General features: G+C 40.9%; 1 protein-coding gene across 1 annotated transcript; it reads left to right on the top strand.

Moving 5' to 3' along the window:
- The first annotated feature begins 38,973 nt into the window (after positions 1–38,973).
- LOC126335646 (allergen Cr-PI-like) lies at positions 38,974–59,670 on the top strand. Its single transcript, XM_049999102.1, has 10 exons — positions 38,974–39,110; positions 44,533–44,555; positions 44,716–44,849; positions 44,962–45,120; positions 46,600–46,777; positions 51,467–51,864; positions 51,944–52,087; positions 52,177–52,290; positions 53,869–54,184; positions 59,184–59,670. The coding sequence occupies exons 1-10, from the start codon at positions 38,974–38,976 to the stop codon at positions 59,585–59,587; spliced, it is 2,007 nt and encodes a 668-aa protein (XP_049855059.1). The 3' UTR covers positions 59,588–59,670.
- The last annotated feature ends 12,419 nt before the right edge of the window (positions 59,671–72,089 follow it).

Raw genomic sequence — 72,089 nt, 5'->3', positions numbered from 1 at the left:
TTTGTCATGTGTATGTGTCACACGAAATGCTAAAATATGAGGTGCCTTCCTGTGAAAAATAAAATTAAGTGCAATTCAAAGCCTCACTCTAGCCTTCCCTGCTGAAAAATGTAGGTCATGACAGTTGTCCTTTGTGTTTTACCTGTTATAATATTGTGTTCTTCTTTAAGTAGTGAAATATATGTACAAAATCAAACTGCCAAAATATTAAAGTTTTTTGGGGTAGAAGAAAAGAAACTACTTACTGTAACAAGGACTTAAATCACAGTTTTGCTTTCATGGTTTTCCGGTAAGCATAACCTGTGCTTCATGTCGTAGTTTTGTTTTTTCAGCTTCAAATGCGTATTAATTAATAAAGGCTTGTCATCTTGTGTCCTTTTAACTCTTTGCATAAATGGTACTATTCATTCTCTGTAGTGCCTAGAAATTGTATAGAATGCGTAGGAAAAGTATGTAACATTTTCAGGAAAGACTTAGATACCATATTTTGCCTAAACCCAACAGGCATTCTATACATGACCTAGGCATTCTAAGGAATGTCGGTAAGATATATGCGAGTGAAAGGAAATATCCTGAGTGACTAATCATCGCCAAGCCCAAACTGGCGAAGATAAAGACTTGAAACTTGGAAAGTGTATTGATCTTATACTGCAGCCATCGTTTAATAAGGTAGTTTTCGAAATTTCACCCCTAAGGGGCGGGGGGGGGGGGGGGGGGGGGGAAATAGGTAATGAAAGAATTCTTTGAAAAATGTCGCTAATAAGGCAATTTTTAACCCATAACTATCTGAAAGACTTTTTTTTTGGAAAAAAAATTAATAAAGAACTACTAAAGCAATTTATAGCTATATCTATGGATATTGATATTTGACTTCGCGGTTAGAAATTAAAAAATATACTCATTTAGTGTTTTTAGAAATTCAATACCTAACGGGGTGAAATAGACGTAGAAAAGTTTTATAAAATTATTTCGTTATATTAAAACATGGAGGGTGCTGATCTTACACTCTAGGCATAATTTAAGAGGGAATATTTCGAAATGCCACCCCTAAGGGGGAGTAATTGGGAACAATGGTTTTTTGAAAATGTCTGACTACTAGGGCAATTCTGAACTAGAACTACGAAAATTAGTATTTGAATTCACGGTCAGAAACGAAGAAAGTACGTCTCAGCCAGTAACAAAAGTGCGTGAAAGACTGGATCAAAGTTTTGTTTCAAAATAAATCATTACTAAAGTACTATTAAGGCATTTTGAAACCTCTGTCTATGACAATTGGTAGCTGACTTCTCAGAAATAAGAAATACGTCTTTCTCTATTTTTCGAAATTCAACTTCAAAAGGGGTGTAAGAATGCACGAAAATTATTATAAAAATTATTATTTATATTAAAACATTTTAAATCTAAGTCAATGAAAATTGGTATTTGACTTCTCGGTAGAAACAAAAAAATATGTTTTGGGATGAAAGTTTCTGTGTAAATATCACCACAAGAATTGAAAAGACAGATTTAACAAAAACCTCCGGCTCCGCTCAGAATTACATTCGGAAAAGTCTGTGCTTGTATTGCCTTAATTAGCTTGAAAAGTTTAGAAAGTTTTGCAATTTGTGAACTAAATCAAAGATAGCAATTTAACAGTCACCACCGAAAATCGACTTTGTCATAATTGCATATAACAAGAAATGATACTTTAATACATTACTTTTTCTGTAGGATAATATACGTTTATTATTTTTGTTGTTGTAATATCCACACGAACTAATCATTACTGATGACAACATAGATACCACGTTTAAATGCAGTTCCACGTATAGGAATATCCGTTTCAGAAGATCGGGTGCACTGTTTCTAGACGGTGGATTTCTATATGAACAACGTGGTTAAGAATATATGAATTAAATATAAATTTTCTTAAGTGTGGACGTCTTATACGAAGAACTACTTTATTAAATTTTTAAACTGTGTCTACGGGTTGGCCTGCATAGACTACATGCACTCTTCACAATGTGTAGATCTGCACATGAGGAATCGGTGTGACAACATACAAATTTGATTAACGAATAAAAAAAATAAAAAATATGAAGACAGTACTCGAGCGAAGCTAGTCACAGTATATTAGGAACAAGCGGCCAAATGTGTCTGACCAGAAGGACTACAAATGTCATCGTGGGTTCCAGAAGCTGTTACAATGTCTAAGATAAAAAAAAATTATCATACAGCAGGATGTGAATCCTCTTCCTTCAGCTCCGTAACTTGGACATCTCTAGCAGCATGACAACGATGAATAACGATAGTTGGGTAAAGTAGTATTATTAATCTTACAATTCCCTGAAGGCCTTTACGGACAGCGCATCATGAACTGACATTTTACTTTAAGAAATCTGACAAAGAGTGACCTGTTTTTGATAAATCTTCAGTGCACCAAAACAAAACTGGGAGTTGCGGGTGTTGGATACCGAGAGACTTACGATATGAGCAACGTGATGTGCGAGTGCTCACTGTACAGTCCCGTCCGAACCAACGCCTTGGGCATGTTCAGCGCACGCGCGGTTCCAGGAAGTGAAGCAATCGAGGTGTTGGAAACATATGAAGCGCCCTGGAGGCTGACATGGCATGTGCTTAAAAGCTTCGCAGTGCTGCGTGGCGAGAGGGTATGCAGTGACGTCACACCTCGCAGCCTGCCTGCGGGCGACCCTTACCGTTTGTTCTAGTATCCGTGGCAGTAGCTGACGATTCTGTACAGTGCGGAAAGTAACTACAGTATATGAAGAGGAACAAGGAATTATAATGAAAGGAAAAACACTAAATACAATGAAACACAATATTTTTTTTTCCATTTTATTTGGGCGTTGACAAATAAAAGAATGTGATCTGTTTCGTTTCTCACAAGGTTCCCCTGAACAGATGCGTAAAAAAAGTATGTAAGTGTACTATTACATTGCCTTTTTCATTGTTTTTCATTCTTAATTTACTTCAGAGAGGACAGGCCTATAATTACTCATATCTCAAGAAAATTACAAAAATAAGACTCTCCTGACTGGCGAACTTTGTGACATACGTTTTTATGTACGTCTGTGTATGAAACAAAATTTATAGAGACTGAACACATTTGTAACAAAGTTATACGTATGTGCCATAAAGAAACATTAGGTCATCTTTGTGAAAAATGAATTTAACTTTACCATACCTGTCGTAGCCATCATCTGACACTGGTGTCCTGAGTTGGGGGAGGGGGAGTGACTTTGTGAAATATAGATTAGATTATTTTTATATGTTTTCCCGTTGAATTCCGTGTCAATCCCTACTCGTTTTTTTTTTAAATTTAAGAACGGTGAAATCAATATATTCTCAAGAAATGAACGGTGACAATGGGTATGCCTTATATTTTTTATTATATTGAAAATGTTCGCTTGTCTGAGCACTGATAATTACGAAAATTCAGGATTTCGCACCGTTTGCCTAGTTTTTAACGTTGTCCACTTCCTTTTAATGTACACAACAGTTCATGGAAGTAAATATTGACGAAATAGTTTTCGAAACCAAAGAAACCTATATGTCTTTCGGTTACATTCATGTAGTCCCATTTATATATGTTGAAGAATAAATACTGTATCACGAGTAGTGCTGAGTAAAATCCGATTTTTACATGATGTTAGATTTCAGTTTCATTCTTTGCATGTACACAGTGTACGCAAGTAAGTTCTGAGATTTATTCCTCTGTAAATATTTTAATATTGCAATGTAGTTTTCAATATTTTAATTACACTCTTTCAGCACAACAGCTAGTCATTATCTATCTATTTTATTACGTGATTCCTTATTTTCGTGTTTTCAATCAATCTTTCAAATCTTCTGAGGTTTATAGATGCACTTCCACGCCAGCTCGTTGTTCGTTAAGTAACATGAAGCAGTAATATAAAAACTTTAATTGAAATAGAATGGTACTACTGTGCTACTAATACCTCTAACAGCTACACAAGTCATCTCTTGGCAGGAGCGAAGATATAGACGTAGACTACGAACAGATATATCATGGGACGCATAATCACTTCTGTTTGTGTAAGGAGTTACTGGTGTACAGAATTAACACTAAAAACATAATGGCACACACGTCCAGTGTAACGAGTTTCCCTATTACATAGGCTATTCTCAGCAGAAACAATGTCTAAACGTAGTAATTACGCCAAACGTACGTAGTAGGTTATTAAACAGATTTTCTTTATTTGTTTTACTATCTTTGATGTTGGGTAAAGAATCGACTCTAGAAGAATCAAGATGCCAGTTTAGTTGTTAGCGTTGAGGTTATCTGTTTTCTCAACATCCTGGCTCAAAATGCAAGCAACAACTGTCGCTAGTGACAAATAGTACACGATAAATATTTCACTATTTACAGTGAGCGTGTTTGTAAGTACTCTTCAACAAGTGTTCCATGTTAGGTTCAGTGGTTATATTATTCGTAATTTGACAGAACTAGCTCCTTTTTACCGGGAACATTATAACAGAACTAAAAGTATCTGAACCGAATGTTCAGCTGGAAAAAGAATATTTCATACATAGCCCTAAGGTAGCTGTAGGGAAGGTAATTTGTACCGAAGCAGTCTTTTATGTCTGTTACAATTTCTAAAACAGGCTGACTACGATTTCCACGAGAAGTTCTCAAAAGAAACTTCGGCGTGAAATCTACGTGGTCGATAGTAACTTCTCCAGAAATAGATATAATTTTTATTTCGATGGACATACAAATATGTGTAATGGTTGTACATCTGGGTCAGAAAATTCCCAAGAGAGACGATGCCGCAAAACTGAATGAGCTGTGGGCCGCATAACGAAGAAATGTAGACAGTTCTGCTTATGCTGAAAGAAGAATGACCGCATTTGCTTAGCTTGATATCTTTCGACTGAAGGTCGTCAGTACATGATGGATCAGAGAACTTTATTGGGTACCAGGATAATATGTCTCGCGGCTGTCATTAGTTTCTGCGACGTCAGTTAAATAACTTCTAAAAGAGTAGGAGCTGCTTACTCGTTTAACGTCGCATTTATCTGTTTAAGCATAGTAAATAATTTAAATTGCTGTAAAATCTTGAAACACTGTTTGTAATGCGAAGAACGTTCCTTGAGATGGAGTTAAATATAAGAAATGTCCGGTCGCGTCACAGGTCAACACCTGAGATGACATGAAGCGATAATCCCTCGTGGGAGCAAAATACATAATAAGGAGAACGTGTTTCTGCAGGTGCTTCCTTCTTATGGCTCTGTCTGAGTGTTGTTCACTGCTGCCTTTTCAAATTCAGAGTACAACTACATTTCTCTTCCCCTTCAGCTTTCCAAGAACCTCATGCATTTACCTATCTCATGTACGAACTTACCTCATATGTGCGATAGAACAGCTTCAGCCTAGGATCATGAGATGTTTCAGGTAACATGATAATCTTAGTTGCATAGATTAGAGCTTGAAATGTAGCATACTGATAAGGAGTGTAAAAAAGTTAAATGTAATGAGGTAGGTGTAAATAATGTAGTGCAATGACTTACTTCTTGTTAAGTTAAGCAGAGCAAAATTATTCATTATACAGTAGTTGGGAATACGTTGTGTCAATACCGAAATTCTGAAAATGCTAGATTCTAGTCAGGCATTCTGCTGGTATTCCGTTGACAACATTCTATTCCGAAGTGTGACAAATGCATTAACAGGGGCAGAAGTCTGTGTTCCCAGTGAGATGAGAGAAGCATGAGTAGACGAAACTTGAGGCTGTTGAAGACGCGATAACATCCATTCATGCAAAGACCCTTTCAGAAGCATATGGAGAATAACATCTTCATGTAGATGAGTATGATACGCGAAAGAAGGGAAAATGCAAAATCCGATGCCTTCTCCTCTAGAAGGACAACAAGTCGTTCGTCCAAACATTGTCATCGTACGAACGAGTAATCATGTGTTATTTGCAACATTGCACTCAAACTATTGATCAAAAATTGTTAGCAATAAGCTCCACTTGGCGTCATATGTCATACAAATTTCATTCACTCCCGAGACTCTAACCTGACATCTCGTCATAGGTAACATCGAACTAACTACATAGACTAGCCTTGGAAATTATATAGTCGTGTAGATTTGTAGATAGTTGAGAATTTCGTCCTTTTGTACAGGAATTCTTCTCCTCGTGATTTACAAATTTTTCCACGCTTCAGTTAACTGACAACCTTAAGCTCCATGCAAAACAATAGACGTGCCTTGTAAACGGTTGTAGGTTGAGTGACATGGATTAAGCAGAGTTTGTGTAACAGTGTAGTAAGGAAGAAAAACTACTCTTTCTGGAATCTCTGGTTTCTGTGTTCGGTTGTATGGTGACGAGGTATGTGGCTTTGAAACGGTAAAGTTCTCCTTACCAAGCTCATATCGATTTCAAATACGCCTGTCTGGTGGTGAAAGGCATTTGCGGAAGCAAGTTCTAGGGATTGTAAATCATGTCATCCGACATAACTTTCGTTTCCGCTCTTTTACCTGTACCCAAAACATTGCATTTCTCGATGTTGTTGAAGCTTACCAACGCCCCCCACCCCATCCCCCCCCCCAAAAAAACAAAAGAAAGAAAGAAAGAAAACGGACGATTCTTCTGTGACAACTGGAGATAGAGGAGGTAGTACCCCACGGATGACGAAATATTCGTTTACTGTGATTAAAGCGTCACTGAAAGTAATTTGTAGCTCCATATGCTTTCTGCGACACTATGAATCGTATAATACTTTACTTGTTATTCTTTCTGTTAATTAAAAGATAAAATCCCGACATGGATTTCGAATGTAGTCGACTAAGTTCAGGTTCGAATTTTGCTGTTGCTGTGTTGGTATACTCTCACCCTTGTCCACAAAAATGTCAGGTTGAATAACAGTATGGTATTAATCTCTGAAACATTCTTTGAAAAATGTTTTTCCCAGAGGATTTTATAGTTATTAACTACAAGAGCTGTTCTTCTTACATTACAAATTTAAATATACGAAATGAGTTCTGTCTCTAAATTTATTAAGACGATTAGTAGACCCCACAGTTGAAGAGGTCTGAAGCTGTACAGTGAAAGGTTACCTCATTAAGTACGAGAGCTCTTTTGCACACCAGCCTTTCATACAAAAAGCAAAGCGAAAACACAAAATTATATCCATCTTCCTGCTAACCTACTTCCATATCTGTAATTATTTAACTCAAACGTTAATCGTCAAACATAGGGCTCTATTCCTTCAAACAGAATACAGCGCCACATACAACAATTCCAATAACTTACTTCCTCTACCCATGTGATGCATCCTGAATCAACAACCATAAAATTATGGACGTTTCGAGAAGTTACGTATGTCCAACTGAAGCACTCAACACATTTAATTGTTAAAATAAGACACAGTTTCGTCTGTTGTATGCGATATTTATGCTCATACTTCGTTGGGCAGCTCAGGATCCTTTATTTCCTTCTCGTTGACATTTCTTTTCATTTTTTTTACTGCAAATCGCTGCAATGTAGATTTTTGAAGGAGCGGAAAAGCAAGTAAAACCTGACGCATCAAACAGCTGCCTTTTCTCATGTACGACGTAACACAGATATCCACAAACCGACAAACAATTTGGAGCAGTTGATATCCTATGTTGGGTGCTTTTCATAGATAAGCAAACTATGATACTCGACTGTGCCATTGTTACATGCGTAATAGAACACATGGAACTAAGAAGAACAATAATTGAATAATCAATAATTGTCCGTGAATACAAATTGTTCGACGTATCACCCATCACATAGAGAACCATCGAAGCGATTTTCGGAAGTAGCCAATTTAGAAAGAAGCATGGAAGTATGGTTTCAGTTTAACGTATGGTCTACATCGACGTCACATGTGGTCGGCTCTGGCACGGGTTGACAACACGGAACTGGAAACAGTAGAAGTATCCTGTCGTTCTTCTGAAGTGATTTACCGTTTCCACAAGAAAATCAGGTTTGCCTGTAGAGGATTCGAACCCAGTTCCTTTAGAATACATGCCCTGTGACGTTTTCACTGTGCCACATCTCTAGTGTCGTTGGACAAATACTGCAATAAAAAACTGGCTACCGTAGCCAATACTACGTGGCAATATAATTTGTAGGTATTATGGTATATTACATTATGATCAGTTGCACCATCAGCCTCTAAGTTTTTAATCAGCCTCTACTTTTTTAATCTCTTATAAAACGGTAGAGGAAAATAATACATTCCAATCCATCAATATTTAATTACTGTATTATAATACCTGTATGTCAAAAACATATATTCCTGACTTCAAAATAGCTAATTAGCACCTTTGATGAAGTGACTTCACAATGTACACTCCTGGAAATGGAAAAAAGAACACATTGACACCGGTGTGTCAGACCCACCATACTTGCTCCGGACACTGCGAGAGGGCTGTACAAGCAATGATCACACGCACGGCACAGCGGACACACCAGGAACCGCGGTGTTGGCCGTCGAATGGCGCTAGCTGCGCAGCATTTGTGCACCGCCGCCGTCAGTGTCAGCCAGTTTGCCGTGGCATACGGAGCTTTATCGCAGTCTTTAACACTGGTAGCATGCCGCGACAGCGTGGACGTGAACCGTATGTGCAGTTGACGGACTTTGAGCGAGGGCGTGTAGTGGGCATGCGGGAGGCCGGGTGGAGGTACCGCCGAATTGCTCAACACTTGGGGCGTGAGGTCTCCACAGTACATCAATGTTGTCGCCAGTGGTCGGCGGAAGGTGCACATGCCCGTCGACCTGGGACCGGACCGCAGCGATGCACGGATGCACGCCAAGACCGTAGGATCCTACGCAGTGCCGTAGGGGACCGCACCGCCACTTCCCAGCAAATTAGGGACACTGTTGCTCCTGGGGTATCGGCGAGGACCATTCGCAACCGTCTCCATGAAGCTGGGCTACGGTCCCGCACACCGTTAGGCCGTCTTCCGCTCACGGGCCAACATCGTGCAGCCCGCCTCCAGTGGTGTCACGACAGGCGTGAATGGAGGAACGAATGGAGACGTGTCGTCTTCAGCGATGAGAGTCGCTTCTGCCTTGGTGCCAATGATGGTCGTATGCGTGTTTGGCGCCGTGCAGGTGAGCGCCACAATGAGGACTGCATACGACCGAGGCACACAGGACCAACACCCGACATCATGGTGAGGGGAGCGATCTCCTACACTGGCCGTACACCTCTGGTGATCGTCGAGGGGACACTGAATAGTGCACGGTACATCCAAACCGTCATCGAACCCATCGTTCTACCATTCCTAGACCGGCAAAGGAACTTGCTGTTTCAACAGGACAATGCTCGTCCGCATGTATTCCGTGCCACCCAACGTGCTCTAGAAGGTGTAAGTCAACTACCCTGACCAGCAAGATCTCCGGATCTGTCCCCCATTGAGCATGTTTGGGACTGGATGAAGCGTCGTCTCACGCGGTCTGCACGTCCAGCACGAACGCTGGTCCAACTGAGGCGCCAGGTGGAAATGGCATGGCAAGCCGTTCCACAGGACTACATCCAGCATCTCTACGATCGTCTCCATGGGAGAATAGCAGCCTGCATTGCTGCGAAAGGTGGATATACACTGTACTAGTGCCGACATTGTGCATTCTCTGTTGCCTGTGTCTATGTGCCTGTGGTTCTGTCAGTGTGATCATGTGATGTATCTGACCCCAGGAATGTGTCAATAAAGTTTCCCCTTCCTGGGACAATGAATTCACGGTGTTCTTATTTCAATTTCCAGGAGTGTATATCAGTAACATGCTGAGTGTTGTGAATTCTATAACGTAAGAAAAATTGCATTGCCTTTATGAGGCGATTCAAAATGCCAATTGCCTCTTTAAAAGACTGGTAAGAAGGGAGGGAGAGGGAAGTGATTTCACATTTTTAAATATTCAGTACGTTGCAGCATCTGTTTCAATGTGATGCGAATTTCTAAATGATTTTCCCACTATCTCAACCCCCCTCCTTTCTGCTACTGCAAGGGATTAGCCGAGCGGTCTAAGGCGCAGCAGTCATGGACTGTGCGGCTGGTCCCGGCGGAGGTTCGAGTCCTCCCTCGGGCATGGGTGGGTGTGTTTGTCCTTAGGATAATTTAGGTTAAGTAGTGTGTAAGCTTAAGGACTGATGACCTTAGCAGTTAAGTCCCATAATATTTTACAAACATTTGAACTTTTTTCTGCTAGTGATGATTTTTAAAGCTTAGAGCAGGCTGGAAAAAACATAGTATAATAACTTCGCATGCAGAAACGACAACATATTCGTAATGAATCCCCACGTGTACAAAGCTAAAGCGTTCAGTTCTGAGAACTTCAAACAAGGAAACATGCTTATAGGATATAGCGTCTTTTCTGGGGAAGCGGCGTTGAACTATTTGTTTGACCGTTCTGATTCTACTTCCCGTGACCTTTCACAACTGACGAATATTAGGATAGTTGCTTGTGTAGAACTACTGCTGATTTCTATTTTCCGCAACTCGAACCAACTGAGCTGACGAACTACTTTATATTGTCGAGTTTCCTTTCTTTTACGGAAATTAATAAACTGAGACGGAACACAGATGACGAACGTCGAAGCTGGTTCACAACTGGATTGCGAATTGATGTTGTGGTATTTACCAGATGCTTGTGGTGTTATGTTGTTTTTGCATTTACCTGATGTGAGGTTGTCACAGAATAATCTTAGCATAATCAATTCTCTATCTTAAGTGTGTTTGCAATGGTTATATGAAATCTAGAGGGAAAGGCAGCTAGGCTTTTGCCAGAGCAGCTTTGAACAAACACCTGAAAATCACACCCAGGATGGCTGGCGTGTAACGTTTGTGGACATGAATCCGGCATTGGTCTTCCATATGGGTAGGGTTGTATGCCACCTCGTCGGAACGCTCTCAGATGGGGGTCTAGAAATGAAGTAGAAAATTTATTTAACATAATTACTTTTTACTTAGAACACTATTACATGAAACTTGTTGCGGCAGAAGTAATTGGTACACCATATTTCTCAGAAGATTTCACCTTTTTCTGCTCATCTTTTTTTTCCTTTTACGTATATATAAAACTAGGTGCCAGTCAACTTGTAGTTAAACTAGCAATGTGAGACTGATTCCACAGTCCGTGGCAGCAGTCGACTCCTTTCTACACTCTACTGGGCCGACATAAGCGAGAATACTCTCCACAGTGGCTTTGTGTGCGGGGATGGAAAACAAGTACTGGTATAATTTTAGCAGTTGACATTTCCGTACGTTCTTCCGAGACAAAAGACCACCCTTTTGTGTTATCATCCGAAAAGAGACCTTCCCTCTTCCCATACTTAGACGGTTTCGTAAGCTATGATAAGTTTATTAGACTGTAAACAGTCGACAGTAAGACTTTAGTCATCAAAGTACATTTCATTATCCACTTCACGTCCTATATACCCACAGTAAACACTTTAAACATTACTGACTTGCACTCAGTATCCGTATTAGGTTTAGAAAGAATCGCCTAATCAGATCGCTATTATAATGGAACTGCCCGATTCTTCCGCGTGGCGCTACTTAAATAGTTCCAGTCTCGTACTAATGGAGAAGTCTGGTATTTTCTCGAATGTGGCGCTAGATCTAGAAGGTTCTTGCATCTTCGATGCAGGATAACCAACACACAACGCCATCTATGAGATACCTTGTCAACATAAACTTGCTGACATAATAAAAAAAGGCTGCATTTACATGTTGCGCTAACAGATGGCGTTACTTCACTACTTTTGCAAAATTTGAACGAAACTGGATAAAAGCCATTCAACAGGCCAAGTACGCATAAATTATTCCTTTATTTAAGACAACCGGTTTCAACAGACTGCCATGTCATCTTCATGTCTTAAACTTCCTTTGTTGTAAAACATGTTTATTTTTAGCTAAACCTCACGCACAAGATGTCAAGTCGATAAATGTGCTGATTTACATGCACTTGACATCTTCTTCGTAAGGATCAGTGTAAAATACGTTTGTTTTACAACAAAAGGTGTTTTAAGACAAGAAAATGACAGCGAAGTCAGTTGAAACCAGTTGTCTTAAACAAAGAAATGTTTTATGCAATCATGGAATGATTTTTTACAGTAAAACAGGTCGTGCTTCAGTTCTCTCAAAATTAGAAAATTCAAACAAAATTGTGTCTTGTCGGGAAGTCGGGACAAAAATGTCCGTAAACGTGACGGCCTCGATATATCGGGACGGATGGAAACCCTACATGTAGGTCGCATACGCGCTGTGTTCAACTATACCAATAAATCTTTCTTCATCTCGACAGTGTATGGTACAAATATAAAAAATTATTGTGCATAAAGATATAAACAGTAGAGTTTACAGATGCCGTTTCAACAATGCTTTCGCTACTAATGGAAACGTCAGGAGCGGACGCATCAGTTTCAACATACAGTACCATAAGGAATCACGCATGCGGTGAAAGTGAAAAATTATGTCTCACAAATATGTACAGAAAAGTAAGGATGGAGACATATAGCTGTTCACAACGATCTCAATGTTGTCCTGTGTGCTAATCAGAGTCAAGGAGGGATGGTTATTTGGAAATTTGTGGTAAGTTCCTAAGGGCATAAATTGCTGAGGTCATCGGTCCCTACGCTTACACACTACTTGATCTAACTTAAACTAACTTACGCTAAGGACAACACACACACACACACACACACACACACACACACACACACACACACAAACACACACACATGTGCCTGACAAAGGACTTGAAGCTCAGACATGGGTGGAGACGCGCTAACCGTTGCAATGCACCCTAGACCGCACGGTCACACCGCGCGGCGAAATAGTTAAGCTTAGCATTCTTTCGACGCTGTGGTCATTACGCACCGTGCATTATTTCTAGTGCAGAAGTTGGATGACGGAAACGAGTGTTCTGTCTTATTTTAAAGTACTGCCGTAACAATCTCCTGGAGTGGTTGTTTGGGACGCCCACGAAGATAATAAATAAGGAGAACGGTAGGGGTTTTGACTTTTCTCCCCACTTTCGTAAACGATACGAATGTCTAAGTACTGCACCGCCTTGCTCGATACGACAGAGAATGACAGAAATAGAGACGCGCGTATGGTACTCCATTACAAGCGTGTCCAGTACGGACTACATTCCTAGCGTGTCAAGTGCAGACTGGTCTGGCCTACGAGCACGCCAGGCTTTAGTCCACCACCAACGATAAAAAGAGTGAAGTAACTATAATGTTGTGATACAATTAAACATATCTCTGGAACGAAAAATTGTTACAGCTACAATAACTTTGTCGTAGGTACGTTTGCAATATAACAAAGGTATTTACTAGGAGCGATCAAAAAGTTTTCGTTCTAAGGCCATAGGGTCCAGAATCTGTATGCCAATAAGCAAAAATCGCCATCAGCGTTGAGGCAATTGTCCCACAGACACACTAGCTTTAAATACCCTTTTGATAAAAAACGGTGTCCTGTTGCATGAGGAAGTCTGAAACCGCGAGCTGCACATCCTCGTAAGACAGAAATTGTCGACCAATCAAGGTTTGTAAGGGACCGAACGCGTGATGGTCACATGGGGAGAGATCAGGACTGTAGGATGGGTGCTCAAGTGTCTCCTCCTTTAGTTGGCATAACTTCTACGTCACGACATATGGGGACGTGTTTTATCAAGAAGCAGGGGAGTATCCCTTGGAGCTGCATTCCACCACGATGGTTTTCGACAGACGTGCTGCTCCATGTACATTCTCCATTCACGGATGAATGTATGCTGCTGTTTGGCCTTCGACAGCCAAGAAAAGAATAACACCACGATTGCATGTTTGCGTATTAACCGCACGCACGTTGGGAAGACGTGAAGACGTGAATGACACTCTAATCCCTTGCCTTTTTTTTCTTTACTTTCATTTCCATTTCCATTCCTCATCAGGGGCCAACTGGTAGCAGCATAAGCACTGCTCCTCAGCCGAGAGACATAAATAGACACGAAGATATTTAAAAACAATATAAGTAAGATAAGATGGCGGAATATAGAGGCAAAAAAAGGCGGAACAGAAGAAAAGAAGGCATAAAATGCGCTGATTTCAAACAGGTGATAAAAATCTGAAAAAGTATGTTACACAAAAAACTACGCACTACATTAAAAGACACAGGCAAAGTATGACTGGAGCATAACAATTCGTAGAATGAGTAAAACAGCCATGTGATGGATGGCGTAGCAAGGAACAGTCACGAACGAAAAACAGAACGAGCACACAATTAAAACCTCATCTCTATATGACAGTGTATAAAGGCACCAAAATATAGCCCTAACACAGCACACTGATAACGATTAAAAATCTGCGAGGATCTGCAAGGGTGTGGGACAAGGGAAATGGGAAGAAGGGGAATGGAGGCGAAGAAGAGGGGAGAGAAAGGAGGATGAGGTGGGGGGCGCACCAAAGGAGGGCTAGGGAGGGAAGGGACAGGAGAGGAAAACAGCTCAGGGGGGAGAGGGGAGGGGGGAGGGGTGAAGGGGGGGAGGTGCAGGGCTCTGGGAGTAAAGGAGAAAATTCCGCTCTAGGAGAAGCAGCGGAGAGGAAAAAGGGGGCCCTGGGGAGAGTGGGGATGGGGGAACAAGCCAGGTTACAGTTGGAAGGAAGGGTAGATGTCACAGCGAATTTTAACATCTGGGGGAGGTGGAGAGAGTGAGGGATACAGTGATAGAGGTGTGGTAATGGGTAGGGTGTTGAGAGGAAGGAGGAAACCAGGGGGTGAGGGATCAAGGCTGCAGACAGTGTAGAGGATGTGGAGATGTTTGAGGAAAAGGAGGAGGTGGGGGAAGGGCATGAGGTCATACAGGAGCCATGTGGGGGAAGGAAGGTGGATGCAGAAGGCAAGACGGAGCGCATGGCATTTGAGGATTTGGAGGGCCTTGTAAAAGTGGGTGGAGTCAGAGATCCAAGCAACGCTGGCATAACAGAGGATAGTGCAGATGAGGGATTTGTAGGTATGGAGGATGGTGGAAGGATGCAATCCCCAAGTCCGGCCAGACAGGAGTTTCAGGAGGCAGAGGCAGCAATGAGCTTTCTGTTGGATGGTCAGGAGGTCAGTGGTCAAAGTGAGGTGACGGTTGAGGGTGAGGCTAAGGTATCTTGGAGTGGGGGTGAGCTGGATAGAATGACCATAAATGGTGTAGAAATCCGGGAGATGGAAGGAGCAGGTGGTGCGACCTATGATGATTGCCTGGGTTTAGGAGGGGTTGGGATGAAGGAACCACAGATTACACCAAGTGGTGAACTGGTAATGGTCGGTGCACTGGGACTATTGAAGGGTAGGACAGAGAGCCAGGAAGGCGGAATCAGCACATTAGAGAAGATGGGCAGGTGGTGGTGGCTTGGACATATCAGTGGTGTACAGGAATAAGGGAGACAGGAGAGGACGGAGCCCTGGTAGACGCCAGCAGTGTGATAAAAGATACAGGATTTGGTATTGTCGAGGGTGACATAGGAAGGATGGCGTGAGAGGGAGGAAGTGAGCAGATGGAGAAAATTGATAGGCAGAGCATAAATTAGGCGTTTAAAGACGAGGCCAGAATGCCTTACACAGTCATAGGCATTTTGAAGGTCGAGGAAAACGAAAATGGTCGAGCGACAGGAGGGAGAGAAGGTGGAAGTGGTTAGGGGGAGGAGGTGGTGTTGACTAAGATGCTGATGGATATGACGGGAGAGGGTGGATTCAAAGACCTTACTGAAAACAGAGGTGAGGCAGATGGGACGATAGGAACAGGCGTTGGAAGGGAGTTTGTCCCTTAGGAATTCAAACAAATTTGCACAAAAATATCCATGTGCACGAGTTAGTCCCTGTTGACCTGCCAACAAGGGTGACCTTTGCTTTAGAGACAGGCGAAATACCCTCAGACTTCAAGAAGAATATAATAATTCCAATCCCAAAGTAACTAGGTGTTGACACATGTGAAAATTACCGAACTATCAGTTATTAAGTCGCGACTGCAAAATACTAACGCGAATTCCTTACAGACGAATGGAAAAACTGGTAGAAGCCAACCTCAGGGAGGATCACTTTGGATTCCGTAGAAATGTTGGAACATGTGAGGTAATACTGATCCTACAGTTTATCTTAGAAGCTAGATTAAGAAAAGGCAAACCTATGTTTCTACAATTTGTAGACTTAGAGAAAGCTTTTGACAGTCTTGACTGGAATACTCTCTTTCAAATTCTGAAGGTGGCAATGGTAAAATACAGGGAGCGAGAGGCTGTTTACAATTTGTACAGAAACAAGATGGCAATTATAAGAGTCGAGCGACTTGAAAGGGAAGCTGTGTTTGGGAAGGGAGTGAGACAGGGTTGTAGCCCATCCCAATGTTATTCAATATGTATACTGAGCAAGCAGTAAAGGAAACAAAAAATAAATTCGGAGTAGGTATGAAAATCCATGGAGAAGAAAAAAAAAACATTGAGGTTCGCCGATGACATTGTAATTCTGTCAGACAGCAAAGGACTTGGAAGAGCAGTTGAACGGAGTGGACAGTCTCTTGAAAGGAGGATATAAGATGCACATCAACAAAAGCAAAACGAGGATAATGGAATGTAGTCGAATTAAGTCGGGTGATGCTAAGGGAATTAGATTAGGAAATGAGACACTTAAAGTAGTAAAGACGTTTTTCTCAGTGGGGAGCAAAATAACTGATGGTCGAAGTAGAGAGGATATAAAATATAGATTGGCAATGGCAAGGAAAGCGTTTCTGAAGAAGAGAAATTTGTTAACATCGAATATAGATTTAAGTGTCAGGTGTTCGTTTCTGAAAGTATTTGTGTGGAGTGTAGCCATGTATGGAAGTGAAACATGGACGATAAATAGTTTGGACAAGAAGAGAATAGAAGCTTTGGAAATGTGGTGCTACAGAAGAATGCTGAAGATTAGGTGGGTAGATCACATAACTAATGAGGAGGTATTGAATAGAATTGCGGAAAAGAGGAGTTTATGGCTCAACTTGACTAGAAGAAGCGATCGGTTGGTAGGACATGTTCTGAGCCAAGGGATAACCAATTTAGAATTGGAGGCCAGTGTGGAGGGTAAAAATCGTAGAGGGAGACCAAGATATGAATACACTAAGCAGATTCAGAAGTATGTGGGCTTCAGTATGTACTGGGATATGAAACAGCTTGCATAGGAGAGAGCAGTATGGAGAGATGCATCAAACCAGTCTCAGGATTGAAGACCACAACAACAACAACAACAACAACCAAGTATTTAGGTATGGAAGTGTTTAACGTATAAACATTATGTAATAACGTTATAGCTGATTTAAAAACTATAAAGATTCGGAATACTTGAAAGTCATGAGAAGACTCTGCCACATATATGCCTAAACACTCGATAAGGACTAAATGAGCCTAAACTAGTTGTATTACGAAACATTACTCAATACAAATGCAGCCTAAATGGAAAAATGACGGCTTAATTTTGGTTGGTGGGTATTTCTAGTTACAGCCTACTTTTAAGGTTTGACGGGGGCGAAACTAATAGCTCCGTTATCGGTAAGAATGCAACAGCAGGCTTACCAATACGTTCCAAAACGCCGCGCACAAAAACTAAATTTTTCACAGTGCTCATATTTCGGTTTCTCTTTGTGGTAGCAAGTTAGGGCGAAGTCTTTTAGATAGCCCTCGTGCTAGGGACCTTCTGTATAACCTTAGAAGGGTCGTCTTAGTGACTTCCTTCAGCAAGGCAAGTGGAGGAAATCAGTTCGTTCTTTTAGCCTTTGATGAGAGTTACGGAGGTTTATGGAGGCACAATTAGTGGCCCGATTAGTTGACGGGTGGTTCCTTAGAAAACCTAAAGACAAGCTGCTTTTACCATTTTTTCTGTACTGAAACTGGGCGGGGGACTCCAAAACAGATATGACAAGTACATAGCTGAAATTTTTCTTCATAATCCTAAAATCCTTATTTCGAAGAAGATTGAAAATGTTCTAGATTTCGTTATCCATTGCCGTGGTACAGAATTTAAAAGTTACCCTACGCTACGCGTAAAATATGCACTAAAATCCGGTAAAAGGCGAAATCTGAATAATAAATAACTGCAGAAAATGTCTCGAATTTTAACGATATATTTTCTATGCATTTATCCAGAAATACCATCTTTCCGTTTTCTAATATATTTATCCATTATCTAGAAACACCCAAAAACTTGCTTTTTGGGTATCAAAATTGAACTCTGATTCCTAGACGGCTATGTACAACAAACGGCTGTAAGTTTTGCATGTTATTTCTAAGATGTCAATCTCGAAGAATCTTACAAATTTTCTTGATTCCTTTGTCCGTTTCCGAAATACAGACGTTCAAAGTTGTATATGTAAAACACGCACGTAAAATTCGATGTGAGACGAAAATGTAGTTTATTAAGTGACGTAGCACGGAAAAATATGCTATAATGTGTCTCCATTATCATAAAAACGGTTCTGGGAACCACATGTTGTACCTGAAGCATACGTAAAATTGCTTTGCACGTAATATCCAGTCCACAGGTCAAATCCGTTTTGCGTTATTTCAATTTCATATAAGTCAACTATCACCTTTACTCACCCAAAAAGATCTTTTTATATGAGTGAAAGAGGGTAACCGGAGGAAAAAAGCTCCTATCGGAGCACAATAAATGCGAATATGTTCTTATTTATTTATAAGACTCTGACAAGTGAGGTACAAGCTGCCTCATTCTGCCTACCTCAGCACCTTTAAAATTTTTCCCTGAAGTTTTGGCTATGAGTATATTGTGCTGAGAGAGAAGGAGACAGTAGCAGTGGGGAAGAGATGGAAAAGTGTTAAATACTGGAAGTTATAGACAACAGTGTAGGAGACAATGACAGTGTGGTGGGGAAAGAGGGACTGAGTGAGTGGAACAGTTGACAGAGACAGAAGAGTGCTAAGAAAAGTGTGAAGGAGACAGAGCCAGAGGGAGTATAATAAAGAGAAGTAAATGACGATGACAATGAGGAAGAGAGAAACGTAATACCAGTAAGAAGAGGCAGCAGCAGTGGGAAGGAATGAATGAGAAAGTAACACTGAGAGTTAGCAAACGGGAGACAGAGACAGTGAGAGAGTGGGATGGAACGAAGGATACTGCGGCTGTGAGAGACAGCGACAGAGAAGTACAATGAGGTAATCACAGTGAGTTTGGCTAAATGAGTGAGTGAGAACGGGCAAGTAGGAGTGGATCGGTATGAGCGACTCACGGCGATGGATTAACGGATGTGGGCGAGTTACAGTGAGGCGTGCTTGTGGGAGTTACATGTTACTTGCATGTTAAAAAAGAGCATGAATAAATTAGCATGCAAGAGTGCTACAAAGATCGATAAAAGTTTTTAAGTTTTTGAGAAAGGTAGAGTGAGGCAGTCACTTTTCAGTCAGTCTTTTTTAAATGAACAGGAACACACTTTTTGTACTCCGATAGGAGCAATTTTCAGCTGGTGACGTATATTATCCTGTGTTTATAGTGATGTATTCCCCGAAAATAGGAGTTAGACATTAAAGCCTTCTTGATCAACTCATAGCTCATTCTAATTTTATAACGATGGTTGTTTTAACACGAGATAAATAAATATCCCCAAAACGACACATCCTATGATAAAATGTTCTAGCTGAAAACTTAATACTACTTAAGGAGACATATCCCTGTGCTACAACTGGCCACCTCGTAAACATCCTTCCTGCGTCGCCGAGGTCAACTTTGCATTTTCAAATGGGAACACCCTAACCTCGCCCCAATTTTTTATTGCATTTTCGGATTCTAGGCCAAAACCATTATTTCCCATTCATGGCAGATTACACTGTAATCGACAAATATCAAGTGTGTCTGTTTTTGCAATTACGAGCCAACGCATCTGATTCTGCATTTCATTTGCAATTTAAATGTAAACATATGTCTTATAACGGTTGATGCTGATGTTCAACCGTTACTTGAATGTTGCAAATGTGATTGCACAGTACAAATAATATGACTAGACATAAACTTCTTGTGATGTAATGTAGTTTTCTATTCCTCCAAACCAACGGGAATACTGTACTTGATTTTGTGGCCAACCTCGACTCCGCCATCAACGTGAGTGGTTCCGGTGTGTGTTTCCATCTAACCGCCGTAACTGTCGCTATACGGCTACGGCGGAATGCAGACCACAGCGATTGCAATAAGGCAAAATGTCCATCAAGGGGCAGTAACTGGCGCACCTGCGATGGATACTCAACGAAATACAGCACCGCAAAGGCAAGAGGATTCACCGAAATCAAGGATCCTATCGGAACAGAAAGCTATCACATCCACGTTGTGGTTTCTGGACCGCGCTAAACGTAGTTTCTAAGCAGTCACTGAAACGGCATACCAAAGTGCACTGGAAAATCAAATATGTAACAATAAAGTAAATTTAGAAGATAAATATCAACTGTTAGTACAGGAAGGTTTATAGTTACATCGTAAAAGAAATGTGGAATGGCTCAAATGGCTCTGAGCACCGTGGGACTTAACTTCTCAGGTCATCAGTCTCCTAGAACTTAGAACTAATTAAACCTAACTAACCTACGGACATCACACACATCCATGCCCGAGGCAGGATTCGAAACTGCAACCGTAGCGGTCGCGCGGTTCCAGACTGAAGCGCCTAGAATCGCTCGGCCACAACGGCCGGCAATGGGGAATGAAACACGTCTGTTCTTAATTGTAAAAACTAGAATATTTGATATTTGTTCATTATAGAGCTATCTATCACGAATGGAAAACCATGATTTGAGTAAACCGCTCGTATTTTTTGGCTTGAATCCGAATATGCAATAAAATGGAGGGGAGAGGGGTTCCTATTTGAAAATACGAAGTTCCCGCCCTCACAGTAGGGGTGTTTAGAATGTGGCCAACTGTAGCACAGAAAAGGGCTTCCCTTTAATAACATTCACTTTTCACTTACAACGTTTTACTTTTCCTACGATGCGCAGTTTTGGAGATATTTAATTATCTCAGATTAAAACAAACATCCTGCATAGTGATGTACAATAGTAGACGAGGAAATGAAACCTATTTGAACACGATGTAATGTAGACAATGCGAAATTTCAAAAGAATTTCGCCGTTTGTAACGAGGACAGCGCGATCGACGAAGTATCTTTCGCAATATGCCGGGAAGTTGGTGGCCAGTTTCGTAGTAAGAGAACTACCGGATCGGTAGCAGAACTCGTAGCCAACGCACACAGCGGAGACGATATACCTACCCCCAGTGAACTCGAGAAGAAATCTCATCACGCCACGGCGTACTGCGCCGGCGCAGCTTGCCAGATGGTGCGCAGCTCTGCGCGTCCCCAGGGTTTAAAAAGAGCCGCTCGCGCCTCCCCTCCTCCTGCTCCTACTCCACCCACTCCCACACAACCTCCGGCACTCTTTATCTTAGCGGCAGAGACTGCCATGCGCTGATTGGCATGCCGCGCCCTTTGGTGGGAGAGAGCGGTATTCTGATTGGTTGCCTGCTTCGTTACCACGCAGCTGTAGTCTCTTCTTTATCATGCGTCGCCTCACTTGCTGTCGACTTCTTGTTTGAGACACTGGTTGTTATCTCTCTTGATTTCTGAGAATCACAGGGACTCCTGCGGAAGCCTGTCGAAATTGAAGGGAGTGCCGGAAGATTGTGCTGACAGTCAGTTTGGTAGGGATTTGTCCGGTCTGGGTATCTGTTATGTTTCCGAAAGCGCCGCATATCAGTAACAAGCGCCTATTACATAATTTTTGCGTTCTTGTATTTATGTGTTTCTCTATGAATTTAATAAAATACGATTTAGTGGATTAGCACACTCTTCCTCCAAACGTTTCAAACCTTTTTTAAAAAAATGTTCTCAGAAACTAAATACTCGACCTTTTACACCCCATTATGAAGTGCTACTGCTCGTTTTTAACAATACCGTAATTTGTCATTGTATTATCCGGCATGTGTAGGAGTCACACCACATCTCAGAATAAATGGCAAAACTGTGGATCACGACATGTCTTTGGCTAATTATTTACGAAAGAAAGGTTAACGAACCCTCCATTTCAACAGAAAACTGGATGAGTCTGCCATTTTGATAACAGACTAAATTTTTCTTCCATTAATTCAGTGAGCAGCACGGTTACTTTGCACAGAATAAAAATTCGTACCACTCACTTCTCATTGTCAACCGAATTCCAGTGTACATCATGTGATAAAACGAAAACACCCAATTGATAGTACGCTAAATACTATCATTTAAACTACGGCGTAATCAAATCGATAAGCCACAACTTAGAAACGGGCCATAGGAACTTTCCCTATTTGACTTGATTCATATTGACAGAGTATGAAGGCTACGGCTAGGATTTTAACATATGAACATAGGAAGACGCAGCTCTCAACCGTTTCCGAAAGAATCCAGTTTGACAATCTAAGGAGTGGTTACATATTTCTTGTAGCGCTAGAATCAAGGGTTTCGCAGCGGAGCGAGTAAGCGCTTAGTTTCATGAGCACAAGGTCTGTGGATTGAATGTCGTTCCCAGTCCTACTTTTTTTTTTAATTCCCATGTAATTCTGACAAAATATAACTTATGCGTAGTATGGTACGAAACTGCCTGATGACCGAGAACCGTTTACGAATGTGAACTGACGTTGTTTTGCATTAGATGCACTGAGAAAATCGTGCACATCCAAACATTCTGCGTTGTTGCTGTATGTCGCAGTAATTACTGATTGCCGCGTTTCCATTATGAGTTTCATCCTGATTCGTGAACTGCTCCATAGGTTACACATTACACTTGTCGTAAGTTGTATATGCACTAATATAAATGAAATGACCATACTTCTTTGACTGAAAGCTGCCGAATACCTTTTTTTTGTTTCCAACCTCCTTAAGAAAACTTTTTCTTCTTTTTCAGGATGAAGATTAAAAATTAAGAAATTAATGATTAAATACTGATAATCTGCACAGTCATAATAAATCTGTCGCCGGAGTTATGTGGGAGTGAATGTAAAGAAGTGCCAGCAGTGAGAGTCGATCCACAGACCTCGTGCATACGAAATTAAGCGCTCGTGTGCTCGGCTGCGGAATTCTGCCATTCTAGCGACTACATGAAGAATACAAGCATGCTTACAAGTTTTAAACTCGGTCTTGCGCAACACACCCTGTCGGTGAGGGGTAAGTTCGTACGGTCAGCCTCTGAGTGTAGAACACGTTATTAAATACCCACTGTGTCCTGTCTATATACTGAGTATTTATGGTTTGAAGTATGGCATGCCCACATCTGTATTCAACAATGGTGCTACTTCTCGCTGAAACGGAAAGTGATCCGTCGGCAGTGTCTTATTCCGGGCTTAAGGAATGCCGTAATTCGGCGTCAGCGCTTCATTCGACATTTACGACGCTCGAGCCTTGTGCGCTACTAGCAGTTCAGTTGGTGCAGCCGACAACTCCGACGCCTGCAGGTAAGGATCCTTATCCATTCCGTGTTTGTAGCTCTAGGTAGGATTTCAATACTTCCACACTGCCGTTTACTGAACAAAATACGAGTTTATCGAGCGTCGCACCAGATCGGTGACGGGACTCAGGACTTCCTAACAACTTGCTCTTAATGAGACGAAATCGGCAGATGGACTGACCCCAAAGAAGTGTTATACGGCCGCTACTGTTACCGTATATTCAAACTTCGATATCGGCAGCATGATCGTCGGCCGCACACGGCAGCCGCGCGCCGCTCACACCCACTCGTCCGCTGTACTGATTAGGGCTGTTGATAAAATATCGGTATTTCCGGAAGGAAATATCGATACGTACCGGCGGTATATTATTCACAGGTATATCGATGTGTAGATATCAAAGCTGAAAAATCGAGGGCCAATATTTTTATTTTACATTACATTTTTCTCGCAAATTTCGGTAAACATATGGATATTTTCGGACAACATCCTTACTTTTACTGTGTGGAGTAACAAGATTTACGATATGAATAGCACACCAGTTGTGTTAAAAAGAAATTTTTAACGCAACTAGTATGAAATTTCTTCACATTGACATTCTTGAGAAACAGTTGCTGAAAATGATGAACGAAAAGCTTAATGAGGAGATTGGTCTTTGAGGCGAGTGGAGAAGAGTGCTTCTGGTAACGGGCCTCGCGGAAGTTGAATGCCGCCAGGAACAAATGCATCTCGATGGACAATAGAGGGCAGAGTCGCCGCAGCTCTGCACTCGCCTAGTGACTGCCCGCCGTCCCGACACTTGAATACACCAACCACTTGTGTCCCTTGTAGCCGGCGTCAATACCGCCGCACTTCGTGTATTTCGTGTGATGATGTTGTTGTGTGTGAAATCCTATGGGACTTAACTGCTAAGGTCATCAGTCCCTAAGCTTACACACTGTTATTGTTGTTGTGGTCTTCAGTCCTGGGACTGGTTTGATGCAGCTCTCCATTCTACTGTATCCTGTACAAACCTCTTCATCTCCCAGTACCTACCGCAACCTACATGCTTCTGAATCTCCTTAGTGTATTCATCTCTTGGTCTCCCTCTACGATTTTTACCCTCCACGCTGCCCTCCAATACTAAATTGGTGATCCCTTGATGCCTCAGAACATGTCCTACCAACCGATCCCGTCTTCTAGTCAAGTTGTGCCACAAACTCCTCTTCTCCGCAGTTCTATTCAATACCTCCTCATTAGTTATGTGATCTACCCACCTAATCTTCAGCATTCTTCTGTAGCACCATATTTCGAAAGCTTCTATTTTCTTCTTGTCCAAACTATTTAACGTCCATGTTTCACTTCCATACATGGCCACACTCCATACAAATACTTTCAGAAACGAATTCCTCACACTTAAATATATACTCGATGTTAACAAATTTCTCTTCTTCAGAAACGCTTTCCTTGCCATTGCCAGTCTATATTTTATATCCTCTCTACTTCGACGATCATCAGTTATTTTGCTCCCCAAATAGAAAAACCCCTTTACTACTTTAAGTGTCTCATTTCCTAATTCCCTCAGCATCACCCGACGTGATAACGTTCGTTACTGTTTTGACTGTATTGTTCACCATGTGCCACCGCCTTCGCTTTGATATTTTGTGTTCCTGCAGTGCTGCTGGACCACGCAGCTTTCTTACATTAGAAACGACAGATTAAGAAAATGATTGTAATACAAGTTTTCATCTGCACAACGTCCTATTATTAATTTGCACATCTTCAAACTAAGTGTTTTTCTGTGATTTCTTGCTCTAAGGCGTATAGGCAGGCTGTTAACTTGTCGATGTACAGAATATCTAATAACAAAGCAGTACTTAATTATACAATTTTAAAACGGGCAGTATATTTGGAATGTGAAGCCAATATTTGTATAGGCCGGTTATCGATATTTTTCCCTTCGACGTATCGATATCTTTTGTCGTTGTTGGAGGCCGTTTTTAATGTAGACCTATCGTTTTCCGGACCATTTTAAGAATATTAACATTCTTAACGCTGATTCACATCAGGGATGGCGGTGGTTGCTGCAACAACCGGTGTTCGGTTATACCGGTTTTTTCCACTCCAGTTTAACCTGAGTGTTAAAACACCTCAAAGTAATCGGTTTCTGAAATGACCGATTTTCGTTTTGTTTAATTCTTTTTATTTCCTGTAATAAAAACAGAAATTGAATAAGATACATAGAATCAAAATATTAAATGAAAAAGCCGGCCACTGTGGCCGAGCGGCTCTAGGCGCTTCAGTCTGGAACCGCGCGACCGCTACGGTTGCAGGTTCCAATCCTGCCTCGGGCATGGATGTGTGTGATGTCCTTAGGTTAGTTAGGTTTAAGTAGTCCTACATTCTAGGGGACTGATGACCTCAGATGTTAAGTCCCATAGTGCTCAGAGCCATTTGAACCATTAAATGAAACAAGCAAATAAAATAAAACATAGTCCGTCCTACGTTCATTGCTATGAACCAATTGGTAGGTTTTAAATTTTCTCCTCATATAATGTTGTTTTTTTTTTTTTTTGTAGGTTCTCCCATTTATAGTTTTTTAACGGAAATGGAGCGTTATACTTCTCTGATACCACACTTTGTAACATACTTCCGGCCTAGTAACCGTGCCATTCTCTAACACAACTGCTATACGGCGACCACAGTGACAAACTAACGCGTACAGCAGTTGGGGCAAGTTTCGCACATCGCATGTATACGCATCCAAGAGACCATGCAACATGGTTTTTGGTACATACTGTCTCAGCAACGCTGTACCAATTCTTATGCCATGTGTTTGCTGCTTTTTTCTGTCGGCATTGTTATTAAAACAGCACTGTTGAGAAACTTCCTGGCAAATTAAAACTGTGTGCCGGACCGAGATTCGAACTTGGGACCTTTGCCTTTCACGAGCAAGTGCTCTACCATCTGAGCTACCCAAGCACGACTCAGGACCCGCCCTCACAGTTTAATTACGCCAGTACCTCGTCCTCTACCTTCCAAACTTCACAAAAGCTCTCCAGAAGCTTGCCCGTGAACGTCGAAGGTCCCGATTTCGAGTCCCAATCCGGCACACAGTTTTAATTTGTCTGGAAGTATCCAAATCAGCGCAAACTTCGCTACAGAGTGAAAGTTTCATTCTGGAAACATCCCCCACGCTGTGGGAAAGCCATGTCTCCGCAAGAAGCTGTGTACGGAAGAGTTTAGACAGTTTAGACAAAATGAGAGCAGAATCTTCTGAAATGTGGTGCCAATCAAGAATGCTGAAGATTAGATGGGTAGCTCTTGTAACTTATCCGAAGGTATTAAATAGAACTAGGGAGAAGAGGAATTTTTGGCACAACTTATCTTGAAGAAGGGATCGTTTGATATGACACATTCTCAGGCATCAAGAGAGCACCAGTTTAGTACTAGAGGGAAGCGTCGAGGACAAAAATCGTAGAGGGAGACCAAGAGATGAATACAGTAAGCAGATTCAGAAGGATGTAGTTTCCAGTAGTTACTCGGATATGAAGAGGCTTGCACAGGACAGAGTAGCATGGAGGGTTACACAAACCAGTCTTTGGACTGGAAAGCACAACAATCTTCCTCCACTGTTTCTTCATCTTCTCCAGAACACTCACATTCTTTTCTAGATATGATTCGTTTTATACTGCTGCCATATATTTCCTTTAGATGCCATTTCAGACGTGAGGAAAAATTATGGGGGACAGTGTCACCTGGACATTTCCGAAATATCAAATACTCATTAATGTCTATACGTAGCGACTTTAAAAAGTTAAGTTACACTTGTCGTCCCACGCTAAGACCATACCGTAGCAAGAATGGTACGTTGTTAGAATAGACTACATGTGCCTGGTTATCTGCAGACAGAGCTCTGCTTTGTTAACAACAGTCCACCTCGATAGCTGAGTGGTCAGCGTGACAGATAGCCGTCCTACGGGCCCGAGTTCGATTCACGGCTGGGTCGGGGAGTTGTCTCCACCCAGGGACTGGGTGTTGGGTTGTCTTCATCATCATTTCATCCTCATCTGGCGCCCAGTGTGGGGGAAATGTGATAAGACCTGCACCAGGGCGGCCGGACGTAACCTGCACGGGGCCTCCCGGCCAATGACGCCAAACGCTCATTTCCATTTTTTGTTACAACACAAACATCACAGTGATAAGAGCGTGATCCAAAGTTGAAGTACGTAAGACAGTACGATTCCTCTGGGCAACATGTTTCAATTGCACAGAGATTCACCGTGAAATTCTAGAAGTATATGGGCCAATCGCTAAGTCCCGTCCAGCAGTAGCTTCAATTTGACAAAGGCTGCACAGACGTGGGTAATTCTTATCTGGTAGAATGATCTTGCATCACGCGATTTCCATCTATTCGGTAAACTGTTAGAACATCTGAAGGAAAACAACTTTTCCAACGAAGAGGACTGTCGAACAGCGGTTCTCGAATCGCCCCATGATGAAAAAGCGTATTTCTGTTGTCGAGGAATTGAACTGTTAGTAGAACTTCCGACAGTTGTTTGTAGAGACTTAGTGACGACGCTGGAAAACAGTGTCATGCGTTTGTTCAAAAATGGTTTAAAGGGCTCTGAGCACTATGGGACTTAACTTCGGAGGTCATCAGTCCCCTAGAACTTAGAATGACTTAAACCTAACTAACCTAAGGGCATCACACACATCCATGCCCGAGGCAGGATTCGAACCTGCAACAGTAGCGGTCGCGCGGTTCCAGACTGAAGCGTCTAGAACCGCTCGGCCACCCCGGCAGGCCATGTGTTTGTGTCACTTTGAAATGTAATGCAGCATTTAATGAAAGTTACCTGACCTGCCACCATGTACTGTGCATCTTGTGATGATTACATCAGTTATTGTTATTAGTACTATTATTTATCACTAATTGTTATTATCATGTGTGGTCTAAGTAGTTACATGTTTTGTTAACTAAAAGTGTGTGTTCAGATGTAGGAGTAGGTTTGAGACTCTAAACCTGTCAGATAAAACAGATACCTAAGTAATAAACAAACAATAATTCTAGGAAGGAAAATAAATGGAATTAAGGTAAACTGCCTGGCTTTTGTAGAGTATTTTGCAATTCCCCAGAAAAACTCACAGACGGAATAATTCGAATACATCTTCTGGAAGAAATAATAGAACTGGTCTCAAAATGTCAGCTGAAAAACACGAAATTCATGACCAATATAAAAATTCACCAAAATTCATAGAAACGCAAATACTAAAATAGATGCAGTAAGTAAATTTCAACATCTAAAGAAACTATACAACAGAATGGACCTGAAAAATTTGCAGTAGATGTAACAGTTAACAAACTAGAGAGAAATACCTAGATCAAGAAAGGCGTAAGTAGAGAAACAAAACTAAAACGCTGTGCCACAGAGATACGACCAAATGTTTATTTGGATGTGAGTGTCCAACGATGAACTAGAAGCTGGACAGAACTGAGGTACTTGAAAGGCAGATAATTAGAAAAATAATGAGTGCAATGCAAAGTACAGATGACTAGAAAACGAGAAGTAGTGAGGAGATGTATAAATATACAGAGAAAACAATGGAAGTAATGGCTTAATTGAGAGTAACCATTTTTGGATATCTCTACCGATTGAATGAGAACAGGCTAATTAAACAAATATTCCTATATTTCTGGAGCAAGAAATCGACGATTGCGTGGATTACAGAAATGAGGAAAACTAGAAAGAAACAACATCAAATAATCAGAAAAAACAATCAGGATAATTTTTAAGAATAAAACAGTAAATTTAGAAGGGGTCTAATGCAGAAGAAGTAAGAAATCGGTAACCACAAGCTGAGAAGAGAGAAAAAGATAAGAAGAGGAAAAAATGAGGGAGAACTGCAAAAATTGGGAACACCAACAAAGAAAGAAGAGGAATTGAAGTTTCTATGTGATCCTAGATGGTCAGTATTAGGATAAACAAAACATTAACTTCCAATCCTTCGTTGCACAGCTAATGTATCTTCGGTCAACATGTGTTGCATTAATTAAAGAGAGTGAGTATCTGCTATACTCTTTTATTCGCGGATAAAAAGTTCTTGGAGTACAAAACATCGATTTTTGGTAACTTTCGCCATACACACCACTACGAAAAGAAAACTAATGTGGATTTTTGCGAAATAAACATTTTTTACGCAATAACGTTTTACAACGCTCCGGACAGCAGACTATTGTTGAAAAGTATTACGGAATCAGTTCTTGACGTAAACAATGCGCAAGTAGATAGTTCGTTGGGGGGGGGGGGGAGGGGAGGGAGAGGATTCAAGATTACTGGATGTGGCAGCATACTGTCAAGGTTTGAGGCTCCGCGTCATCGGGAACGGCCGAATGGCAGGATACCCGCTGCGAAGGCCGAATCGTGCACAGCGTCCTTGACCTCCTGATAAGAGACGAAACAGCTGGACTCGGAAGTTCACAGCGGAATCACACGGACACGGGCCGCACGTGCCGGGGACGTTCCGCTCACAAACCGGCCCCATACATTTCGACCAGTATGGCTTGCAGGACTCTATGCTGATTTTAGTGAATAGATTAATAATTCATCACCGCCGTGACAGAGACTGTTGACCCACGGAAGACCAACACTTAGCTTGTATCTGTGCAGAGAACATTGTACATAACCGTGACCACTCTCTAATTCCTGATACTGATTGTAATAGTAAGTTCCTTCATCTTACTATACGACATCTTTAACTGTAATCAGCAGCACCATGGCCTATGTCAATATAGTTGCTCTATATCACCATTTGGTAATAAAACGTAATGTACATCAAGAAATTAAAACTGTGTGTTGGACCGGAAATCGGACCTGAAACTTTTACTTTCACAGGCAGGTGCTCTTCCGACTGAGCTACCTGGCCGCTGTTTACTTCGTCTTTCAAAGTTGTAAATTAGTCAAAATGTTCAAATGTGTGTGAAATCTTATGGGACTTAACTGCTAAGGTCATCAGTCCCTAAGCTCACACACTACTTAACCAAAATTATCCTAACGACAAACACACACACCCATGCTCGAGGGACACTCGAACCTCCGCCTGGACCATCCGCACAATCCATGAGTGCAGCGCCTGAGACCGCTCGGCTAATCCCACGCGGCTGTAAATTAGTCATTGCTTCTCCTTTTACCCTACACACTTAACAGTATTTCTTCTGCATGTTGTGCAATAACTAACAAATACTGAGCAAGAAAAGATAAGAATTTTTTCATCTATGTTCAATCGAATTTTTTATTATTTCTTCTTTCTTTGTCACAGGAAGATTGCTTCAAAGCTAATACAGTGGCACAGATAACGGTGTACATATGAGCGCTTCTAAACGCTAACGAGTTTCTCTTTGGAGAAAACATGTGAAAATCATATTCTGGTCTTTTTTTATAAACAAACGAAGAAGATTGGAATTCTGCTCTCTGTTTTCTTCTTCTTACCGACAGTGTAGCTATTTTTCCTTCAATGCTAAGTGTATTTCTTGACTAAAAATGTGGTTAAGAGTTAATACAAAGTGTGTTCACTTTATTTATCCACTACAACCGTTTGGTGAAGAAGTACCGTAAATGGTCTGGAGTATAAATACGCGAAATAATGTAAACTATCCGGGTGGCTGTCAGCCTGACGACCACCGTTGTGTTAAAACATAAATCTCTTTTATAAATGACCTACACTGTTTAGAAATTGTAGATGTTTGTTACTTATGATGCGCACTATAGGCGTAGCCGCAGCCGCACATTAGAGTGTAACACTACGAGTAGAACAATAATAATACAGTCCACTTATTGGAAAATATTCAGATTTCTTCCAATCAAAAATTTATATAAGATTATCATTTTCTTTTTAAAAATCACAGTACTGTAGCTTGCAGGACTAACACTCTTGACGTCTGTGAAACTAGATTGTGAGTCGTGCTTGGATACGTCAGGCTGAATAGCGCTTGACCGAGAAAGGCAAAGGTTTTATGTTCGAGTCCCAGTCTCGCACTTGGTTTCAGTTTGCTAGGAAGTTTCAAATCTGCATACAATCCACTAAATCGTGAGTTTAAACTTATATAAGTCATTAGTTTGATATAAGAGTTACGTTTGATGGTGCGGATAGCGTAAAAAGAACATTTGCACTGTGTTCGTGCCAGGAAAAAGTAAGCCTCCCTGTACATGCCCCACTTGTTGGGCTATATAATCAGATGACATTTATACCAGCTTCTATTGCTCTTCTTTTATTGTTCTTATTTTTGAATTCATATGTATAACACGCTAGCTTTCAGTCGCTTTAATTTGTTAATTGTCTGAACTGGAACAATTTCAGAACTATTCGATAGCGCACAGTAAAGGATGACGTATCAGTAACAGCATGCATGATGCATGTAACATATAGGTAGACATCCGAAACATTTTGTTATATGAGCAGTAGAGACTATATGTGCTTTGTTTCACCTGTTATTTTGGTGTATTTTTGTGAGTGAAGTGATGTTTTAGCTAGGGCTAACGCTAAATTATGATCCGGTAGCATGTGTGTTAATACTGTCACTGCAAGACCTACGGCAGGGCCACCTTAGGACATTTGTCCACTAACTGCCTGCTTTGGTTCAGCACCTGCTGTGGAAGACACTATTAAAGGTAAATCCTGCATTCTGACTGAAATAGTAGGTCTAAAACCGTTTCACTACAAAAGGTCATATTACGCACCTCCATTCAACCGCTGCACAAAAATTTAAATAATAGACATAGAGATAAATGACCGCGAGGCAGAAACTAATATAAAATCAGTCAATAGAGGAAAGACTACTGGATCTGATGGGATACCAGTACGAAAGTATGTAGGTTATTTGGAAGAACGTAGTCCCGTTTTAGCAGCTGTTTCACGCTTGCCATTAGGGCGACAAATTAATTCGAAAAAAGCTCACATCTATCCTTTTATCAAGGTGCGTCGTTAGGAAAATTAGCATAACTTTTGACTTATATAAATCAAATCACTAAATGTCACTCGCGTTTTTGGAGGGACAAGGGAGGGGTGTGGTCTTGTTAAAGATTATGCAATTACCCTTTTTCTCACGGTAAACACTCCATAAAGACTTGTTAAGGAAAGAGAAATTCCTAGTGTTGACTGAAATATACCCACATCGACGCAAGAGCTAGTACCTGATATACAGTACCTCTAGTAAAACTGTCTACTCAAATGGGATAAATTATAGTCTACGATTCCACTAGTCTCCTTTAACCAGTGACGTCATACCTAAGGCAAAGACGCTGCATAGAGGAAATCTATGAAAGGAACGGATCGTATCCGTAAACAAACAGATATAGCATACGATGAAATTACACTCACATTTAACGCCACTAATTACGCACGAATTACATGTAAAGAGTTGAAGATAAACGAAATAAATACGAAAAAGACTGGAAAAATTTATGTCTGATTATAATTATAATAATTTATGCGAGTAAAGGCGCACTGGATTACAGTGCAGCATATATTGAAATGGTCCAACTATAAAATTCCTTTAATTTTAATATTAGTTATTGATGCAAACGGGAAAAGCGCATAAAGTTGGAGTTTTTCGACGAGGAGAAACTAAATTACAACAGAAAGATCTCATTAATGAACTATCGTGTAGGTCGAATCGACAACTAGAACTGCAGACCCTATAGGTCAATTCTAGTTACTAATTCCAATGTCTGTATCTGTTTCGTGATAGTCCGGATAGCCACTGCAAGCGGAAAACTTTGAGACACCTACTGAAAAAAATCTATCCAGATAGTGAACCATTGAACTGTTGGAATCGGTAACTAGAACTGCCATTATATATAAGTGAATTCGAGTTACCGATTCCAGTATTACAAACTTTTCCGAAGAAGTTCAGATAGCAGTTACGAGTGCACAAATGATATTATATTTAACACACGATCTGGAAAAACGATCTAATTAATGAACTATCAAATAGCTGAAATGCGTAACTAAAATTGTCCTCCCCTATAGCTCAATTCTAGTTGATGGTTCCAATGTTTGTAGCTATTTCGCGATAATTCAGAAAAACTATCCAGTTAACGAACCATCGAATAACTGGGGTCGGTAACTACAACATACCTCATATATAGGTCATTCAAGTTGCTGATTCCTATGTTACTAACTTCTTAGCAGAAGTTCTGAGAGAAGTTACGAGTGCTGAAGTTATATTAAATCTACCACACATACTACAAAAACAATGCAATTAATGAACCATTGAATAGTTGGAATCGGTAACTAGAAATGACCAATATAGGGGGTCATTTTTAGTTACCGATTACAATATTACTGTTTCGTGGTAGTTCAGAGAGCAATTAGAAGGGCAAAAATATCATTACATTGGGCAAACCTGCGTAAAAAACCATCTTGTTAGTGAACCATAGAATACAACTAGAACTGACCTGATTCCAGCTGTACAACTACAGAATGGTTGGAACCGGTAACTAGAATTCAGCTATATATGGAAAAACGATGTGCGCAATGAACCACGGAAAGTTTGAAATCGGTAACTACAATTGACCTATGCACCTAAATTCCAGTTATCAGTTCCACGCTTTTCATTACAAATGTTGTTGTTGTTGTGGTCTTCAGTCCTGAGACTGGTTTGATGCAGCTCTCCATGCTACTCTATCCTGTGCAAGCTTCTTCATCTCCCAGTACCTACTGCAACCTACATCCTTCTGAATCTGCTGAGCGTATTCATCTCTTGGTCTCCCTCTACGATTTTTACACTTCACACTGCCCTCCAATACTAAACTGGTGATACTTGATGCCTCAGAACATTTCCTACCAACCGATCCCTTCTTCTGGTCAAGTTGTGCCACAAACTTCTCTTCTCCCCCAATCCTATTCAGTACTTCCTCATTAGTTATGTGATCTACCCATCTAATCTTCAGCATTCTTCTGTAGCACCACATTTCGAAAGCTTCTATTCTCTTCTTGTCCAAACTATTTATCGTCCATGTTTCACTTCCATACATGGCTACACTCCATACAAATATTTTCAGAAATGACTTCCTGACACTTAAATCTATACTCAATGTTAACAAATTTCTCTTTTCAGAAACGCTTTCCTTCCCCTTGCCAGTCTACATTTTATATCCTCTCTACTTCGACCATCATCAGTTATTTTGCTCCCCAAATAGCAAAACTTCTTTACTACTTTAAGTGCCTCATTTCCTAATCTAATTCCCTCAGCATCACACGACCTAATTCGACTACATTCCATTATCCTCGTTTTGCTTTTGTTGATGTTCATCTTATATCCTCCTTTCAAGACACTATCCATTCCATTCAACTGCTCTTCCAAGTTCTTTGCTGTCTCTGACAGAATTACGATGTCATCGGCGAACCTCAAAGTTTTTATATCTTCTCCATGGATTTTAATGTCTACCTCGAATTTTTCTTTTGTTTCCTTTACTGCTTGCTCAATATACAGATTGAATAACATCGGGGAGAGGCTACAACCCTGTCTTATTCCCTTCCCAACAATTGCTTCCCTTTCATGTCCCTCGACTCTTATAACTGCCATCTGGTTTCTCAACAAATTGTAAATAGCCTTTCGCTCCCTGTATTTTACCCCTGCCACCTTCAGAATTAGAAAGAGAGTATTCCAGTCAACATTGTCAAAAGCTTTCTCTAAGTCTACGAATGCTAAAAACGTAGGTTTTCCTATCCTTAATCTTTCTTCTAAGATAAGTCGTAAGGTCAGTATTGCCTCACGTGTTCCAACATTTCTACGGAATCCAACTGATCTTCCCCGAGGTCGCCCTTACTACTTTTCCATTCGTCTGTAAAGAATTCGCATTAGTATTGTGCAGCTGTGGCTTATTAAACTGATTGTTCGGTAATTTTCACATCTGTCATCACCTGCTTTCTTCTTGAAGTCTGCGACTATTTCGCCTGTTTCATACATCTTGTTCACCTGATGGTAGAATTTGGTCATGACTGACTCTCCCAAGGCAGTCAGTAGTTCCAATGGAATGTTGTCTACTCCGGGGGCCTTGTTTCGACTCAGGTCTTTGAGTGCTCTGTCAAACTCTTCACGCAGTATCGTATCTCCCATTTCATCTTCATCCACCTCCTCTTCCATTTCCATAATATTGTCCTCAAGTACATCGCCCTTGTATAGACCCTCTATATATTCGTTCCATCTTTCTGCTTTCCCTTCTTTGCTTAGAACTGGGTTTTCATCTGAGCTCTTGATGTTCATACAAGTGGTTCTCTTCTCTCCAAAGGTCTCTTTAATTTTCCTGTAGGCAGCATCTATCTTACCCCTAGTGAAATAAGCCTCTACATCCTTACATTTGTCCTCTAGCCATCCCTGCTTAGCTATTTTGCACTTCCTGTTGATCTCATTTTTGAGACGTTTGTATTCCTTTTTGCCTGCTTCATTTACTGCATTTTTATATTTTCTCCTTTCATCAATTAAATTCAACATTTCTTCTGTTACCCAAACATTTCTAATAACCCTCGTCTTTTTACCTACTTGATTATCTGCTGCCTTCACTACATCATCATTCAAAGCTACCCATTCTTCTTCTACTGTATTTGTTTCCCTCATTCCTGTCAATTGTTCCCTTACGCTCTCCCTGAAACTCTGTACAACCTCTGGTTCTTTCAGTTTATCCAGGTCATATCTCCTTAAGTTCCCTCCTTCTTGCAGTTTCTTCAGTTTTAATCTATAGGTCAAAACCAATAGATTGTGGTCAGAGTCCACATCTGCCCCTGGAAATGTCCTACAATTTAAAACCTGGTTCCGAAATCTCTGTCTTATCATTATATAATCTATCTGATACCTTTTAGTATCTCCAGGGTTCTTCCATGTATACAACCTTCTTTCATGATTCTTATACCAAGTGTTAGCTATGATTAAGTTGTGCTCTGTGCAAAATTCTACCAGGCGGCTTCCTCTTTCATTTATTGGCCCCAATCCATATTCGCCTACAACGTTTCCTTCTGTCCCTTTTCCTACTGCCGAATTCCAGTCACCCATGACTATTAAATTTTCATCACCCTTTACTATCTGAATAATTTCTTTTATTTCATCATACATTTCTTCAATTTCTTCGTCATCTGCAGAACTAGTTGGCATATAAACTTGTACTACTGTAGTAGGTGTGGGCTTCGTATCTATCATGGCCACAATAATGCGTTCACTATGCTGTTTGTAGCAGCTTAGCCGCATTCCTATTTTGCTATTCATTATTAAACCTAGACCTGCATTACCCCTATTTGATATTGTGTTTATAACCCTGTAGTCACCTGACCAGAAGTCTTGTTCTTCCTGCCACCGAACTTCACTAATTCCCACTATATCTAACTTTAACTTATCCATTTCCCTTTTTAATTTCTCTAACCTACCTGCCCGATTAAGGGATCTGACATTCCACGCTCCGATCCGTAGAACGCCAGTTTTCTTTCTGCTGATAATGACAAATAATATATCTATATATGTCAACTGCAGTCATCGATTCCACGAATCATTATTTTTAAACTTCTTTGTACTAATTATATGCAGCAGTAGGTTGAAGGATTTCCATTTCACTGTTACTTTCTGTACTACTGCAACTAATAAATTGTTTATTTGTCACGGAAGTACAAAGAAGAAAGTAGCAATGGAAATACTGGAAGAAACCACTGCGAACACACATTGTAAAAACGCAGAACTTGGAATTGACAAAACAAGTCACTTACATAAGGCAAATTTACTAATCCATATCACCGGCCGCGGTGGTCTCGCGGTTCTAGGCGCGCAGTCCGGAACCGTGCGACTGCTACGGTCGCAGGTTCGAATCCTGCCTCGGGCATGGATGTGTGTGATGTCCTTAGGTTAGTTAGGTTTAAGTAGTTCTAAGTTCTAGGGGACTAATGATCACAGCAGTTGAGTCCCATAGTGCTCAGAGCCGTTTGAACCATATCAAAGAACATTATTGTCAAATGTAGTACAGAAAACATTTTCAAATAAGAAATTCCTAGCAAACATTACTGCACTACTACAGTAGCTCGAAAGTAGCAGACGGTAGAATTGGTGCATCATGAATGAGAGTAAAAGTAACTGAGGTACAGCAAAAACGTCGAAAAAGAAAACATAAAATTGACTACATAACAAGAAACTTACCACAAACAATACTCATGCGAAATTCTGCAATAGAGCCCAATTATTGAAAAAATATAGTAGATGTACGGTCACTGTTAAGGAGAGTTTTCGTCGTAAACGCAACTGAGTCATCCCTACTTAAAAAGAAATTGCGTGAGAAATCAGGATCTTACAAATCACAAATACTTTCATCAAGAACTGATACCGAAAACAAATCACGATATGAAAACGATGTACATCGGATTTTTAATATACGCGCGTAACGAAGAAATCCGGAGAAATCATTTAACATTCATAACTTCAATGTGCGGCATAAAAAAATAATATCACACATTCGTTATTGGTGAAAGCCGACGGATGGAGTCGGGCACTAGAACTGTTCCCTCAAATGTATCAATTACAGTACAGAACGCGGAATATGGAAGTTCACTTACCCCCGCGAATCTTCAGCTTCACCCATAAACTTGTGTGAATGTAGGCAGTGAATACTCCTGTATAAATAACACTTATGGAACATTACAATTATCTCTTTAGAAGGTGTAGGGAGCGTAGTATAATACTGGCAGTATAAATTCACAATTTTTTGGCCACTCATCTGTTTCTTGATGCAGCGATATTAATTATACCAGGAACTAGAGCAGTTTGCCATTCTCTGTGGTGTTGCCATCGCAACACTACGTGCCCAAGATATCTGTGCCGTTAATTGACACATTTACTAATTTGTGGCAAACTTTTACTGAGAAATATTATGACTGATTTAAAAGAATACATTCTAAAGCTTCATATTTTGAGGTTTGCATATTTGTTTCTTTGTGTCAATCATCATCCAAATAACAACATAAAATGTAACACATACATGAAACTAAGTCATGGTGGACACTACACTGAAATACCATACTAGCACATAAAAACAAGCATACGGCAACTCGTTGGGCATGAGAAGGAACCGACGACTGGAATAGTCATTCTTCATTGTGTTAACGACGCCCTGTGCGATAAAGAACGACAACAGTAACTGCAGCAGCAGTTACCATTATTAATAAATTTATAAAGTCAGCACTTTAAATGCAGTTTCTCGAGATTTAGTCTGCTAAATAATCGTTCGACACGCTTAATGGATGCAGTGCCTGACTAGCCACGTAGCAGGAGTTAGCAAATTCTACAGGCCCCGCACCTGGGCGTGAAAACTCTTGTCGCATAAGGTTTTTTTCCCTTTTTTTTACTACCATTACAAGTATAGCATTTGTTTGCTGGAAGAACATTAGTGAAAATTGTGATTTATCTCACCATTTGGTTAAGTTCGCAACATTCTGACAACTTATTAATGTTTCTGGCGTCACGATGAGGAACAGGGTAATCGGTACGTCGGAGCTAACCTCGATGGCCAGCAGTAGCTTCTTAGTGACATTTAGTTCACGCAACAAACCCCTTGCATGCAATCAACAACAAACAGCACAACAATTAGAAATACAAAAGCGCGAGATTGTTGACGTTGGCAGCAGCGATAGTCCCGAGAGGTACAGACATGTAACAGTCGGTGCTTGGAGGCCAACCGTCAACTTCCTTTACAAGGTAGAAGGTTATAAGTGGATGACATCGATTTTATATAGTGATTACAAAGCTGCTGTCTGAAAAGGGACAGCCACAGAAGCATTACATAAGGCCCTTCTTAGCTCATATATACGCCGAAGTTTAAACAATAAAAAAGTATGTTGGTTCTCCGTATGTAACTATGTAGGAATCAGCCTTTTGTGTTTGATGTCATCATGAAACACTGGAAGATTTCAAATACAGCAGAGATTTAGCGCTCAGAATCTGTTCGCCCTTAGTACTGGTATATAATCATTTATAATACCACAGATTTTAATACCACAATGGAACCTGATCGACTTGAGGTCATATTTTAAAGAGGAAAACAGAACAGTGGTAAAACCTTGCAATCGATTTTGGGTCAAAATTTGAGCAATAATTTTGAAAGCGCGCTGCTTTGACCATCTGTGATGCACATTTTAAGCACCCAACGCATCCTTTTGATGGTAAAGTGTGAAGCACTAACACAGCTACTTGGTTAAGCAATTATTTTAGTAACAGATTAATAATTTTCATTTTATAAATCCGTAGCGTTTAAGAATGGTGTTGCTCTTGAATCTGTACTTCTCATTAATATTGTCAGCATTACAATTCAGAGGAAGTTTTCCCTTAACGGTACCTCTAACAGTTGTTCAACGGATGGTGCCCTAAGTGACGTCCACCCAGCTACTCAAGATATTGCGAGCGAGTATCATTCAATTTTGGACATAGCTTTGCTGCAAAGAAGCCGGTACTCTTTCAATGATACGTTCCGTGGTTCCCAATCCATTGTGAATTTTGCACACATATATAATTGAAGATCTATACGTAGAAGATATTTAAGAAAACTGAATATGAGGTTTTTTTATAACAGCTATCGAAGAATAAAAAATGTTATATTTAGAACTTTTGTGTGGGTGTACGTACGAGCACCACGCAAAAACTAATGCACGGAATTGGATACGATTTTCAGTTATATTTTTGCAGGTCCAACTTAAAACGTGATACAGCTTTCATTTTGATTCACCGTGTAGAATCCAAGTTATTGCAATTTTGCCTTAAAGGCATGTGCCATAGGACAACGCAAGGGGGGCCCGGGTTTGACTCCCCGCAGGGGACTGGGTATTATGTGTCCTTCATCATCATTTTCATCATTAACACGCAAGTCGCCGAAGTGGCGTCAACAAAAAAGACTCGCAATACGGCGGCCGAAGCCAGAAGGAGATATCCCGACATATAAATACCATACCATCATGTCATACCGTAGGACATTGTCACTTGCTACAAACCATCAAATGTCCCTACAGGACGGCAAAGCTTTGTGAGCCGCCGCCCGCGCCGGCGTCTTTTATGCGCGGACGAAGTCACGGGTAAAATCTAGACGCAGTATAAATATGTACAAAGCAAAGTTGACTCTGGTATCAGTTACAGACTAATAAAGCAAGTGAACAATCTCAAAACTATATTTCGATTGAAGTGGCGAAAAAAATACGTGTACAGGAGAGCGGTTAAGTGTGCGTGGCACTGGCTTTTTTTTTCGTTGTTTGTACGAAACTACGCAGACAACTGTCACCATTTAGTACATTTTTAGCAAAAGTGTTTGTTAATCTGTTGTTTTCAATCAGTCGTATTTCAACGACAACAGAAATAAATCCAAGATTATCTCAGACAGTCCATCCGCAGCTCGTGGTAGCGTTCTCACTTCGCGCGCACCGGGTCCCGGGTTCGATTCTCGGCGGGGTCAGGGATTTTTCTCTGCCTCGTGATGACTGGGTGTGTCTTTCTTCATCATCACTGACCCGCAAGTCGCCGAAGTGGCGTCATGACTTGCAATTTCAGCGGCCAAAATAATACGAACTCATAATGCTTAAGTGTTAATACTAACAAACGTGCTTAACTGACAGACAGATGTTTCTTTGTGTTTACTTTCGACTTGTTACCTTATAACAGTACTGCGTCACGCCTCATTCAATGCCTCGAGCAGAAGTGAAGAGCAGAATTAAACATCTGAACTGAAACCGTCATAGAACAAAAACGGTACGTTTCCGGACATAGGCTACTCTCAAAAATATTGTGTACTCGCTCCCGTGTTCCTATCACGAATTTCCGAGCACCCTGTATAATAGGCATCCACATGTCTGCATGTATTGCGACCATCTCGCGCGTCATGTTGGCCAGCTTCGAACACGTTAACAATTAGGGAACAGTTTAGTCAAACTAAATGATGCGGCAAGTGAGTGATAGACATCTCGCCCAGATATTCTAGGATTCGTAAGAGAACGAAATCGAGCGTTTTCCGGTAATACATCGCTGTAGCACATATCGATGTGAAATGACGACCTACATCCATAGCCTGAAAAGCACTATTAACGGAATGGCAAGCGTATTTCCCGTTGTACCAGTTATTACGGCTTTCTCCTGTACCGTCCACGTACGGAGCCACAGAAGAATGTTTGCTTAAAAGCCTCCGAGTCCACTCTAATTTATCTAATCTTGTACTTGTGATCACTACTAAAATCACACGTTTGGGACTGTAATACGTATGTATATCCAACACTTAAAGGTAGTTACTGAAACTTTGTAAGTTTCCTTCCCCTGAACTGCTCGCATCTGACAGTGCAGTTTCCAGCTTCTTCATACAATGTCCCATGAGTCAAACAAACCTGTGTCCATTTCTGATGGCCTTCTTTGTATATGTTCAATATTCCCTATGAATTGTATCTGGTATTTGTCCTGTACACTTGAGCAACATTCTAGGATTAGTCAAACAATTTTTTTAATGATCTTGAAACGTCCCCTTAGAAAAACTGTACAGGACTGTGCTTAAACTGACACACAATATTTTTAGCGCAACGCAATCTGACTTTGAAAAATCCCTAGAAAAGAATTGCCCTGACTAACATTAACCTATACCTTTCACAAATCACTTACCTCACAAAAATCTTCATTACTCGAACTACTGCAATACAGCGAGTGCCACTACTGCCAGCTCAATAAAAGATTCAGACTACTGAAGGCAATAAGTACTGATAGGCATAGTTAGCAAATGAAAGATTTTGATAGAGAATAAACAATGTATTTACCTCAATAGTGTTCAAAAGTCATAATGTATATAGCAGTTCATGACATCCAGTCTTACAAATTTCAAAACTCCGCCATTTCTATCCCCACATCCACCACTTTTGCGCAACGCGACGCGCTGTTAACAGCCAACTGCCCAACACTACAATGGCAGACAACAATGCAAACTAAACACAGACTGCACACAGCACAGCCAGTGATTTTCATACAGAGCGCTACGTGTTGTTGCCAATAAAATAACCTAAACAGCCTACTTACAATCTTTGTAGACCGATTGCATTTTCCTAGCATTATTCGAGTGAAACCATGTCTACCACTTAATTTAAGTATGGCTGAGCCTACGATATTTTTCCATTTCAGGTTCCTACAGATTGCTACACGTACAAGGGGACCGAACGAAATTTCCCTCACTATGACTTTAACATATAGAAGGAGGAAGACACAACCCTCAAGCGATTTCGTGAAAACAATAATTTGTAATACATTCTGCGCGTGTAATGAACCTGAGTTATTGCATGTGAAAAACACCTGGCTTACATTTATAAATGATTCTCGGTCATCACACAATTTGTGGCAGTAACATGCATATTGAAACGTATTATCGAATATTGCTGCAGTCAGTTGATGATGTAAGAAGCACCGGAATTACAGACCAACTCTACCCAGAAAAAGGGTAATGGTTCAGATCCGCATTCGTTTGTGCTCCCAAAGAATCAAGGAGCAAAAGAAATTGCTAATCCCTCACCTATGGCTTCGAAAATTCGCTTAGAAAGTACGTATATAATGCTACGCTCCAGTTTGTCTGCCCCACAAACCGCTTTTCCATTCCTACATATTTTCCTAGTGAAACCATTCCCCGTGTTCATCACTTGTATCCGCCACGTTCTAAAGGAAAACGTCAAGATGGCAACCAAAGAAAAGAATTTTTGGTGACATATGGCACTTCATACGTTGGAAACATCGCGTTACTTTGGATCTCTGTATATTCATCAGATTTGCGATTTCTAAGAAAGTGGGTACACACTGACTTCAAGACACTCCATGCATCTTTTACATTGTCACTTAACGAGTTGGTGAAATCTGTATCTACCATAAGCTCTCGTATTTCGGGGCCAATGAATACTCTCGCTTTAATCTTTGTACCGCTGATATTGTCATTACCTGTGCAGAAGCTTCCCCCTTTCCAGCGCCTTTACAGGCATCTTCACAAACCACATTTTAATATTCAGGTGTACGAGATGCACATCTTCAGGGTTTAATATTGCCTCTTCATTTTTCCTGTACTGAAGCCGTTTCTCTTATGTCAGCCTTTACGTACGTAATGTTATTGCTTGCTGTGAAATCACACTCCCACAGAAAGCAGTAGTATTCGTGTATCCTGGTTCCGTACCATAGTCCAATTACTTTCAGATCTGCACAAAATTGCCAGTTATGCGTATGATAGTGTAAGTGAGTGAGCAAATCGTGCATAGCTTCATAAGACTCTTCCTTGTTAACCAAGTATCTGACTGGAACTGACCGATATTAATCACCATTCTGAAGGAGGACTGGCTATAAACCTAATTCCGAGGAATCAATACCGAGTTTTCATCCCACAGTGCCGGCCGTAGTGGCCGCGTGGTTCTAGACGCTACAGTCTGGAGCCGAGCGCCCGCTACGGTCGCAGGTTCGAATCCTGCCTCGAGCATGGATGTGTGTGAAGTCCTTTGGTTAGTTAGGTTTAATTAGTTCTAAGTTCTAGGCGACTGATGGCCTCGCATAATGCTCAGAGCCATTTTGAACCATCCCGCAGTGTTCTGAACACGACGCAGTAATCCAAAAATACCACTGATGTCACTACAGCATGTAGACTAAGAAGAGAAAAAGCATCCTGTCTTACTGTGGCGCTCCTACATAAAGTAGCTTCATCATCCTGCACGGGCACACTCCATCTTTGCAGTCGCGTAGCCAAAAACTTAGTCTGTGCCTGTGACAAATTCAAGCCCTTATGACAGAGGTCGTAGAATTCGCCCCTCATAATGCGATGAGGGGATGTTAATTGTGGTGGCAAATACTCCGGATTCGGACTGACGTGATGTACTGGTTGTTATTGCTGTTTCGTTCTCACTGCTATTATATAGAACCTCTATACGTTGTACATCAATGGGCCAATCACATGGTCGCTTAGGGGGTGGAGATGCATCATCGGGAAGTGGCCGTATGGCTGAGGGCAGATGTGAATATTGAGTAGCACGTTTTAATTTCGCATAATACCCTTTCAATTTGGTCAGGCAAATATTTTTCTTGCAGGTGTGCTTATGATAAACATTGCGGTAAATCAAGAATAAAAAGTTAATACTACTGCTATTGACTGGATGTATTTTAGACTGTGCTGACAATAGAAAGATTGTTATGTGATTTAATTATTTCGATCTATGCCAACTAGAATTGTATTTCAGTAATAAATGTGCTTGGAACGTCTTTCTCTTGCAGCGGACAAGGACTTCCTTCTGAGGCAGAAGAAACTGCTGGAAGTTTTTTGGCATGTCGGACAACCCACTGTAGATCCCCAGCAGAAGGTTATTTCGGAAACGTTTAATCTTGAGGAGAATGTCAACCACTTCAAGGTAAATCACACATTAATCAAAGGTTGGGGCTACGGGCTTAGAACTCTCTGTTGAAATTGTTTTGATCGTCACTAAGACAAATTACCAACCATTGTTTCTCTCTCGTTTGCAGGATCCAGAGCTCGTTAAGAAGTTCGTGAATTACTACACTCATGGCTACTTCAAGCAGCGTGGAGAACAATTCTCCATCTACAACAAGTTGGACCAGATTCAGGCCAAGGCTCTTGTCGACCTTTTGTACCAAGCGAATGACTTCGAGACCTTCTACAAGGTGAGTAATACACAGTGTCATCACTTAATGGTGTTAAAAAGAAGACATCCAAAACCAGTTACGAAAACTGAAGTTCACTGGACCAGTAGTAAGGCTGATCAGTGTAACAGAAACACTTTCCCTCAAAAGTACCTAAAGGACTGATAAGACAGTAGCTTCATAATCTACTGAACAAAGATTTTTTTATCTAATCAACTGCTTATTAAAATTGGAATCGAAAAAAATTAAATGCATGGTATTATGCACCACAGATTTGTGGTAACGATTATAAAATTATTGTACGAGAATTATGCATTATGTTAGACTTTAAGATGCATTTTCCAATCTCATGCAGAGTTCATTGAAGTTGCAGGCCGATCATTTGGTGAAAAGAGCTGTGAAACGTTTAGAAATGGTCTCCATCTGATGTTATATAAACTAATTCTGACATGTGTGAAACAGACATTAGTTCAGTGAAACAAATGGATCAGCGGGTCGTGCAAGAACCATAAATACCAGCATATAATCCACTAGTTTCGTAATAGAAAGCTAAGGACAGAGTTTCACAATATAAGTATTATCTAATTGTAATGAATCGAGAGACAACACGAAATGGACACGTAGACAATCTATACCAATCGCGAACTACAGAACTCCGTGCATTATCGTACATTAGTGATTTTATAACGTACAGGGTCCTGTCGTTTGCGATTTTTACGATACAAGTCGACAAAGCATCTGGCAGTGTGTTGCAATATCATACAGTGGGTTGGTTCATTTTATGTTCTTTCAGGGTACTTAAAACAATGCACAAAGGGGAGCTTAGATAAGTAGATTTGGGGATTGAAATTCGAAAAACACTGAGACTCGTATATTTTAATTTTAACAAGGAAGCCAAATTCTAATTTTCTTTGGTTTCATTTTAAAATTGCTTTCATCATGAAATATTCTCATAAAAAAAATTCATTCTCTATGTCAATACTTGGTGGTTGAATGTCCAGAAACACTGAAACATGCATTTCTTTTTTTTAATTACGAACCGAGAAGGCAAATAAAAGATTAATACATGTAGTTTTAAAATAGCGTTAGTAATATTTTAATAATGATTTATTTTCATATTAAATCGTCATCCACCATTCCCCCCCCCCCCCCCCCCCCCTTAGTGACGGAATTATGGATTTTTCTTGTGACCGAGGAACCAAATGATATTTTCGAAATTGCCCCAACAGCGAGATATTTTCAAAAATCCTTTCATCCCTTATTTTAGTCGTTAATCGTTGAAATTTCGAAAAATATTCACTTTCTTGTATTATTTTTACTTTATCATCTTACTGACATCCAACTTCCAAAAACTGTCGGAGGATAGACGTCGCTATTTGTAAAGTAATATCGCTACGAAACATTCTGCACGATTTATGGAGCCGTGTTTTGACGGATTCTGAATACAGATGGACGTACGTGCGTCATTCTAGTCTAGGATAACGGCTGGTCCGGTTCCAGACGTCCGTGTGGGCCAGGGACCACCTGAACGAGGGCCTGTTCGTGTACGCACTCAACGTGGCCAAGCTGCACCGAGAGGACCTCTTCGACGTGGTCCTGCCCCCCTTCTACGAGCTGTACCCGCAGCTGTACGTCAGCCCTGAGGTCATCAAGGAGGCCTGGGAAGCCGCCCTGCAAGGTACCATCAACAATTTGGAGCCGTTAATTACTTTGTATGCCAACACCTCGTACGGTACGAGCTTTTCTGGTCATATTAGTCGCGTTTCTATTCAGAGATATGCCGCTTACGAATTCCGGCATTCCCATCATCATTAGCATTTATTATTTTTCATACCCAACGTCGTAATTGTGAGTAAAGAAAAATAATTATTAATTCTTGGACTTAGACACTCTCCTAGTCAATTTAAATTTCATGGCTATAGCTGATACAAATACATAAAAACGTAACCACGTGCTGCTGTGACGGAAGAGTCTGCTATTTCCGCTTCGCTGTAATTATATTTGATGTAATTACTCCTTGCTGTCACTAGGAAGCCTTCTAAGAGGTCCACAACTATTTTCCTCTTCCTTGTTGTGTCTGTAATGAACATAATACGTAACCCTCTGCCATGAAGCTATTCTAATCGCACACGGTGCACACAATGAGCAACTATGCACTCAACGCACCCACTTGCAGTAATTGCAGATGCACTTTCCCCCTGTTTAGCAACGCCGTCCAGAACTCCAGGCTCATACCACATAATAATAATTGCCATTACCTGTACAACAAACACTGAGCGTGGGTTAATACGCTGTTTACTGATAAATATATGTACAAGGCATCTGTTAGTTCCTGTACAATTACTTAAGGTTTTTCAAATGCTTCTATGCAGTCGCATAATTGCAGCCATATTTGAAAAACCTGACGTAACAAGGCAGTATTTATTACTATAGATTTCCAGCAGTTGAGTATTTAGTAGCGGAACCTGCACCAGTCTCTTTTAATCTAAGATTTACTTCTGATAGTTTGTCGAATGACAAATATGAAGAAAATAATAAACTGCAACGAAAGCGTATTATCAGTTAAGTTCCGTATTAATGTACTGACACAAATAGTTATAGAGCGATTTGTTCACCAAATGGATTACCACGAATTGCTTTTTAGCTCTATCATTATTTAACTAATATATCTAACATTTCATACCAACTTGGACGATGTGGATTGTTTCAGAAATCTTATCAGGGTTATTACTACCAAAGAAAATGGCCCCTCCTGTTTGTTCTACCCAGAAACATCTTAATTAATGATGTGTAGCATACTGAAAGTCCTACAGCTCTAACATACATCTCAGCTCGCTTACTATTTGCGAAGACGATTACGTTCTTCAGTATTTTTTAGTTGTCAGTGAAATGACTGTGGGCTCTATAAGAGACATTTGTAAGTCAGTTTCCTGATTCAGATTATTTTAACGCAACCGATGGTGCAGATCTCTCCGTTGTAACTACCTTCCGGTTCTCTTTTGCCATTTATGATCAAACGCTGGAAAACGATTCGGCAAGATATGCTGAGAAATACATGTTTCTACCTTTCAAAGCTGACCGTATCTTCATCTTGCTGGAGTCGAAGTTTCACCATACTGGTGATATTAGACGATTCTGGGTAGAATTAGGTTTTGTGTTGTGCTGTGAATTTGTTAAGCAGGGAGCAGCCATAATAATCACATTATTTACACTAATGCTGTTGTACCAGCCAACATAATAATAAATACTCTTGTACTTAATTCTCAAATTTACTAAAAATAAATTAAAAAAGCACTAATCGCATACTATATAATGACGTTGACCTCGCTGCAGTCCGAAGATTCTTCCATTTATAATCAAGGCAGCACTGGCTACCGTTTCTTGTTTCTTCGACATTCAACCTCCACATGAAAAATCTTTAGGCACGTGCTTCTGCAAACTTTTTGTAGGGTATCGAAAACTTTCTTTCAATAAAATGAACTTTTACGTTGTATTACACGTCAAAGAGACCATTGAAGATGGAACACAAGATGAAATTTGAAAAAGGCGGTGGTAAGAATTCCGCTTCAACTAAAATTTGTTAACTGATGCGTCACCTCATTCTGTGCTTGTTACTAGTAACTATTGCACGCGCGTTAATGCGATATATAACAGATTTTATACATCGGTCTTTATCCTGTAGCATAAATGTTTGAAGTTGAAGTCTGTTCCACTCTCAGACAGTGGTGTTAGCGAGGATTGCCTCCATCCCGAAGTTCTGTCATGGCCGTTAGCGACTTCGGTAAAGAATGTAGCTTCTGGCCATACGTGCAAATATATAAAAGATTTCTTCGAATGCGATAGGTACATGTATATTAGTTAAGTTAGGTACTTGCACAAGATTTGCCTACGGGAACTCGGAGCAGAATCGGACAGCGAGGTACAAGTTTGCGCTGTTTTCTAGAAGTGAGAAAGCTGCCATGAATCATAGACATATACAGCTAAGTCTCTGAATCGAAGGTAAGGCGCAACAGCTATTTTGACTTGTGTTGGAGAGCGACTTGTAGGTAAATGGTTGTACTTCACGTTTCCAGTTATGTTTTTATAATCCATGTAGGGAAAGTACATTCGTAAAGCTTAGAATAATCACAACTATCGAGGTGGCAAATCAGATATTAAATTGAAAAATTTGTTCAATACAGAACAAAAAGGCGAAATGGAGCACACCTGCAATCAATTGAGATCAGAACTCTTAGTCCCATGGTGAAACATCTCATTGTCAGATCATCTGCCTATCAACTAGCACAAAAAAGGGCTTAACACAAGGATTTGACAAAGAAACTTGTGTCGCTGAACAGGACTGCGTTAAAGGATTTACTACTAGACATCCTATGTTGCCTATTAGAAAGCCAAGAATTGGTGCACGATCCATAGGATTTAGTAAAGTAAAATAAACAGTAACTTGGTAATAAATATTAAAAATAACTGTACATTTTTCAAAATGACATTTACATATAATCATTTTGTTAACGATTACGTTACAGTTCATTAAATCCCTTTGTGTCTTACATCTTCACAAAGAATTTCAACGTTTATGCAATAATTTCAGTAAAAGTGCCTTATCTCATTATGCTGCATGGGTGCAGCAGAACGGAAAATATGCAAACGTTTCATGAAAAAAAATGTAAAAAAATTCATAACATACCATTTTAACCGATTGTCGAGTAACCTTAAGAAATATTTCTTGTGCTTTTTTATTTTACAAACATGGTTATACGTTAGGTGTCGCGTTCCGCCCCGAATTCCGTTACATAAATAGTAACGAGACGTTTTTGGCTTTGGTATCGATTGTACAAAAGTTTTTGCTCACTGTCTTATTTCTGTTAATTTCAAAGAAGATTCATCATTGTATGCCTATTAAATACCTCAGAGAATTTCTGTTAATACAGTTCGAACAACAAGTTAAGGGCTTTGAAACAGTAACATTACACAGTGAAATATATGTTGTCTTAAGTGTCAGATTATTGTTTTTGCAAAGACACGAAATGCTAAGAGTAGGTAGTAAGATTATTGCACTTAATTTCAGTGAAAAAGCTTCTATAACTGTCGAGACATAACTTCGAAACGGTTTCTTTCTCTTTGTTTGTTAGTTGAGTCGAACAAAGTCAGTACCATGAAGCATCTACATGACAATAGGCGATTTCCTGCATATGACAGTCATATTCACGTATTTATTCGTTCGTTTAATTTGTATGACAACAGCAGCTGTAAAGTCCAGAGTTGCCGGAAACATGAAGGCACAGAAACTGTTGAACTACCTCTCAGTTACAGTGTCGCATATACGTAAATTATTTGTATTTCCTAAGATAGGTCAGTTAACAAAATTCCGCTCCGTGGCTCTCTAGAGAGCATTATTCATAATCATAATGCGTTCGCTGCTGCAGAGACGTACTAATTATTCATTTCTCACTATTCGCAACGAATAATTTATTTTCACCATTTAAACTAAGCAATTGCCTATTAGCCACCGGATATCCAGTCAAGAGCTTCTTACAGCAGTACAACGGGCAACATTTCTTTACCAGTATGAAACATGGGTCATCATTCCAAGAAGAAATTTGTGAGGACGTATGTTTGGAGCGCAGCATTATGTGACACTGAGACAAGGATTGTGGGAAACCGCAAGAGAAAAGAATAGAAAAAAATGGGAATTTGTTGCTGCAGAAGAATTCTGAATATTAGGTGAACTGATAAGATAAGGAATGAGGAGGTTCCCCGCAGAATCGGCGATGGAAGGAATACTAGAAAAAACTGACAAGAAGAAGGATCAGGATAATAGATCTGTTAAGACATGAGAGAATAACTTTCCTGGTACTAAAGGATGGTGTAGAGGTTAAAAGTCCAGAGGAAGACGGAGTCTGGGATACATCAGTGAAACAGTAAGGAAGTAGGTTGCAAGTGCTACTCTGAGATGAAATGTCTGGTACAGGAGACGGGGCGCATAAGACCAGTCAGAAGACTGATGACAATAAAAAAGAATGAGAAAATAAAAAATAAAAACGCTCTCCTGATCGATCCATTCTTCTGTTACTACTTTTCTGCTGAGAACTCAATATTCCCGGCCGTCTTTTATACCATCGAGTTCGCCTCTGGTGGCATCTAGTGGTCAGTTCCACATTATGTAGGGGTGTCTGCGTACGTCTGATCAGATAGTGTAGGTAGGACGGTATGATAAGATACTTATGATGTCTTGAAAAGTTCCCGAATTATCTCATGTCAACAGCTTAGCAAACTATTTCATTTGTTTCACGCAATTAAATACTTACAGTACTATGGCAATGTGGTTGCAAAGTGTAGCCAACCAACTCCACTGTGTTAATTCCAACAGGGAAGGCCTTCAACAAGGAGAACCCTTACGTGATCCGCGTTAACTACAGCGGGCAGCCGTTCGCTCGCAACGCCGATGAGCTGGTCTCGTACTATACTGAGGACGTGGGCCTCAACGCCTACCTGGACTTCATGCACTACCGCTACCCCTTCTGGGCCAAGATGAACGAGTACAACCAGGCCAACTACACCCGCCGCGGAGACCACTTCTACTACGGCATCAAGGCCATCGTCGGCAGGTACAACCTGGAGAGGCTGTCGAACCACCTCCCAGACGTAGAGCCCATCGACTACACGAAGCCCATCAACGGAGTCGTCCCTCAGGGTCCCATTGTGCAGTACGTGAGCACGCTGGAGAAGAGGCTTCGTGAAGCCATCGATGCAGGATTTGTATTTGACGTAAGTCCATAAACAGAACACTTATTTGATATGTTGAACTGTACGTTCCAGCGGTGTGTAAAACATTTTCTCTCTTCAGAGCAACTTCACAAGATACTCACTGAATGATCCTCTCAGCATTGAGATCCTTGGAAGAATTGTGGAAGGCAATGCGGACTCCATCAACAAGGACTACTACGGCTCGTTCTACAGGAGCCTCCTGTCTCTCGCTGCCGGTCCAGGCGTAAGTACTGGTTTAATTCCTGACAGTATTCTGTAGAATGTCAAGCTCCGAGTCAGTACCTGTTTTCTTAGGGTGATTTTTTTTTCCAGAGTGTCACCCCAGCCTCTTCCTTCAGAAACCCTGCATTCTACAAAGTTGCTGCGCGCATCGCATCAATCCTCGATCAGTTTAAGGACAGGCTGGGACCATACTCAAAGGACCAGGTAATAACAAAAGATCACATTAATTTATTTCCTCAGTTTATTGTCAATATGAGGCAGGAGAAAGCTGTTTGTAATTATTTCAGTGGGTTTTGACCGAAGGCCAGACTATTTCAGGAACCATATCTTAAAGAACCTATTTTTATGTTGTATTGCTTAGCATGAAGAAGAAGTACAATACCCCATTTCCAAAAGAATACTTTGCACCTAATGTACTTGTACGGCTCCTAATTTTTCTTATTATTTACATATCTGTAGACGATAAAGGATAGAGAAACGTAAAAACAGTAAGTCGGCAGTCAGCCACAAAACTGTTAATCTTGTTTACACAAACACATATCTAAATTTTATTGCAACAATTGATTTTTATTCAAATTATTTTGCACTAGAATTGAAATAAGCCGGTGACTTCGTAATACATTAGTTGATGCCTTTCAACGTTGTTCCCGATGCCAATGAATACTGAGGTGGAACTGGATCAACATACTTCATATAGTTTCTGCAAACATAGTCAATTCAACTGAACCTTTAGAATGATGGCATACGGTGACCTCTAAATTTCTATTGAAACTAGAATATATTTACTGAACAAAGATTTATAGCCGATTTGTGAATTCCCAGCTAATGCACATAAAAGCAAATGTCAGATAGACATATTGGTACTACATTTGTATATAATGTTACAATTCTACGAAACACATCACACAGGAAGGTGTAGTAAAGAAGTTTCTTGCTGATGCTTAGCGGAAAACTTAGGCAGTAGTTTTGAGTGAAATTTTAAGACGCGAGACGAGTGTTACCGAAGAAATGTAAAGCACGCAATATAGTGGTATATCGATGTCTTAGGTCAGTTTTCATTAGATTCCATAAATTTAATGCGGCAGGAAATCTGTTTCCCCCTTCACATCGGCTGCCTATAAGACCATAACGTATGGGGACGATATTGTTTTAGGAGTTGGAACCAATTTCAGTTATCGTATTATGATTTCTAAATAAATTTGCTATATTCCAGTATACATATCATTTTATTCATAACGGTTCTACTATTTATAATGCTACAGTGGAAAGAGAGAAAGGAATATTCACACAGGGCGATTAAAAAAATCAGGTCCTGTAAGGCAATTAGGGTGAACCAGAACTTCTCGACAAATTTGAAAGGTGGTAGTATAGATCAAAAGAAGTAGAATGTGTTTAGTAAATACTGGCTCTGAAGTGCACGGACTACCTTACGAGCTATGAGCAAATGTTCATCTTTCCTACTGTGAAACATTTCTCATCTACTGAATAGGTGTTCATATTTCTTAAGGTACGAACTTAGAGCTGTTGTTTACTCGACATTTTTCATGTTTTTTGTCCATACTACCACCTCTGGAAGATTGCCAGTGGAGTTCTGGTTCAAACCATTTATCTTCTAAGACGTGACTCTTAATCACATGGTGTTTCTCTTAGCCTTTAGATCTTCAGTTTAAGTTAATTTGCTCCGTGGAACAGAATGTCTCAAGAACATCGAAAATATGTGCAGTAAATGGCTCCAGAGAAGCAGATCTTGTAATTCGGTTCACGTGGTGACTCCCTTTCCAGCTGCTGCTGCCTGGAGTGAAAGTCGAGAGCCTGACCGTCGACAAGCTGGTGACGTACTTCGACGACTACGATTTCGAGCTGAATAACGCTATTCCGGTCGGAAGCGTGGAGGAAGGCGCCAAGCTGAATGTGGTGGCCCGCACGCAGCGGCTGACACACAAGCCGTTCAACTACCACATCAAGGTCACCAGCGACAAGGACATCGACGTGTTCGTGCGCTTCTTCTTCGGCCCCCGCTACGGCGTCTACGGCAAGGAGCTGACGCCCAACGAGAAGAGGCACAACATGCTCTACACTGACTCATTCGTCTTCAAACGTAAGTCTACTAAATTTTCTTGTGTTTGTCTGATGTTCGACAGGAGCAGCAGTTAAGGAAGCAAAATCACTTAGCTAAATTCTGCAGGTAAATGGTTACGTAATACACGCAGTGCGTCCTTGTATACGAGCAATTCATAACAATTGCGTCGAATTTTAGTACATGTAATGATTGATTTATACCATTGATAATTCTTCTTATATTGGTATTGCTAACATTTAGGAACAAAAATTAAATGTTCATACGAAAATAGAAACTTTAACATAAATAACTGCAAGCACATTCATCACGACAGAAATATCTACACGAATCTGCTAATAAATTTGATACAGTCAGACAATTGAAACCGGCCTTCATATGACAATAATACTGCGTTTAATGGCTACTTTGTTGCAATTAATTAGTGTTGTTCAGTAGATGCTGCTCAGGCAGGGAAGCAGTTGTTCATGGGATCTACTATAGGAGAAAACGTGTATCATTAGCGCGTTGTATTTCATTTAAATCTGTTGACAGCTTCAGTTTGTTGAGCTATACATAAGGCAAAATTAGTGCTCAATGCCATTTCCGTTATTCCGTAAAGTAACAGTGCCACCTCTCTGATTTTAACAACAGCGCGTTTATTGTTAAGTATTTATGTCTAAAACTAGTATGTAAACAGTTGAACGGCAGTCATATGAACATTTCCTTCAGATTACGCACAAAAACTTCATTCAAGAGTTATGTAGCTTAAAACAGATTCAGTAGAATCTTAGGTCTTCTATAGTCGGTCAAGTACTTCTAGGACTTCACAGAAATAATAGTTGGTGACATGCGTGTTAGACAGTCAGTTTAACATTTATTGTAATCGTCTTATAAAGAAGCACATGGTAACCTATCCTTCCACTTTCGTGTCCGAAGGAATCTTCTTTTGGTCTCAAAAAAGACACGAGTATACTTAATTTTAGTGAGGTGTACCAACAATTATTTTCATTTTGTGAATGTACATATTGTGCTTCCATTTGTTTATTGGAAATTTATCTCTGCTGTATTGTTTGGATCGCTTTCTCCACATTTTTTTCATGGAAGTAACTAAACTAACAAGTTTTGCGTGTTGTTGATATCTCAGCGAATAGCCTAATCACATCTTTGCTCGAGTACTTTGCTTTCCTTCAAAGTTTGACAGGTCGTATCGCTATGGGATGGCAGTGCATAATTTGATGTAATTACTGGTTATAAAGTTGGCACAGGTATCCATGTGTAACACAGTTGAAATAAATTTGTTGGTTTCTTAACGGCGCAATACATTAAGCATAATTACCTACAGAGGTACTGAATATTCAGTCTGTAGTATAAGACTGTCCTACCAAGTAATTGTTATTTAACGCTTTGTTGGGCAGTATATTAATTTTGTTGCAGTATCTCCGCATGATTGGTAAAAGAATCTGCTACATGCAATGTCTATTCTTGAACACATTGTTCTCCAGGTGAATGTGTGCCGTTTTATGCCGTTGAAGCTTGAGATGAAAGTTCCGAAACTATGTCACTAATGTATTCTCTTTTACCTGTATCACTACGGCGAACCCTGATTCAGTGAGTCAGTCCCATTATGGTGACTTCATTGCAACCGTCAGAAGCTGTATATGTTGATTGAGAAACCGACAACTGCATACGTTTTGAGCTACGAATTATTAATTACTAATCCCTTTGATACGCTGCAGCAACAGTTAATATCCAGAGTGCTATTCCTCATTGTGCCATCTTTGTCAATCAGTTTGGCGAAGATTGACATCGATTAATTTGTATTCGTTTCCGACTTATAAATTATTATGAACTACTTCGATATCAGCTGTTAATTTTCAGAGCAGTTACTCAAAAAATTTTGTCAGTAGTGCTCCTCGAAAAGAATGTAGCCTTCCCTCGAGGGATTCCCATTTCAGTTCCTGATGCACGTGCGTAACACTTGCGTGTTGCTCGAATCTGCCAGTAACAAATCTAGAAGCCTGCCTCTGAATTTCTTCGATATCCTTCTTTAATCCCGCATGGTACGGATCGCAAACACCCCAGCAGTAATTAAGAATCGGTTGTATTAGCGTCTTACATGCGGTCTTCATTACAGATGAACTACGTTTTCCCAGAATTCTCGCAAGTCCACCATTCACCATCCCTACCACAATCCTCACATGCTCGTTCCAATTTCATATAGCTTTTCCACGTTAGGCCAGATATTCAAATGACGCGATTGTGTTACGCAGGGCAGAACTAACGCTGTATCCGAACATTACGGGTCTGTTTTTCCTACTCATCCGCATTAACTTATATTGTTCTACATTTAGAGCTAGCTGCCTATCATCGTATCAACTAGAAATTTTGTCTAAGCCACCTTGTATCCTCGTACAGCCGCTCCGCTTTGAAACGTACCCGTGCGCCACAGCAACATCAGCAAACAACCGCAAATTGGTGCCCACTCGGTTCACTAGATAGTTTATATAAACAGAGAATAACGATTGCGTTCTAAACTTAAGAAGTCTTCGAGAATTACTCACATATCTGTGAACCTAATCCATATGCTAGTACCTTCTTTAACGTCTGTCAGTGAAGATCCCTCTCAAACGCTCTCAGGAAATATAGAAATATGGTACTGTGTCTGTGGTTGCCTTTCATCCACGTTTCTCAGTCTATCATATGAGAAAGTGGCAAGATGCGATTTGCACGAGCGATGCTTTCTAATACTATGCTGATTCATAGACAAAGGATTCTCGATCTCAAGGAAAGTTATTATGTTTGCACTGAGAATTTGTTCAAGGATCCTGCAGGAAACCGATATTAGTGATAGTGGTCTGTAATTTGGTCTGTCCGTCATTTTTTCCTTCTTCCGCCTTTTTCCTGTGGCTTGGAACTACGGGCTGGCGGACAGATTCGTGATAAATGTTAGCTGGGTAAGGGTTCAGTACCACCTGCCTGTCACTCACGTGGAAGTCTGTCGCCTATTGACACCAAGAAATGAAACAAGTGGCACTGAGTCCAGGGATAAATTGCGATATTAATGTACGTATTAAAATTAATCATAAGTGTGTTAATGAAATTGTGCGTTGACATCTGAGGTGTCTGAAGAGATAGTGACTCTACATGTGTACAGGCAACAGAACTGAAACTTCTCAGAATAATGAAGTGATGCAGTTGATTAGACAAAATTAAGAGTGATAGCATTACGTATGAATTGAACATTCAAAAATTAGGAAATAAAATCCACGAAAATAGAGCAAATGGAATGGACTAATTATCGATATGAGTACTTTAAGACTGCTTCTCAAAATCATGAGATACGAACTTAAGGGGAGAAAAGGTCAGGGAACTTCAGATGATGTAATTAGCAGCTAGTGCAGCGGTTCGTCTCGCCGATCCTGCTATCGTTGGTAAGGGACAGTGGTACACATCGCTGCGCCATGGTGCCCCTTTTCCGTAAACGTAAACAGACTCATCGTAGTCTTGTTCTACGTCTACCGCGAGCACTGCCGTATCACGTCGGATAATGCTAGAACGAAAACAGAGTACCCTAGCGTAACGATGTGTAGCACTCGCTCCATTGGCGAAGGGAGGATCCACAAGCCCAGCCGTTGCACATAGGGCGAAATACTGTCATCTGGTGACGTCTCACGTACCATATGGTGGGCAGCGAGATATGCGCGCCCTGCAACGAACTTGTGACACTAACAGGCTTGACGATCGGCTCCGTGCAGGGCCTGCGGGAAACCATTACTTAACTGAAAAGCTACCGACTAAAATTCTGAATTTTTTGTGTGCTCTCGAGAGCTCGCATGCATTTAAACGCATATTCAAGTATTAATAAACTCGTCTGAAACAGTTAGTCGCCTGCAGCCGGAGACGGCTGCTGGATCTAGTAGGACCTTCAGTTTTACCTGCTGTGACGTGTACGCCATGGCCTGTCTTTCTCGTGGGCCCCTTTCAGTATTTCTCATCTGCTTTTGCGGTATTTCCCGACAATTTAAGGTTCATATGTCTGTATTAAATTACTTGTCTCAGCGTCATCTACATCACTTCTGGTGCTTTTATATCGTAATGAGTATTACCCCATACATTAATAACATCTCAAAATAATTTTCCACCTCAAATCTTAAATTACAGCTCTCTTTCACATACGAGGCGTATTCGGAAAGAAAGGTACGATTACGCGCGAAATGGAACTCACTGTGAAACTCCGATGCAACTTTGCACAGAGGTGTTGGGTAGTGTCTCTAGTGTGCCTGTCGATAGCTTCAAGTCGCTATTTCCAGTTCAGAGCGCAGAGTGATCCCATAGAAGTGCCTAGAATAGCAGAGTTACCCGCCAAGTATGTGGGCCAGGTGAGAGATTTCGCTTGAAGCTATGCAACCTACATAACATAAATGTCATGCGTTTCTCTCTTCAATACAATTTTCAGCCGCATTCTGCAGGAGCAATGAAGACGCACGTGCAGCGTTTTCGATGGGAAGTGTTTGATCACCCGAAATACAGCCCTTAATTGGCTCCCTCCGTTGCTCATCTCTGCTCACACGAACGGCTCCCTACGAAGACGACATTTTGGCACAAACAACGAAAGGCAGAGAATTGGCGCGAAGAACAGGCGGCTGTTTTCTATGACGAGGGCACTGGAAAGTTCGTACAGCGCCACGACAAATGTCTGAGTGGCGACTATTTAGAGAGGTAGCTGGAGGGTGCCGCTAACTGTTTCCAATAAAAAAATTTGTTTTTCACAGTGGTTTTAATTTCACGACTGATCGGCCCTTTCTTCCCGAACAGTTCTCGTACGTAAGAGGAATTCTGATGCAAATTCTATGTACGCTAGTAACCCATTCAGATTCCTTTGCTGGTCGTAGTTTATTTTGTTATTAAATATCTGTGTGGTTGTCTGTGGCTCATTACGTCTGTTCATCCTTTCGTGTTTTATCACAAGTGTCGATGATACATTTTCCAAAGTACTTGAAAATAAATTTAGGTTTCCATTAATTGTATTCTGTTTCAGTGAAAAAGGGTGAGAACGAGCTGGTGCGGAACTCGAGGCAGTTCAACTACTACGGCCAGCTACCCCTGGGCTACAGCAAGCTGTACCAGCGCACTGCAGAGGCCATCACGTCAGGCTCGGAGGTCTACGTGGACGACTTCGTGAAGAAGTTCGGCGACCCCGAGGGTCTGATACTGCCCCGCGGAACCCGCAGTGGACTGCCGCTCACCACCTACGTCATCATCACCCCGTTCACGCACAAGACCATCAGCAGGATCAACCCCTACACGGACAACATCGGCGCCAAGATCTCCTTCTACCCCTTCGACAGGCCCATCAACGAGCTGGAGTTCGACGTGCCCAACTCGTACTTTGGAGAAGCTGTCGTGGTGCACAGGAGCGGTGATGAGGTCAACAGAGTATGAAGGAGCCCTTCTCCTAATACCTGCAGCATTTGATGCGAGAAGGAGTGGGAGTTTCAATAAAGTTTGACTTTGCACAAAAGGAACATGAATTGTTATTTATTTTTATTTTTCTCGTGTTAGAACAAGACCTATCTCAGGAAAAAGCATACTTAGTACCATATGACAGGTTCTTTTACAGATCTATATCCAAAAACTACAGGCACTTCAATGCGGACGGTCTGGACCGGATGAAGTCTTGCAGCACTGCAGAATATTTCAGCCCGGGTCATTCTTGGACCAATCGACCCACTTTTTTACGACCTCTTTAGTAACGATCTGGAGTGCTATGGGAGCACCATGTACGCATCAGGGCGTCGATACTGTCTCAGTACTATCGGGGATACTACATTACTACTTCAGTTCTCGGTAATTCCTTCTTAGTCGGCTAATCACAATGAATGAACTGATTCAATTTTGTTTAGTCTAATGCTGATTTACGAGTTCCTTAAGAAAGAATTCCTTGGTATTGACAGTGAAATCTTTAATACACAACAAGCTACTACCGATCACAAATGCACTGTTTATTGTTAGAATTCTGCTGTTGTCAAAATTTTTAAACTACACTTTAATTCAAGAAAGACCCGTATGATATAGTCCAATGAATTGCTTCACTCTGGAAGTTCAGGACTACTGCAAGGGCGACGGCGATCATTAAACGGAACATAATCTCGATGTAAGGAAAATGTGTTTTGGATATCTGGAGGCAAACACTTTCATGCTTCTGCACGTAAGGAACTGTTTTTGTGTCATATACAGTGTCAACTAGAAATCCGCAGACAAATTTCGGAAACTGTTCCGGAATACTTGCTGAGTATTTTGTTGTAAAGAACCTTGGTCTCCTATGGCTACCTACTGAGTAATGATCAAATTATGACTTACTTGGTTTTTTATCCCACTTAACTTTCTTTGTCTGAAAATATATTCACATCAGTGAAAAATCTTGCAATATACAATTACCAAGAAGTAAAACACAGAATAATGCAACACCTTCAAAGCAGTCCTACACATTTATTACATCGTGTTTAACTTGTTACGTCAGGGCACAGAACTGTACGTAAATAGTACATAACTGTACCCTTCAGCTATTGTTGAAAACGTTGACTACCATGATCGCGACAAAGTCTACAGCAATGCGCCATTTACGCCGTCAAGAATCACAGAAGTTGAACGAATAACAACCGCAGTTGCAACCATACAATCAACCGGGTTCATATGAGAATGGACGGAGGCACTCCACGTGTACTCAGAAGAAGAAATCTATTGGTGTCATGTTTCTTGATCAACCTGCCCTAGATCAACACCTTCGTCTATTGTCCAAATTCTGCATCAGTATGGTTCACAACAGCGCGTGCAAAATGTGACAGCGCCCCTTGATGTCGAAACAATATAAGCTGACAAGTTATCAGCAGCAGATCTTCTAGGACCTGTGGGATGAAATATACTAGAAACGTTTTCTACGTTGCTTCATTCAGTTTACTGGGTTTCACTCAAGGTCCTACCAAATTATCGTTGACCCAATCCAAACGTCTACAGTGAACATTTGTGTTGATACCATCGTATCATCGACACACAAGTATAATTTCTACACTCCAAACAGTTATTCCCACTGTTGAACATGCCCGATTTCATAACCATGGACACGTCTATAAAAAAGAGAAGAAAAATAGAAACCAACAGATCTGTAGGTTTCTGCACTTACCTGTGGAACCAATTTCCATACGTAATTTCCTATACATTTTTATTCCCTATGACATATTGTTAAAATCAGCTCTCCCTTTCTTTCTGCAGCTGTTTCTGTCAAGACGTTTGACTTGACAGAGAGGGACAGACGTCATTTTTGACTTCATCCGTTCATACTTACACTATGTGGTCAAAACTTTCCGGACACCTGGATGTAAATGACTTACAAGTTCGTGGAGCCCTCCATCGATAACGCTGGAATTCATTATGTTGTTGGCCCACCCTTAGTCTTGATGACAGCTACCACTCCAGTTCAATCAGCTGTTGCAAGGTTTCTTGGGGAATGGCAACCCGTTCTTCACGGAGTGCTGCACTGAGGAGAGGAATCGATGTCGGTCAGTGAGGCCTGGCACGAAGTCGGTCTTCCAAAACATAGCAAAGGTGTTCCACAGGATTCATGTCAGGACTCTGTGGAGGCCAGTTCATTGCAGGGATGTTACTGTCGTGTAACCACTCCGACATATGTCATGCATTATGAATAGATGCTTGATCGTGTTGAAAGATCCAATCGCCATCCCCGAATTGCTCTTCATCAGTGGAAAGCAAGAAGATGCTTAAAAAATTGATGTAGGCCTGTGCTGTGACAGTGCCACCCAAAACAACAAACGGTGCAAGCCCCCTCCATGAAATACACGACCACACTATAACACAACCTCCCCCAAATTTTACTGTTGGCACTATACACTCCGGCAGATGACGTTCACAGGGCATTTGCCATACCCGCACGCTGTCATCGGATCGCCACATTGAGTACCGTGATTCATCATTCCACACAACGTATATCCACTGTTAAATCGTTCAGTGCTTACTCTCGACCATGAAATTCGAGTTTTCTCACCTCCCGCCTAAATGTCATAGTACTTGCAGTGGATCCTGGTACAGTTAGGAATACCTGTGTGATGGTCTGGATAGTGTCTGCCTATTACAAATTACGACCCTCTCCAACGGTCGGTGATCTTTTTCAGTCAACAGACGAGGTCGGCTGTGGCTGGGTGGCATTGTTGGAATACTCGCTATTGTAGTGTTGGGCAGCTGGATGTTAACAGCGCGTATCGTTTTTGTGCGAAGTTGGAGGTGAGCCGCCAGCAGTGGTGGATGTGGGGAATGAGATGGCGGAATTATGAGAGCGGATGTCTGGACGTGTGTCCATCAGAGAGAGTAAATTTATAAGACTGGATGTCATGAACTTTTTGAACACTATTAAGGTAAATACAGAGTTTGTTCTCTATCAAAATCTATCATTTGCTAACTATGCCTATCAGTAGTTAGTGCCTTCAGTAGTTAGAATATTCTATTCAACTGGCAGTATTGGTGCACGCTGTATTGCAGTAGTTCGACTAACGAACATTTTTGTGAGGTAAGTGATTCATGAAAGGTATAGCTTATTGTTAGTCAGGGCCATTCTTTTGTAGGGATTTTTGAAAGTCAGATTGTGTCCCGCTAAAAATATTGTGTGTCAGTTTAAGCACAGTCATTTATAATTTTTCTAAGGGGACGTTTCATATGTCGACCCTTAGCCGAGGATACCGCACTGGAATCTTCTGATTTTTCTTGTAGATTGTGTAATTAGTGTAGCTATTGTTTATTGCTAGCGCGTAATTACAGAGAGAATTCCCTTTGTAGTTGTAGTTTTTCATTGCTGTACAGTAAAAGAGTTGTGGAATGCATGTTGATTTGCACCAAGTATTTCACAGCTGCGCTTGCACTTAACTACATATTATTTTCAGTGCTATGTTAATGTGTTTTCTTATTTTGCTCTTCAAATTGTGCTTTTACGTGTTATCGTGTGAAATATTGTGACAATAGTGAAGTGTGAAAAACGTAACACTATGCCTACTATGCCTACTTACACATGGAGTCACACAAAGACCGATGAGAACATGCCAGACTCAACATTTACACCTTAAATGATAAAATCTTCGAATACCTTCCACACTGTGAAGTCTCTTATAAAGTGTACGATTTAATTCATAGTGGAAACTAACATGGTTGGAAATACCGCACTCGCCTGCGTAATGAGTTACGAATTCTATGTAATACCTCTGGATCATCAAGTAAATCTTGACAAGACTGTAGTATTTACATCCCCTTCAATGATGTGAAAGGGACTGTTGTACACTTCACTTCTTGGGTGGTTGCAGACAGATAAATGAAGAGGATTAAGGACAAGTTACTTGATGGTCCATCTATCCATGTTGGACCATATTGGTGCGTTAGATACCAACGTGCCTCATCAGCAAAACGTGCCGGTGGCCCTCAACCATGTATCACACAGCTTAACATAGCAAATGCTTGAAATTTCAATCTGAACTTAATCGAAAACATGGTATTTCAGACACATTTGTGCTACTTAACTCAATATTCCATCGGGCAATCAGTGACGGATGGTAAGCACAAATTCGCATTTGCCTTGCAAACAGCCTATTTTTCAGATCGGTTTTTTGTTTGTCGTAAACGCTCACCTGTTTCAGTCTTGGTTACTAATTACGATACACATTTTAAACGGAGGGAGTGATCAACGTTAACCAAAATCGACCAGCAGGTATAAGCGGAGAGCAGAGATTTGGAATCTGGGTGTCTCGACACCCCGGGCTGTCGAGCAGTGCCACCAAGTATGCTGCGAGATCAGTGATCTCAGAATGTAAGACAAATGAAAAACTCATGGTAAAGTAATACAAAACATCCTTCTATCTGTTCAGTGTAACTATAGATCAAGTGTCAAGCGAGTGATGCATGTGTTGAATTCCAAAAAAGTTTTCACTGTATCAAAGAAATTAAGACAGAAAAATCAGCAGAGTTCTTTGTTTACTAAGAAATTAAAGACAGCTCGTAAAGCTCAAGAAGCTAGTTGTCTTGTGGATGAAGTCACTGCTAAAAATACTTTACCTCGTGTTATTGTACCAGCTTATATACTACAGTAAAAATAATGTCTGGTCATAAGGCTGAATGGGATGAAGAAAAAAATTTGCCCTGTTTGATAACACAACTGTAAGCGTATTCAGGACATATCGGAAAATCTTGAACATTCTGTTAAAACTCGAGTTGAGCCGGCCGGTGTGGCCGAGCGGTTCTAGGCACTTCAGTCTGGAACCGCGCGACCGCTAATCTTGCCTCGGGCATGGATGTGTGTAATGTCCTTAGGTTAGTTAGGTTTTAGTAGTCCTTAGTTCTAGGGGACAGATGACCTCAGATGTTAAGTCCCATAGTGCTCAGAGCCATTTTTCAAAAATCGAGTTGTCAATATTTGCGCTTCAACCGGATGAATCTGCCGATGTAAGTTCCTTTTCTTTGTTTCAGTGATGAATGAAATATAGTTGAACAGTATCTCTGTTGCAAGGAAATCCCCTAACTTCAAAGGGAAGGCTTCTTGAAGTACTAAGTGGATCCACAGACACAGTGTATATGTCCTGGAAGAATAGCGTCAATGAAAGTTTCCATAAGAGCCGAAATTTGTAGCAGCTGATTCTGAACAAAAAGATCTTGAATAACAGATCTCTTTCCTTACAACAATTATTACTTTTGCTGTACTGGCCAATTCCGAATATTATTACATTGTGAGCATACTGCCGGCTTCATAGTGTTTGATAATTAGTTCGAGCAACATCACTTCTGTCTAGGGGAACCACAACAGTTATCATTTAGCGTTGTAGCACATTATAGTAATTGTTGCCTTTAGTTGTAAGATTTGTTTGTTGAACGTCGCGACTCTAGTCTATCCTGTGCAGTATTATTCATGTGTACATCACTACTGCCAACCACCACTATTAGATCCTGCTAATTGTGTTCAAGCGTTTGTCTTCCTCTACAACTTTTACTCGCCGACACTTCCTTCCATAACGACACGTACTATTCGTTGATGCCTCCTATCAATCGATCCATTCTTTTAATTAAGCACGAGAAGCGAACAGTATGTAACGCAACACTTTTTTTTCTGAAAGCAGGTTGGTATTATTCAGGATTCCGATAGACCATATTATTCCACAGTCTTTTGTCTCTTTTTTTTTGGGGGGGGGGGGGCGTCATCAGTCTTCTGACTGGCTCGATGTAGCCCGCCATGAATCCCTTTCCAGTGCCAACCTCTTCACCTCAAAGTAGCAATTGTAACCTACGTCCTGAATCGTTTTCTGAATGTATTCCAATCTCTATCTCTCTCTACAGTTTTTGCTCTCTATATTTCCCTCTAGTACCATGGAAGTCATTCCCTCATGTCTCAACAGATGTGCTATCATCCTGTCCCCTCTCCCTGTTAGTGTTTTCCACATATTCCTTTCCGTTTCGATTCTGCGCATTCCTAACCTTATCAGTCAACATTCGTCTGTAACACCACAGTGCATCGATTCTCTTCTGTTCCGGTATTCCTACAGTCCATTTTTCACTGCCATGCAATGCTATACTCCACACATACATTCTCATAAATTTCTTCCGTAAATTAAGGTCTATGTTTGACACTAGTAGACTTCTCTTGGCTAGGAATGCCCTTTTTGCCATTGCTAGTCTGCTTTCGTGTCTTCCTTGTTCCGTCCTTCAATGGTTATTGTACTGCCTAGGTAGCAGAATTCGTCAGCTTCATCTACTTTGTGACCATCAATACTGATGTTATGTTTCTCGCTGTTCTCATTTCTATTACTTCTCATTACTTTCGTCTTTCATCGATTTACTCTCAATCCATGTTCTGTACTCAATGACTGTTCATTCCATTCAGCAGATCATGTAAATCGGCTTCACTTTCACTCAGAACTGCAATGTCATCAGCGAATCATATCTTTGATATCCTCTCACCCTGAATTTTAATTCCACTCGTGAACCTTTCTTTTATTTCCATCATTGCTTCTTCGATGTACAGATTGACCTGTAGGGACGAAAAACTACATGCTGTCTTACACCATTTTTAATCCGAGCACTTCGCTCTTGGTCATCCACTCTTACTATTCCCTCTTGGCTATTATACATATTGTATAATACCCATCCCTCCCTATAGCTTACCCTTATTTTTCTCAGAATTTCGAGAAGCTTGAACCACCACACACTGTCGAACGCTTTTTACAGGTCGTCAAATGATATGAGCGTGTCTTGATTTTTCATTAGTCTTTCTTCCATTATCAACCGCAGCGTCTGAATTTTCCTCTCTCGTGCCTTTACCTTTTCTAACAACAAACTTATCGTCGTCTAGCACATCCTAAATTTTCTTTTCCATTCTATTGTATATAATTCTTGTCACCAACTTGGAGGCATGAGCTGTTAATCTGATTGTGCGGTAGTTCCCCTGCTTTTCAGCTCTTGTAGTCTTCGGAATTGTGTGGATGATATTTTTCCGAAAATCTGATGGTATGTCGCCAGACTCATACGTTCTACACACCTAGGTGAATAGTCGTTTTGTTGCCACTTCCCCCAATGATTTTAAAAATTCTGATGGAATATTATCTATCCCTTCTGCCTTATTTCATCTTCAGTTCTCCAAGGCTCTTTTAATTTCTGATTCTAATACTGGATCACCTATCGATTCTAAATCGTTTATGTTTCTTCTTCTATCACATCAGATAAATCTTTCCCCTCACAGAGGCTTTCAGTGTATTTTTTCCACCTATCAGCTCTCTCCTCCGCATTTAACATTGGAATTCCCTTTGCACTCTTAATGTTATCACCCTTGCTTTTGAAGTCACTGAAGTGTGTTTTGCCATTCCTGTGGGTTCAGTCTGTCCTTCTGATAATCTTTTCTTTTTCTATTTCTTCACATAATTCATGCAGACATGTCGTCTTAGCCTCCCTGCGCTTCCTATTTATTTCATTCCTCAGCGACTTGTTATTGTGGATTGCCGTGTTTCTTGGAACATCTTGGTACTTCCTCCTTTCATCGATCAACTGATGTATTTCTTCTGTTGTCCATGGTTTCTTCACAGTTATCTTCTTTGTATCTACGTTTTTCTTTCCAGCTTCTGTGATGGGTCTTTTTAGAGATGCCCATTGCTCTTCAGTAGTACTGCCTACTGAGCTATTCCTCATTGCTCTATCTATAGTCTTAGAGAACTTCAATAGTATCTCGTCATTCCTTAGTAGATCCGTATCCCACTTCTTTGTGTACTGATTCTCCCTGACTAATGTCTTAAACTTCAGCCGACTCTTCATCACTACTATATTGTGATATGAGTTTATATCTGCTCCTGGGTACGCTTTAGAGTCCAGCATCTGATTTCGGAATCTAGGTCTGATCACGATGTAATCTAACAGAAATCTTCCCGTATCAGGCGTCCTTTTCCGAGTATACATTCTCCTCTTGAGATTCTTGGACAGAGTATTCGCTATTACTAGCTGAAATTTATTACAAAACTCATTTAATCTTTCTCATTCCTTGTCCGAAGCCCATATTCTCCTGTAACTTTTTCATCTAGTCCTTCCCCTATAACTGCATTCCAGTCCCCCATGACTATTAGAGTTCCATCTCCGTTTACGCACTGTAGTACGGTACGCTTTCAATATCCTAATCTACTTTCTCTACTTCTTCGTCTTCAGCGTAAGATGTTGGCACGAACACCTGAACTATGTTGTCGGTGTTGGTTTGCTCTCGATTCTGATAAGAACCACTCTGTCACTAAATAGTTCACAGTAACACACTCTCTGCCCAATCTTCCTGTTCATACCGAATCCTGCTGTCATTGTACGATATTCAGCTGCTGTTCATATTACCCTATACTCATCTGATTACAAATCATTGTCTCCATCCAATTAACTACACTGACCCTTACTATATCTTGATTTAGCCTTTGCATTTTCCTTTTCAGATTTTCTACTTTCCCTACCACGTTCAAACTTCCAGCATTCGACGCCCCGACTCGTAGAACGTTTTCCTTTCGTTGATTATACAATCTTTTTCTCGTGGTCGCCTGCTTTTTGAAAGCCCCCTCCCGGAGATCCGAAAGGGAGACTATTCCGGAATGTGTTGCCAATGGAGAGATCATCATGACACTTTTAAAAATACAGGTCACACCTTCTGTGGATACATGTTACGTGTCTTTAACCCTCCGTTACACGTTCGAAAATTCGTGACATGGTCACTCGGGAAGATGACAGGTGTCATCCACAAAGCAAGCGGTCTATTTGTATACCTTGAACGGTCTCTTTGACTGATTTGATGGTTTTTTTATAAATCTAACTATAATACGTTTAATACGCGTACACAGTATAATATATTCTAATATTTGAAACAGTTCGACCATTCGAAGAACGGTATCTTCAGCTGAATTACTGGCATAACATAGTCCCTTTGGTGGCTTACCGACCTTTGGTGCTAAATTCTAAGTGTAAGCTGTTTTTACGCCAACAAAGCAAACACTTTTAACCCATACTTTTATGGTTTGCTAGGTACGCACAGGGTGTTACAAAAAGGTACGGCCAAAATTTCAGGAAAGATTCCTCACACACAAAGAAAGAAAATATGTTATGTGGACATGTGTCCGGAAACCCTTACTTTCCATGTTAGAGCTCATTTTATTACTTCTCTTCAAATCACATTAATCATGGAATGGAAACACACAGCAGCAGAACGTACCAGCGTGACTTCAAACACTTTGATACAGGAAATGTTCAAAATGTCCTCCGTTAGCGAGGATACATGTATTCACCCTCTGTCGCATGGAATCCCTGATGCGCTGATGCAGCCTTGGAGAATAGCGTATTGTATCACAGCCGTCTACAATACGAGCACGAAGAGTCTCTACATTTGATACCGGGGATGCGTAGACAAGAGCTTTCAAATGCGCCCATAATTGAAAGTCAAGAGGGATGAGGTCAGAAGAGCGTGGAGGCCATGGAATTGGTCCGCCTCTTCCAATCCATCGGTGACCGAATCTGTTGTTGAGAAGCTTACGAACACTTCGACTGAAATGTGCAGGGGCTTCAAAAATGGTTCAAAGGCTCTGAGCACTATGGGACTTAACATCTGTGGTCATCAGCCCCCTAGAACTTAGAACTACTTAAACCTAACTAACCTAATGACATCACACACATTCATGCCCGAGGCAGGATTCGAACCTGCGACCGTAGCAGTCGCGCTACTCCGGACTGTGTGCCTAGAACCGCTAGACCACCGCGGACGGCGAGCAGGAGCTCCATCATGCATGAACCACATGATGTGTCGTACTTGTAAAGGCACATGTTCTAGCAGCACAGGTAGAGTATCCCGTATGAAATTATGATAACGTGCTCCATTGAGCGTGGGTGGAAGAAACTAAAATGAGCTCTAACATGGAAATTAAGCGTTTCCGGACACATGTCCATATAACATCTTTTCTTTATTTGTGTGTGAAGAAGGTTTCCTGAAAGTTTGGCTGTACCTTTTTGTAACACCTTGTATTGCCTTAATGGAATGGGCAGCTTCCTCTGAATGCCAAAGGGTTTTCGTCAACAGTGGGATATTCACTAGGTGAAAAATATTTTTGGCAATTATTTGTGAATAGTTCAAGTACCTATCTGATAGGAGCCAACTTGTCAGTCTCTCTGCGAACACCTCTATCACTGATATTATCAAACCTAAGACATCTCAACAGAAACCTGAATCGGTTTTCACTTATGCATAAATAACACGATTCAAGTCCGTTTACTTTTGAGTTATCCCACAATTTCGACACACTCTTCCTAGAACATATCAAAGATCCACACAGATATAACAAACCAAAGAAAGCTGTGATCTCAATCGCCTCTGTTTCTTTAGCATACCTTTTCCTAGAGAAGTCACCATGAACTTCACTGATGGATATATTTATACATGTTGCGATAATGCTTATTATGTTTTCATCCAAGAACAAATTCATAATTGCTATTTCTGTCTGGTTTATACGAGCTCGGTTTTTAGTCCAGGCAAATGTGTAATAATATTACAAGATCTGCTTCTAACAATGGTAGGATATTTATTTTTCCTTCGTTTAGTTATTCTATCTGCCCCTAAACGAAATGCATCCTCATGAGTTACTTCTTCCTGTGAATCATAATCATCATCCTCTGGCACTACTTGTTCTGTTCCTGAATCATGATCGCTTTCATGAACCCAGTCCTCAGTGTCTGAGTAGCGCTAATGCTGTGCGCGTTTTCATCAGTCAGCTCACTGAACCATACGAACCATACATTAGCATCTCTACTAAACTCTTTCAGAGGTTTTTTTTTTATTTTGACATATCTTCCACAATCTAAAAATAAAGATAATACTAGGTAACACGGAAGGTAACTGCAGTCAGTTTCAGTAAGTCCAAATTTACGCACATGTAAGATCGTTTGAACCTAGGAAAGTCATAAAGTAATACATACTTACTTTGTTTCAGATTGTGGCAGCAGAGGTCACGCGGATGAGTGGTGTTCTCTAGACCAGGGGTCTCCAAACTACGGCCCGCGGGCCGAAACCGGCCCGCGAGGGCCGCCAAACCGGCTCGCGTTAGCTCGCCGGACATCCCCGGTATCCGGCCCGCCAAATATGTGAGGAGGTACCTATACTGCCAACAACTGAGTTTCGAGGTCTATCGCGACATTGTCGGAGCTCTATCTTTACAAAGCGGAAGGTCATGGTTAAACTTGTGTCTATCCACAATAAACAGACAGGCCATTCTCCGAGCGATAGTAAAAAAAGAGAACGGTTAACAGTCTAGTTTGGCGAATACATTTTAAGTAAAAAATTCCTTGCATTTTATTCTACTCACGAGTCTGGTGCAAGTCTTTCAAATGGACTCCACTTCGGCGACTAGCCTTAGTAATCAATCATTATGGAAGATGCTTCTTAAGCGAGGTTTCACTTTCTTTTGATTACATTGTAAAATACATACAGTCCACCAATCAAAATTATGTAATTAAATAAAAATCGTAGTTTGTTTCAGTGCTAGCTATTCCCACAACCCTAGATTTTTGCGACTTCATCTTTCCTTTAGCCTTACATTGCGGTGATCACGTAGGGTGATTTAATCCCACTAGGTAGATCTTGGCCCTTATGAGTTCATGGAGGGGTCAATGTGGCCCGCGGACAAAAAAGTTTGGAGACCCCTGCTCTAGACTATAATAATGTTTCATAAACAATGTATCTTTCGCTACAGAAAGCCAACAATGATTGGGGCTGACTGCTGGAGTGATAACAGAAAGGTACTGAAAGTGGCAATATCTCAATCCTGCCCTGTCAGACAAAATTCAGCGGGAAAGTCATGTGAATGGCGAGTGTCCCCCTCGCGAGCGACGGAGGCTCGACTGCCTTCTGCATCCTCATGTCGTCGATCATTGCTGATTCTTCCGCCTTTAGGTGCAATTCCCACCACTAGGGCAAGAGAGTGTCCTGAACCTCCGCCCGCTCATCCGCCCTCTTTGACAAGGCAGTTGGCAGAATCAGAGTGACTTCTGACGCCGGAGGTCTTCGGCCATCAATGCTAATTATTAATCAAAATTTGAGCACTGGTCGGATTCGACCCCCGAACCGAAGACGGTGTGATCATTAATCAAAGACGCTACCACTAGACCACGTGTGCATCCGTCATTTGGTTATGAAACCCTAATTTTGAACATTATCTCCGTTCAATGCGAGAGTCGTGCACCACCTTATGGGGAGGGCCTGTATGCCCCCACGGTACCAGTCTACTCGTTGCAGTCGGAGCCAAATTCTTCCCGCACCAATAACTTCCACATTACCAACGACTATGTCCCACGGAGTACATTCTTCATTGAGCCAAAGAGATGGAAATCGGAAGGTGCTGTATGGCGG

Source organism: Schistocerca gregaria, chromosome 2 (assembly GCF_023897955.1).
Source record: "Schistocerca gregaria isolate iqSchGreg1 chromosome 2, iqSchGreg1.2, whole genome shotgun sequence".
In the NCBI taxonomy this organism is placed as follows: domain Eukaryota; kingdom Metazoa; phylum Arthropoda; class Insecta; order Orthoptera; family Acrididae; genus Schistocerca; species Schistocerca gregaria.
This window is presented reverse-complemented; position numbering and strand designations above follow the sequence as displayed.

What these genes read in the sequence shown, in the direction of transcription:
- LOC126335646 (XM_049999102.1), top strand. Translation starts at nt 38,974, where the DNA reads ATGGCCAGCAGTAGCTTCTTAGTGACATTTAGTTCACGCAACAAACCC. An exon ending in ACTTCGAGACCTTCTACAAG is followed by an intron (nt 45,121 to 46,599) that starts GTGAGTAATACA and finishes GTCCGGTTCCAG; the next exon opens with ACGTCCGTGTGGGCCAGGGA. An exon ending in CTGGGAAGCCGCCCTGCAAG is followed by an intron (nt 46,778 to 51,466) that starts GTACCATCAACA and finishes TAATTCCAACAG; the next exon opens with GGAAGGCCTTCAACAAGGAG.